The following is a 63,521-nucleotide window of genomic DNA, read 5'->3' as shown; positions in this document are numbered from 1 at the left end:
TTTTTTTTTCCCCCCTCTAAAAACAATTCTCAGGTGGTTCACCAGGTAACTATTCATATCAACACTTGGTTCTCTTTTTAGCTGTTGGGTAGTATTCTTCGGTGTGCATGTACCGCAGTGTGTTCAACCAACCTCTGCCTAAAGGCCCTTAAACTGTTTCAGGTTTGTGGTCATTACATACCAAGATGCTATGAAAATTCACCTGTAGGTTTTGTACTAATGTAGGTTTTCATTTCTCTAGCATAAATACCGATGGACCCAAGGGCTAGGCTGCATGCTATTTGCAAATTAACTTTTAAAGAACCTCTGGCCACTTTATTTTGAACTGTAACCTGCCACCCCCTGCCACTCCCTGCCACCTTTTGCCCTGTATAATCTTTTAGGATCACTGATGCAGACCTCAGATCTGAGGCCAGTCTTCCACCAGCACAAAGACCTCAGCACCCACAACCGTAAACCGGTTATGATGAGAGAAGAGACCTGGGCGCGTGACCTTGAGGCAGAGCACCCCGTCGGGTTATAAGAAAATCATACCACTTCAAAAAGTCAAGTAGCGCTAGCCCCAAATAAAACTTACTACCGCAGGGAAGCCGAGCACCACTTTCCTGATGAGCTGTCCAGGCAGAGCTGCCTTCTGAGCAGAAGGCGCCACTCCAGCAAAACTTCCAGGCGCCCACCAGTCCCAGGGAAAGCCTTTCCTTTACAGATGAGCAGAGAGACTCTAGTTAGAAACATTCACACAGACCCAGATGCGGGGGAATCAAGACAGGTCTGTATTTCATGCTGGAAAGTGAAAAGCAAATAAATAAAACTCCCCATCACGGTAACAGGCCAGCTCGACTGTGGGAGTAGACGTCAAAAACATGCCTGCGTTCTGCGGAAGCTTCTGGAACCAATTCAGAATCCTATGTACTCAGCTGGCCCCAGCTTGGGCGGAAGAGGGGTATTGCTATTACCTAAATTAATCTCTCGCTTTCTTAGTATATTAATCTCCTTCACATTCCATGTTTGTTTGGCATTTGTACTTCCCAGGTGACTGCTGAAGAAATGATTTGATAATGTTGTAAAATAATGCTTTGGCCTGACTTAAAATGGAAACACTTATACCATTCCCACTGATGCCAGATGGTGTTAGCCTAACGACTGTGCTGCTGTCTCAAAAACACGTGGAGTTGACGGAAACTTCACCAGCAAGCCCAGATGAGCCCAAGCTCCCAGGCCTTTTTTGCATACACACACTGTGGAAGGGCTTAATTTAGAACTGCCATGGAAACCACCATGACGTATGTCTCTGAGGGTGTTTGCAGAAAGGCTTAACTGGATGTGGTACCAGCGTCCCATTCCCTGAAGTCCTGGGCTAAAACGGAGAAAGTGAGCTGAGCACCGGAGGTCATTTCTTTCTGCTTCCTGGCTGCGGGTACAACATGACCAGCCTGTTATGCTTTCCCAGATGGGATGGGCTGGATCCCCTCAAACTGTGAGCCCAAACAAATTCTTTCTTTCTTAAGTTAGCTTTGTCGTGTATTTTACTCACAGCAATGGGAAAAGGAACTAATACACATACTCTTCCTTTCTGCCACTTGGCCTTGCTATAAAGTTCATGAGTGTCCATCTACGTGGTGGGCATCCAGATGTGGTAGATCTGGCTGTTAGGAACTTCTGTGTCTCCACCTCTAAAACAGAGATGAAGGGCTCTGAACACGGCCCAGACACTGATGGGTACCAGTACCTGTGTTCCCACCCAACCCAGGGCCTTGTAACTCGAAGTCCTCTGATGTGTGATTTATTTCCCTGCCTGTTTTTCTCCTGACTTTATCCTTCCATCTTTTTCAATTCTCTTCTTCCTATGCTAGGCCAGATTTCTTCAACTTCTTAATTAGAATCTAGCCTTCTCCTGGAAGCCTCAGCCTCTACAGTGGATATGTGTAAGACATTGCCAGCTATGCACGGTGAGCCGCCGTGTTCAGCAGAACCCTGTGACTCCCTAATCCAAAGGCTTGCAGCTCAGGGCAACTGGAGGGGCCATCTTCAGAGGGGCCAGAGTGCCATCTTCAGCCCACTCCTGCTGGATCTACTTTATACCACATGCAACCTCACGTCAGCTAGGTAGTCCTGAGCCTCATCACTCACCTAAGGCGTTGTGAGAACTCCGGAAAACTGGGGTGGATGTGAGGAAAGAGGTTTTGTTTCAGGCCTCAGTGCAATCTCTGAGAAAGATAATCAGTCTGTGGGAGGAGAGCAGAACCAATTGCAGGAGTCTTCAAAGACTAATCTATCAAGTATGATGGGCACTGTGGGCCATGGATAAGAGGAAAGGCAGGTGCCTGTCCAGGCCTGCAGAGAACCATACCTCAACATCCAACAGAGGCCCCAGAGCTTGAGTTAATGAGCCAGGAAACACTGGGCCTGTTTGATATAGCTCCCGTATTAGTCTGCTTGGGCTGTCATGAAAGAATCCTGTAGAGTAAGTTCTATGACCAACAGGATATTAGTGTCCATAGTTTTTGAAAAAGTTAGGATGAAGGTTTATAGCCAATTAACAGTCCCTCTTCCTATCTTGGATACAGCTATGGCTGGAGAGGGGGGGACGACAAAATCCTGATGTCTTAAATGTTTGGCTATGTTTGAAGTGAAAGCTTGAACCTTGTCCTCCATGTGATGATACTGAAGTGGTTAAACATGTAAGAGAGTGGTCTAGTGAGAGGTGGTTAGGTCATTGGGATGTTGCCTATGGTGGTATGAGTAAGAATGGTCCCTATCGGCTCATATATTTGAACACTTGGTCAGAAGTTGTGGAACTGTTTAGGAAGGATTAGGAGGTGTAGCATTGTTGAAGGAGGTGTTCCTATGGACTTTGAGGTTTCAAAACCAGAGACATTTCCAGTGCTTCTGTCTTTGTGCCTTGTCCTTGTGAATCAAGATGTAAGCTCTCAGCTACTGCCCCAGGGCCAGCCTTGTCTGCCTGTTGTCATGCATCTCACCATAATAGTCTTAGAACTATGAGCCACGAATTAAAGACAACAAAAGTCTTCTTAGTTGTGGTGCTGACACAGCAGTTGAAAAATAACTAAACTACTGCTCTTAAACTACTGCCTCTACTGAGGCAGTGCTTCTAGAATCCTATGTAATTTCTGGAAGAATAAATTGTACAAGAGAACAAAATTGGTCCATCCTCCTGTTGTGCAGATTCCTGTCTCCCAGGTAATCTCTCTCTCTCTCTCTCTCTCTCTCTCTCTCTCTCTCTCTCCTGAATTCATTTAAACCATGGTGCTATCCACTATGATGTACTTTAGCCAGGGGCTCCTCATCAAAGGCTGAATCAATGGTTCCACCCAATCTTGGATTTCCAACCTCCCAAACTATCTCCTACATAAACCACTTTCACTATAAAGACCTCAGCTTCAGGTGCTTTGTTATATTACTGGAAAAGTAGCTGTACTAACCCTATTGAATCAGGACTCCACCCTTATGATATCGCTAAGACTTAACTGTATTTTTCCAAATATATTATGATTTTAGGCTTCAACATATGAATTTTCGGTGAGCACAAGCCTATGGCGGGTTCCCAGGACATGGTGCTCCATTTCTTTAATTGGAAAAGGAGCAATGATATTTTAAACATTGGTTTGATCACGGTTTGCTTATGGGGCATGTTGAGTGACAGTCACTAACTGCTTTAGGAGGAGGTTGGGGCCATGAAGGAGGCAGAGCACCTTGCCTTACCAAAAGCACAGCTGAAGATGCAGACAAGATACACTGAGCTCGTGTGTCTGACTTCAGTCTTAACAGCTGGGCAGAAAAGAAAAAAGAAGCTCAGCCTCTAATGTCTTAAGACAGCACATTGAATAGGGGAGGGAGAGTGGACCTGGGAGGAGAGGAGGGATGGGGTACAACCAGAATGTAAAGTGAATAAAAAGGTTTTCAAAAAGACAGCACACTGATCTGCATGCATCCTTCCCCTCACACTCACACAATGGGGTTAATATGGCAAACAGTGTGCACGGCACCCCAGACCATTCATTGTCTTCTCCTTCGGTGCATAGCCACCGGCAAGCAATTTTGGCCCAACATGTGTTTCTTTTGTCGTGTGTTGCCTCACCCAGGCCCAAAGCAATAGGACCAATCCATCATGTATTAAACCTCCAAAGCTACAAGCCAAAAAAAATTCTTTTCTCTTTGTAAATTCATAATCTCAGGTATTTGTTCTAGTAACAGAAGTCTGACTAACACAAACCCTAATCCAAAACCAGACAAAGGCATTACAAGAAAAGAAAACCACAGACCAATATTCCTCATGGATACAGACACAAAAATCCTTAACAAAATATTATGAAATTGAACCCAGATTTTTTTTAAGGGTCAATACAGCATGTCCCAGTGGATCTGTTCCCAAGAATGCAATACTGTTTTATTATTTCAATATCAATAAGTTAAAATAATCCATCACATTATCTGAATTAATGAGAAAAAAAAAAACCGAAACACCATACAACCACCTCAGTAAATACAGAAAGCATTTAACAAAATTAAATGCTTTATCATGACACAGATTCTCAGCATAGTGGAAAGAGGAAATGTCCTCAGTCTGACACAGAGAATTAAAAAAAAAACAAAACAAAACAAACAAAAAAAACCTTCCAGTTAACACCATACAACACAGATGGTTCCTCCTGAAAATGGACATGTAGCAAGAATGTCCACCCTGACCACTGCAATCCACATTTACTGGAAACCACTGGTCAATGGAATGACAATGCCAAGAAGGTGAACTAGAGGCTAAAAAAGACTGGAAAGAACTAAAACGAACCATCCAGCATCTCTGGATACGAGTGCTTTATAAACATAGTTGTATTTCTAGGTACTAATAATAAATCATTGAAAAATACAATTTATTAAAAATTCCATTTGACTACAAAGGTTGAGGGACTGCTTGACAGCTGATCAATATTCACAGTTCCCTATACATGCGTACATCACACAGACACACACAAGCACACAGACACACACACACATGCACAACCACCCACGCCCATACATTTTAAAGTCCTGTGTATGGAATTACATGATCACAAGAGGCAAAAAGCTAGCTTACAGAATAGAAAAAAACATTCTTGGGCCGTCTATCGGATAAGTGTCTAGGATCCAGACTATTGAAAGATCAATCTAACTCCACAGCAGAAACGCCACTAACCTAATACAGCAAACGGCCACGAGCCCTTCATACACACTGCTCCCACAAACAAAGAGGGGCAACAAGCACATGAAAAGAATCACAGCCTCATCAGCACAGCAAACAGCAGTGAGGCAAGACTTCAAACCATAAAGAAAATGGAAGCGATGTGAGCTGGTAAGCCTACGAAGGGACAAGGACGTTGTACATCGCTGGTGGGGTATGAACTGGTGCCACCACTCCTGAAAACAGCTCAGTAGTTCTGGATAAAGCTAAACATGGAGTTACTTTATGATGCAGCAATTCTTAGATGTACACTAAAAGAAAAAAATGAAAATAATTATTTAAGCAAAAACCCCTGCATAGATGTGCATGGGCAGAGCTTGTTCATAAGACACACAGATAGCTGTTCGTGGGTGTGATGCTCAGAAGACACAAGCATGGCTCAGAGTTCACAAGACACGAGCACAGGAGTCGACGGCATGGTGTTCACGAGACACAAGCATCGGTGTGAGTAAAGGGTTTATTTTATTCATGCTTCCCAAAGGCAGTCATGGCAGGAATTCAAAGAGAGCAGGAGCCTGGAGGCAAGAGCCAAGGCCGAGGCTATGGGGCGGTGCCACTTACTGGCATGCTCCTGTGCCTTGCTCGGCCTGCTTTCTTATAGAACCTAGGACCATCACCGCTTGGGTGGTCCCACCCACAATGGGCTGGGCTCTCCCAAATCAACCATTAATTAGCAAAATGCTCTACAGACCGATGGAGGCATGAACCCCTGGGACAAGATGGAGACCTGGCATGGGGTAGGCTCCTGGGAGGGTATGGGGGTGACTCTAGTTGAGGCTCCTAGCAGTGGGGGATATGGAAGTGGCTACCTTCTACAGTCAGGCATGACTTCCAGTAGACAGAAGGGGACACCCACCCACCCACAAAACCTACAACCCAAAATTTACCTTGCCAACAAATGCACAGGCATAAAGCCGGAACAGAGATTGAGGGAATGGTAAACCAATGACTGGCTCAACTTGAGACCCACCCCATAGAAGAGAGCCAACACCTGACACTGTTAATGATACTCTGCTACGCTTCCAGACAGAAGCCTAGCATAACTGTCCTTTGAGAGACTCCACCAAGCAGCAGATGGAAACAGAGCCTGAGACCCACAGCCAAACATTAGAGGGAGCTCGGGGAGTGTTGTGGAAGAGTGGGGGAAAGGAAAGGGTGACCCGGTGGGGACAAGAATTCCACAAGAAGACCAACAGGGTTAACTAACCTAGGCCCATGGGGGCTCACAGAGATGGAACCACCAACCAAAAAGCATGTATGGACTGGACAGGCCCCCTACACAGATGTAGCTGATGGGTAGTTCAGGCTTTATGAGGGTGCCCTAGCAATTGGAGCAGAGCTGTCTCTGACATGGACTCTGCTGCCTGCTTTTGGATCACTTTCCCCTAGTTGGACTGCCTTGTCTGGTGGTGGTGGGGTAGCTCTCCCTTTTTCTGAGGAGAAGGGGAGGGGAGACTGGGGAGGAGGCTGAAAGGGTGTGATGGGGCATTCTCTCTATTGAGGTTTCTTCTCAGAAGACTTTAGCTTGTGTCAAGTTCGTGTAAAAACAGCATGTTTTTACATGTACATAGGTGTCCATAGGCTCAGTATTCATAAGACATATGCTCCACTTCTATAGAACACCCAGGATGGCTGAGTGTGTAGAGACAGGAAGTAGGTTAGTGATGGAGAGTGGAAGGTTGGAAAGTATGACTAATAATCAATATGGAGTTTCTTGGGGTGGGGATGGAGGACACAGGGGTGATGTTTGCACAGTCTTGTGAGTATACTGAAATTATTCATTTGTATACTTTAAAGTGATTTTTTGTTTTGTTTTGGTTTTGGGTTTTTTTTGTTTGTTTGTTTCTTTTTTTGTTTTGTTTTTTTGAGACAGGGTTTCTGGAACTCATTCTGTAGACCCAATTGGCCTCGAACTCACAGGGATCTGCCCCCTCTGCCTTCTGTGTGCTGGGATTAAAGCAGTATGCTATCACAGGCTGCCTAAAATGAGTTTTTTAAAAAAAGATGTACTTATTTCATTTTATGTATATGAGAGTTTTGCCTTCATGTTTGAATGTGAATCACAAGTATCCCTGCTGCTCGTAGAGATCAGAGGACAGCATCAGGTCTCCTGAGCTGGAGTTATGGATGGTTGTGAGCTGCCAAGCAAATTCTGGATACTAAACCCAGACCCTTCGCTAGAGCAACAACTGAGCCATCTTAACTTCTGAGCCATCTCTCCAGCCCCTAAAATGCTTTTTTACTGCATGTAAGTTACCTCTCTCTCTCTTTTTTTTTTTTTCAAAAGAAGAATCTAGAAATATAAAAATTTTAAAAGTAGGGGCTGAGAGGTGGCTCAATAGTTAAGAGCACTGGCTGCTTTTCCAGAGAACCTAAGTTTGATTCTCAGTGCCCAGGTGGTGGCTCACAGCCATCTCTTGTAGCTCCAGTTCCGGGGATCCAACGACCTTTTTCTCCCTCCTCTGAAAGCATCAAGTACCTACATGGTGCTAAGATGTACATGTAGGCATAAAAAACAATTTTAACAAGAAATTATAAAAATATAGACTACTGTGTAAAAAGTACTAAATGTTAAATATTAGTGTTAAATATTACTTATAATAATTAAACCCATAAATATGAGAAATAAGTTTAATTAAATATATTAAAAATCAATATAACAAAAGCTGTGAGAAACTGCTAAGAGTGGTTAAAAGGGATTACATTACTGGACAAACAGGTCAAGTTTATGCTTAGAAAACTCAATACTGTTAAGATGCTCAGTCTTCCCAAGCTGATCTTTGGACTCAGATCAAAACCCAAGCAGGCTATTATGTTTTCAAAGAAACCAACAGTCTGGTCTACCTGTGGTGTGTGTGTGGGTGTGTGTGTGTCAGGAGGAACAAAAAGGACCCGGAGTCTCCAGGACAACCTTGAGAAAGACAAAGCTGAGGTCTCACAGGACCTGGTCTCAATAGCTAACTCTGTAGTGGGGCTGGAGAGGTGGCTCAGTGGGTAAGGATATGCGCTGTGGCCGCAGAGACCTCAAGTTTGGTTCCCAGCTCCACATCAAGCGGCTGACAGCTGCCTGTAAAGAGAGCTCTGGGGATCCAGTATATAGTCTCCCTCTATTACACGCACGTACCCTCACGCAAACAAACACATAATTTTAAAATGAAGTAATATGATGTAGTAATTATGATGAGCCACTGTTGGTGCAGAGAGGCCAATGGGTTAGAACAGAAAGGAGGAGTAATGGGCCCCACTCAGATGTACAACTGATTTTCAAGACAAGTAACTACTGTCTTTCACTGCAGAAGAAAAAAATCTTTCAACAGATAGTACTTGAACACCAGAATGCCTATGTCAGTAAATAAAAATAAACCTTGTTCCCTTTCAGAAATATAAAAACTAGAATAGCTCCCAAGACAATCAGGGACAAACATCTTCATGATTTTGAGAAGGTAGGTAGGGGAAAAGCTTTCTTGGAACACACACACACACACACACACACACACACACACACGAAAAGAGGAAAAGAAAAAAAGAAAACCACTAGACATTCAAGAAAAATAACCAAAAAGGTCATCGAAAGAAAAATTCAGCTCATCAGAATGAAAAGAATGAATCCTCTGTAGCCTAGCTGGGCTCCAGAAGTTTGGCTCCTAGAAAAGCCCATTCAGCTCCTACTGGACTTTCTGTCACAGGGACTGACAGGGTGAACAGGCTCTGAAAATTGGTATAGCTCCACTCAATCAAGAGTTTCCCCATCTTACAACAAAGACAAGACTTGTAATGTCACTTCTTCAGCCAACTCTGGGCCATGGTTTTCTCTTCATTCCCTCAGGCTCGGAATTTGTAACCAATTTCCAGGAACTTAGGGCATTAAGAATCAGGTTTTGAGCGCCATGGTACAATTGACAGTTCTCACAGACCTGCAGACACCCAGGCTTGAGGAGTGGTTTACGCTAAAGACCCTGAAGCCCTTCAGTGTAAGCGATTTTTATCCTTGGAACTCCCTATATGGACCAAGCTGGCTTCATGGCAATCCTCATGCCTCAGCCATGAGCACTAGGATCACAGGCATCAACAACCACCTGCAGCATAATTTTGTATCAGTAGCTCACAACAAAGCCCTCGAGTGTAAAGTTTCAGAAGAACCCTGAAGCGTGGGACCATGCCTTCCGAAGATGAGTGCATCGAAGCCCCTAGCACTCTTGTGCACTGATGTCAAACCTAGATCCCCAGAACACCCAAGTCCAGTGCTCCTACCTTAGTCTCAGGCCCCGACCTAGGAGAAGAGGGGACCAACCACTGACGGCTGCATCAGCATTCCGAGCCTACCTGGTGAGTTCCAGGCTATTGAGAGACCTTGTGTCAAAAACAAGATGGACAGCATCTGAGAAATGACAGCCAAAGACACACACACACACACACACACAGAACCAAATCCCCCAAACCTGATGAACTATACCCCTGCAGTCAGTTTCTTTATTTCCATTTGTTCGGTAACTAGTGAGTTAGAGTCCCCAAGTTGAGCTCTGGGTTTTCTGAGGTGTGTTTGTTTCACCTGGGTTCCCTGAAAGGAAGATCTGCAATACATCATTTCTGAAGGCAGAAACCACGTTGACGAGGATTTCTTGTTTTTTCAAGTCCTATCTTAGTAATGTGTTACCTTTTGAATCTGCAATAAATTAAGCCAGGGTTTTAAAGTACATATTAATAGTCCTGTGGGTGGAATAATAGATACCTGAGAAGCTGATAAAGAACCAAGAGTGCTTGCTCAGTGCACACACAGGGGCCTCTTTGCTTTCCTGTGGTCTGGAAAGCTGTGCTCAGATTCACTGATGGCTAAGCTTGGCAGGTTCAGGGTCACACAGGAGACATCTGCTCCTGTCTTTGAGGGTGCTTCTAGAGAGGTTTAACTGAGGAGGGAACATTTGTTCTAAACATGAGCAGCACATTTTGGCCCTGGAACGAATGGAAAGGAGAAAGTGAGCTGACTACTTATTTCTTCTCTCTCTGCTTCCTGACCCTGGATGCAATGTGTCCAGCTGCCTCATGCTCCCCACACCATGCCATGCTGCCAACCCGTCCTGCTATGATGGATTATACTCTCCAACTGTAAACTAAAATAAATCTTTCTTTAAGTTACTTTTATGGGATTATCTTGTCATCGTAATGAGAAAAACAAAGAATACAATGACACCAACCTCTGAGTGAAGGTGACTGCTTCAAAGGAAGGGAAGGTTTGTCCGCCCCCTTGACTCACTGGGTGTCTAATAAGGAGATGCCCGGAAAGGGTACTAGTTAGGTCACAAGGAAGCAAGCCTCGAGTCTTGGAGATGACAGGAGTGGCGGCATTTCAGGTGGGTCATTCATCAATGTGAAATGTGTTGAGGAAGCACAAGTTATGTTCAGAATGAGGCTTGTTTAGCAGAGCATCCTATTTCTTCAGCTTTTGGTTTTGTTTATTTAGTACTAAGGGTTGAACTTTAAGACCCTGAACATTCTAGGGAACTGCTCTATTGCTGAGTCAGCTCAGCTCAAGCAGGGTATCCTAAGTACATTAAGTACAAGCATGGCATGTATATGACACAAACCAGTGCAGCAGCGGAAGCATCCTGCAATTTGAACCATAGGTTCAGAGCTACATGGCTGGGAGCATCCCAGTGTAATGCTGGGAAGTATTCAACACAGCACATGGGCAGAAGCCTGCAAGATCTGTAACACAGCCATCCACGGGGCCCGCTGGACCTCACCATGCCTCATCATCATGCCTCGTTGATGGAGAGAGCACTTTTCCAGTTTCTTCTTGCTTATCTTCAATCACTCTGCTGGTGTGCAGGCCAGAGTTCTTGGGGGTTGTGGGTTGCTCCCACGTGGAAAGTCCCAAGGCCGCTGCAGGATGTCCTCCCCAGTGCCCCATCCTGTCCTTATCACAGCTGCAGGCAGCCTGGGCCACATTCCTCCCTCCTGAGTCACTGTTGCGGGCCGAGGCTTCTTGCTCTGCAAACCAGGCCACTGCCTGCTCAATCTATGCCTTGTCCTTTTCTTCTCCACAAGTTACCAACTTCTTTTTATTTTTATTTTTTATTTTTGTTTTTTTTTTAAAGATTTATTTATTCATTATGTATACATTATTCTGCCTGCATGTACACCTACAGAAATAATTTCTGATGACTGTGAGCCACCATGTGGTTGCTGGGAATTGAACTCATGACCTTTGGAAGAACAGTCAGTGCTCCTAACCTCTGAGCCATCTCTCCGGCCTACCAACTTCTTTTTAATTGCTGTAGGAAATGACTATCATCCAAGGAAAGTTCTCTGTTTCTCTTGCCTTTTCTGTGTCCTCAAAAATTTAGCCTATGCCATCCCTGCTTCTGATTATAACATGACAATACATTTCTTTTTCCTTACATTCCCCTCAATACCAACTTTGATGAAAAGAGAGCCTACTCTGATTGGCTCAGTCCAGTCCCCATCATCTTTCTGGTGCACTTCTGACCCAAATGCTTATGAGTGTTTTGTCTTCTTGGCCATCCTTCTCCTGCATTCTACCACTATTACATCTTCATCCTGTTCCCTTTGGAGATAAGGTTGAGACTCAAGCTGGCTTCAATTTTTTGTATTGCTCAGGTTAGCCTCAAACTCATAATCCTCCTGCCCCAACCTCCCAAGTGCTGGGATTACAGGTGTGTGTCACCATGACCAGCTACCTTGACCATCATTTAAACTCTCATATGGCAGGATATGGCTTGACATTCCTCAAGGATAGTTAAAGAAATGAAATAGGTCTGGGTAATGAGGGTAAATGATGGCTCAGGAGATGAGGGCACCTGATGCATGAGCACAAAGAACAGAGTTCAAATACCCAACACCCATGAAAAAGGCCAGGTATGACTCTGTGTACTTGTAATCCCATCACTGTGGGGTTAGAGACAGGAAAACCACTGCTGTTCAGTAGCCAGCCCAGAGCCAGCATGCTTCTCCCTCCCCAACAACTCTCCCTTCCCAGAGGCCTCAGCATAGGCTTGGGCCACGACTCTCCTGAAGCTTGGGTCCCCAAGACTGCTTCTTTCGTGGTTAATAATGAAACAAGAATGTTCTGTAAGCACCGAGGAGACAGCATGCGACCTGCGCAAAAAAAGCAACCAACACACCAGGAGGTAGTGGTGCACGCCTTTGATCCCAGTGCTCAGGAGGTGGAGGCAGGCAGATCTCTGTGAGTTCATGGCTAGCCTGGTCTACAGACTGAGTTCCAGGACAGCCAGGGCTACACAGTGAAATCCTGTCTCAAACAAACAAACAAACAAACAAACAAACTAAAAGGGCAACCAACAGACCCCACTAGTTACCAAGTACAGAATGGAGCTGGGATCTTCCTTGAGGAAGAGACTGCAAGGGACACTGGATACCTACAACAGTATGGCCTTAATCTGGTCCTTTCTGCCCCAGCTTACTCTGATTCTCTGTTAGGGTGTGTATTTGGATGTGTGCACGAGTACGTGGAGTGTGTGTGTGTGTGTGTGTGTGTGTGTGTGTGTGTGTGTGTGTGTAGGACAGAGTTTGATGTCAGGTCCTTCCTCTATCATTCTACACCTTATTTTTGAGAGAGAATCTCTCATGTGAAGCTCCCTAATTCTGCTAGACTGGTTGGCCTGAAAGCCCTAGTGATCCCCCTGCTTCCACCTCCCCAGCAGCAGGCACAAACTCAGGACCTCAGGCCTGTGTGGTAAGCACTTTACTAAGCCATCTCCCAGCCCTCCCATTTCCCATTACTTTGATTTAAAAGGCAAAACAAAACTTAGCATTTGTGGGATGACAATGAGTCAGCAAATCTTCAGAAATGAAAAGAATCTCACTGCCTCTTGTTCCCAGTTCTGGCCCACCAGGCTCATCAACCCAGATTTAGTTCCATTAGATTTACTGCCTCCTAAAGGAACAAAGCAACCACTTAAAGAAACTCCACAACTGACAAAGACATCAAGTATCTTCACTCCTGCAATTGGTTTTTATTACTTGGAAATTTTACAAGGGACATATGGCATGAGACACACACTATAAGAATAGATGCTTTGCCTTCTCCTAGGAGCAGCCATTGTCCCATCAGCAATGGCTGAAAGTCTGACTCAGGGACAGAGAGGGCAGGCCTATGTCCTGGTGGAGGAGGTGAGCTTATAGAATGAAGCAGTAGAAGGGTATCACACCAGGTACATGAGCCCGAGTTCCAGGAGAAAGCATCAGCAGTCTTTTAATCTTGAGCTAAACCAAATTTCTCTCCCTCCCTTTCCAAATATTTAAGTTCCCCCTCTCTGCCACTCCCAACCCCAAATAAATCCATTCCCTCCCTAGGACTCACCTGTGACTTATTTGGCACAAGCCAACTCGTATTTTCTTAATATTTAACCACAAAATGGCGTTTGTAATGATCAGTTGCTGCTGCTATCTCAGAATGCCACATACTAAGTAAATCGCAAACAGAAGTTCATTGTACTCCTGCTTCTGGAGCTGAACGGGCAAGAGCAAGGCATGAGCCCCTGAAGAGGCGCCCTGAGGCTGAGCTGCACCGTGGTGGGAGGGCCATGGTGAGGAGCAGTGCTGGATCCTAGGGGAGCCAGCTCACACCCTCGCTACCTCTTTCCTGGAGGCCTCAGGCAGGCTCGGACCATGTTTCCTGTGTGGATGACCCAACGTCCCTGACACTGCTTCCTCGGCAGAAAGGCAATTGAGTGCGCAGGGCACAAATCCTCAGGTCACACTTTCTCTACAAAACTTACCAGACAGTCAAGCAAGAAGTGTGGGCAACCGTACAAATGAAATCTTTTGAGGCATCGTTTTCAAGGTCTGGTATTGTCTTTGGAGAGACTTTTTCTTTGAAAAGACCAGAAGCTCTCCTCTTTATCTGCAGTTACCAGTTTCCTCCCCGCTTGTTATTAGGAGAGATATCAGTCACCAAGGTTTTGACTAGATGGCTGCAAAAGCCCTTCAGTGTTCCACACTGCGCAACTCTAGGCCATGCTGTCCCACGTGCATGATGGAAAGAGCCAAGATGTCAAGCCACCAGGCTGGTGGATGTGACTCATCTTCCTGAGCCCGGTGAGGAGGGCTGTGTTTGGTGTACACTGTGCACCTGTCAGCGGCCAGCATCCTGTAAGCCAGGAAAACACCAGCTCTTCCAGGAAGGGCTTTGTCTGCAGTTGGAACAGAAGCCACTGAGTCATGGAAGAAACCCAGGTGGACCCAGGAGTCCTGTTTTTACAGGAGGAAGGATTCCCTGTATCCACCCTACCTAGTCATCAATACAAGCGGACGACTAGCCCTCATTTTTGTTTGCTTTTAAGGTTTTACGGTCTGCTTTCCATGGGGAACAGACAATGGTAGGATACACAAGACATACCAAAGAATACCAAAGACATGAAGAACTAAGGATGGTTAGGAAATCCAGGAGGCACTTTGCTGGGCTCCTGGATCTTGACTCTGCAGAAGCTTGTTCATCAGGGTCTCTGATCTCTCCCTACCACACCTCACTCCCTCCTGGTCTCAGTTAGAGATCACCTTTCTTCTTTCTTTTTTTTTTTTTTTCTTCTCTCCCTGCCCACCCCCCTTTTAAAGACAGGGTCTCATGTAGCCAAGGCTGGCCCCAAACTCACTACGTAGTTGAGGCTGACTTTAAATTTCTGGGTTTCCTGCCTCTACCTCCCAAATGCTGGGATTTTAGGCGAGTGCCACCAGCAGTGATTCTCTGTAGCTCTGGAGATCGAATCCAGGGCTTCGAGCACACACTTTGCCAACCAAGCTACATCCTCAGCCTTATTTGTTTATTTCGCTACTCAATCTACATCCTTCTTTGACCCATATAAAGAGAACTGGCTTGTTAAAACGCACAGAATAAAAAGTGGACTACATGCCTAAGATAAGCAGCAAGAACTGACAGAAATCCAAGACAAGCACAAGGAAATCTCTGTCACGGGATGTTCAGTAGCCACCCACAGGCTGTAAGTTTCCATCCAAGATGAGTGAGAAAAACAGTCAAGCAGGAGGTTCGGATCGGGAAAGACCCACCTTTCTTGCACAGACTGTGGGCTGTGGCACATCCCAGCCAGACCCCCAGAGGCCGAATGTAATGTTCTGAGCTTTCCCAGTTGGACTCTAATCCTGCTTGTTGAGTCTATCAGGACATGCATTTCATGAAAGATTAATCTTTTAAGACTGAACTGGCGACTGGCTTAGACTACAGGGTTGGTCAGTCGTAGAAGTGGAACAAAATGTAACTCAAGCCCAGGTCTGAGTGCTGACCCAAAAAAAACCTCACCTGGTGGAGCAGGAGCAGACCTGGGATGCTTCTGCAACAGGCGCAATAGGTGTCTGTGCAGGGTAGTTTTATGTCAGCTTGACACATGCTAGAGTTATCTGAAAGGAGAGACACTCAACTAAGGACATGCCTCCATAAGATCCACTTAAAGGCATTTTCTTAATTAGCAGTAAATGGGGGAGGGCCCAGCCCATTGTAGGTGGTGCTATCCTGGGGCTGGTGGTTCTGGGTTTTATAAGGCTGGCTGAGCAAGCCATGGGGAGCAAGCCAGTCAGCAGCAACCCTCCATGGCTTCTGTATCAGTTTCTGCCTCCAGGTTCCTGTCCTGCCATCCCTCAGTGATGGACCATTACCTCTTAAGTGTAAGCTGAAACAAACCCCTTCCTTTCCAAGTTGCTTTGGTCATGGTCACCACAGCCACAGTAACCCTAATGTCTTAAGTTTCTACTCCTGTGACAAAACACCATGACCAAAAAGCAAGTTGGGGAGAGAAGGATTTACTTGGCTTACACTTCAATATTGCTGTTCTTTATAAAGGAAGTCAGGACAGGAACTCAAACAGGGCAGGAACCTGGAGGCAGGAACTGAGGCAGAGGCCATGGAGGAGTGCTGCTTACTGGCTTGCTTCCTATGGCTTGCTCAGCATGTTTTCTTTTTTTCTTCTATTTTTTAATTTATTATTTATTACAATTTATTCACTTTGTATCCCGGCTGCGCCCCCCTCCCTCATCTCCTCCCAATCCCCCCCTCCCTCTTCTCCCCTATGGCCCTCCCCTAGACCACTGATAGGTGAGGTCCTCCTCCCCTTTTTTACAGAAGCCAGGACCACTAGCCTAAGGCACCACCCATCATGGGCTGAGCCCTCCCCCACAGATCAATAATTAAGAAAATGACCAGATCTTATGGACAAATTTCCTCAACTGAGGCTCCTACCCCTCTGATGACTCCAGCTTGTGTCAAGTTGGCACAAAACCAGCCTGTACACCTAACTACAACAGTGTCTTTGTAGGGCTGTGTCTCCTCCCCACCCAGGTCCTTCTTTAGTAGGCACAAGCCCAGCTTAAGTTCAGTGACAAGTTTCTTTCATCCCAACAGCTTGCCTGAGCTTAGTGCTTCTGCTATTTGCAGGATGAATGCTGGTGAGTATAGTCTGGGGTTTTGCAGTGTGGAATATTACAAGGGCCCTTTGTAGCAAGCCAGCCCAGGCCTTGGAGACTTATTTCTCTTGGAAACAAATGGGAGAAAACTGCTAGCTAGCGATAAAGATGAGTTGTTCCTCTTTGTCAAGAAAAAAGCCCCTTCAGAAACAATGCCAGACACTGAAAATTATGTTCTGTCTGTATCAGTTTCTGTCATACTCCTTGCTAAGTTGTTTGGGAAGTTCCAGAGACAGAGCAGCTGGATTTGTGCTGACAGATTCCAGACCTCCTCCATGTGTTCGTCAGGAGTGTGATTGACCAATAGCCCTACCCGACAAAAGGCTTCCACGTTGAAGGCTTGGTCCCACTTGGGCTCACTTGAGAGGTGACTGGATTATGAGTGTGCTAACTTTCTCAGGTCTTCTTGTCACAGCAACAGAAAGTTGACCAACTGAGTTCTGACTCCAGGACAACACGGCAAAGATGACCTCAATTCAGAGCACCTAGTGCTTCTTTCTTCCTAACCTATTCTTGTGTGAGGAGCTTCAGAAATTGAGTAATTTCTCTATTTAACTGTTAGCAATTAAAAAAACCCTGTCATTGTTAAGTTTATTGTGGAGAATTACAGAGGAGAATGGCATAACGGACTTCCGTGTACTTAGCACACAACAGTTGACTCGTGGCCAATCTTGTTTCAACACTGCTTCTATCCATTTCCTCTCTCCTACATCACCTAAAACAAATCCCAGACATCGTAGCACTCTGCCCATAAATGTTTCAGCCTTTGCCTCTAAAAATTAAACCCTTTCCTTTACCATTATGATACCAGCATTCTGACTAAAAGTAGTCATAAGTATTCTTAAATTCCTTTACATATCAAAATCTATCAAGTTTAGAAATATATCAGAAATATTTTAAGCTTTTTGTTTGAACCAGGATCCAAATAAGGCTCACACATTCTCTCAGATGCAAACTTTTACTGGAAATAACATTGACCGCTTCATGTAAGAGGACATCATTTGTGACCTCTCCATAGAAAGAACACTTGTCCTGTCTGATGAGGGGTCAAGTCCTATGACCTCTTCCGAGGAGGCATGGGTTCAGAAAACAGTGATGTCTGGTAGGCGCCATCAACAGTTACAAAGCACATTCGAAGTCTGGGTGGGTGCATGCTTTAAGTTAGAGACATGGCATAGGGATATCAATGGGAAACATGTTTGAGCATTTGGTGCCCAGTGGTGGCTGGCAGTCTTGGAAGGTTGTTGAGTTACTCCATGTGGTAAAGCCTCTCTGAGGAAAGCCTCTCCTAAGGCAGGCCCTGAAGTGGTACAGTCCGGCCTTACTCTTGTCTATTCTCTGCTCTATGATTGTGGATGCAGTGTGGCCGGCTGCCTCAGGCTCCTGCTTTATGCCTTCCCCATAGCAATAGACATATATTTGTCAGGCATTCGGTTACTGCAAGAAAAGTAATGGCAGTTCAAGGTCTTCCTCACCTCAGCTCTGCAAGATATATCTCTAACATTCTGGTCACTCTAAGGTACTCCTCATGGCTCCTCTCTTATAGTAAAGACGTGTAGCAAGGATGAGAAGGACTCACATCAGAGCAACCTGGATATCAGTGTGGCCTTAAGAAGACAATGCAATTTTTTAGAAAGACTTCTATTACTTTTATACCTACGAGAGTTTACTTGTGTGTATGTACGTGCACAGCCAGTGATGTCAGAAGAGGGTACTAAGTCAGAAATAGTTGTGAGTCACTACCTGAGTGCTGGGAACCATACCTGGGTCCCCTGCAAAAGCAACAAGTGATCTTACCTGCTGGGCCTGCAAAATCTGTTTTCTTTGACCTAGCTAATTACTTTCCCTTTTAAAAGCTGAATTTATCCTTTGAGCTCTGAAGGCCAATGTCTCAATTCACCAACCATGTGACAGACAAATAAATCACCAGCAGCCATGCTGTGTTGGGTAAAGGCATCAAATGTTTCAAAACTCCCTGACAGCACAGTAGAAACCATAGGAAGCTTCTGATCCATGGAAAGGCCAGCAGGCTTGAGGCTCCAGAACAATCCTGGCCTGTGCGTCTTCACTGCACATTCTTTGAAAATGTTGAATGGGAGTTCACAACTTACAAGCAAAATTCAGGGACTTTCTTGAGTTAATTGAAATGCACAATTTTACTGTGTTTTCTTATCAAACAATTTTCACTCGAGGCAACAATTGACATATGATTTAATTCAACTAGGAAGTTCACACTTGGGGAGAAAAAAACACAAAAATCCTCAGGGTAAAGCCAGACATTCTTTCCAAGGTGCAGAGCCGACAGTTTCAAACTGACACTAGAAATGTTCGTTTCTGTGAAACAAAATCAAGAGCGCAGTGTGATCTGAGGCCATTCGCATTCCCTCTCCACTTCCAGGCTCAGGGAACAATGCTTGTGGCCTTCCTCAGGGCCAGGTAGCCTGTGACCACGTCGGATGGCAGCCTGCGGATGTAGGAAAACTCTTCAATGGTGCTGAACCGCAGCTTGCTCTGAGGGTCTGTGTAGTTGGCCTGGGTGAAAAGAGGGAAGGACGGAAAGCTGTTGGTGGAGGTATTTTAAGTACAAACTTCAATCTTTTCCTACTTTACTCAAAGTACAATACATCTTCATTATGTTTTGCTGTCACCAAGAACACTAAATTGCTCACTTTGGCAAAGACTCATTCACCTCTCCAGACTTGAGAAACACTCCAAGGGACAGGCTTGAGGAAGAAGAGACGCCCCACCAGGTCCCGGGTCACTCCTTATTGGCATCCTGCAAGCTGCAGATCCAAAACGGATTTCATAATGGTCACACGTCCCTGCCTTCTAACTCCCTCCTGTACAGAGACTCATGACTGGTCAGGTGCTGAGAACAAGTGGCTGTTGCGTCTTTAGCCCTAATCGGACCATGTCTCACCCCTTCTAAAGCTCAAGGACAAGGGCAGAGAGTGTAAGAGCTGGGAATGGGAAGGACACTGTCAGGCACTGTCTCCTATGAGTTAACCTTTCCTTTGATGATGGCAACATAGGAAAAGGCTTGATTTGAAAAACACTAACAAAGCTGTTTTGGTGGACCTGTGGCTGGCTGCGCAGCAGTTAGGCTAACTATCTGGCAGGGGTGAGTCACCCTCAGGAAACGCAGCAGTGTATTAGCACATGGACTTGGCTTGGATTATCTGGCTCCGTGTATGAACCTATGTGTGGTCTCAGTGCGGCTCCGTCTGTGGCAGCCTCATTCCTACCACCAAACTGTGCTGGGCTGGCCACCTGAGTCCACAACTCACTGCCAAGAAGGCTGCTGTGCAAACAATTCGAACACAGAGATCTTGTGGCACAGACAAAGTGGTCACCAAAAAAAAGCTTAAACAGAGCGGACCCAGGAGCCAACATGCAGCACTCTGAATAGAAAGGAGAATGCCAAGTAATATCCCTGAGCCAGATGAGAAGACTATTCCGCCCTCCTCTGGATTCTGTCCTCGAGACCGGAGGACAAACAGGCCTGTCCATGGGGACTCACCTAACAGCTTTACCCCTGCCCCCAACTTCTGGATGACAGACAGTGAGCACAGTCCCCCATATCCTCCAGAGCCGCAACACTGGCCAGCTTCATAAAGAGGGCGATGCAGGTGTGGTACGACTCATGGCTTCCTCCTGTGCCCAACCAAGATGAACTACCCTGCTACCTAAGCAAACAAGATTAAAACACGGCATAGAGAAGGAAAGTACCCAACTCCTACCTCAAGGCCTTTTGCTTCCCCCAAGAAAGCCACGGTTAGGTGGGGATCCTTCCAGACTTTCAAAGTTTATACCCTTACTATACAACAAGCCAAGGGGAGAAATTGGTGTGTGTATGTGTAAGTCTTTATCAGTCTATATCATCTGGCATCTCTTAAGTCATGAATGTGCCCTGGAACCTCATCCATGTTGCTGTACATGGATCTGGAGGTTCTCAGAATAGCCGGAACACATCTCAGCAACATACCTTCATGGGACCCCAAAACTTTGTAATAGTCTCTCAGAAACATTCCTGCCTAAGTCCCATGCACAGCCTATTTCTCCAGGGAACTGCATAAAGGCATACTGCCAGATCACAGGGTTTTGTTTTGATTTGTTTTGTTTTAAGAAGAAAGTGCCAAATTGTCATTCAAGGGCGCTGCGTCAATGCCCTTCCTACCCCCAAAAAGCAGTGAATATACAACTTTATATATATATATATATATATATATATAGGCTGAAATGCACAACCAAACACCATCAGTCCTTCCAGAAAAGAAGTAATGGTCTTTTCTGGCTCTCAGTGAGGTTGAAAGTCTACCTGGTCATCTCTATTTCCTCTTCTGCTGTCTAGCTCTTCCTGGCTCCTTTTAAAGGACCATCTGTCGGTGGTTTGGTAGTAGGGTTCTTTGTATGTTCTAAAGACCTTATAAGCAGAGCTTAGATAACCCATGTATGTGTGGCAAGGCAAGGAATGTGCCGACTCCACAGAGGCCTGAAGTAATGTTTTTGCAAAATGATGTTGTGCCCTTTGACAGGTGAAAGGTGCTGTACCAACCGACAGCTGCTAGCCAAGGCTGAGGACAAAGAGGACACACCAAGGGGCTAGCTTCCACCCCTGTTTATAACCCATGACTTTCAGCTGCTCAAAGTGGCTCAGGGCATAACAGTAACTGGGGCTACACCAGCTCTCCTGCCTCAGACAATCACTGAAATGAGTGAAGCACACAACACAATAAACAAGAGGCAGCGACAGACCAATGACCACCAATGACCAAGAAAACAATAGTCAGAGATGCAATTCAGGAACTAATTCTAGTAAAAAGCTGTGGGTCAGCTTGCTAGGTGCATACACAAACCCTGTTTAAAAAAAAAAAAAAAAGCCAGAAATAGAATAAACAAAAAAATTCTTTAAAAATAGTCTATTTTGTGTTATCTTACAAGTAAACATACTAACAAAGAACAGAAGAATGCGCTGTAAAGAGATTAGTTAGCACAAGAGCTTCACATTGCAGACAAGCAAGATGGTACTAAAATAAACTCACACTACAGTAGGATAAGCATTGGGACTATGAGGCAACCATTCAGCTTTTAAACAAAAGCAGGAGGCATGAATAAAAATTGAAATGTCTAGTTAGCCAGGTACCCTAATGAGGAAAGCACATGACACAGCTCCACAGCAGAACATCCTGTAAAGTACTGAACCAGCAGCCGGCTGTACTGGCTTGTGCATTTAATCCCAGCACATACGAGACTGAGGCAGGGGGATCTTGTGTGCTCAGGAGTTCAAGACTGGCTAGAGATGTCACAGGAAGACTATCCATCTCAAAACAAAACAATAAAAACCTATGACAAAGTTGTCAAAACAAGGAAAATTTGAGAAACTGCAGCAATCAAGAATGGTAAAGAGTTACATTTATTATGTGTATAATTTTCTGTCTGCATGTACACCTGCATGCCAGAGAAGGATCTCATTATAGATGGTTATGAGCCACCATGTGGTTGCTGGAAATTGAACTCAGAACTGCTGGAAGAGCAGACAGTGCTCTTAACCTCTGAGCCATCCCTTCAGTCACCATAAAGAGTTGTGACAACTAACTACGATGGCATCCTAGACAGGACAGGATGCCAGGCTTGGCCAAATTTACTGTTCTCTCTCTCCTGTTTTGGACCTGCCCTTCTCTCTCCCTCTCCCTCTCTGTTGGTGGTACTACGGTTCAAATCACCCTAGGCACAGGAGGCAAAGCTGTATCACTGGACTATACCTGGCCCCAAACTAAGACAATTGAAATAAACTGTGGTAACAATGCCATCTCTACTGGTTCAGTAATCAGAGCAAATGCACCAGTCATTATCAGAACGAGCTAAATCTGGAGTCTGTGAGAACCACCATAGAACAGCCTCTCAGTTTTACTGTAACCTAAAAACTGTTCCAAAGGGTTTAAAGGTGCCCAATTAGACCAACAGAAGCCCAAAACAAGGGATAAAGGTGCACAGAGGGAACAAAGAAAACACTGCTGAGGACGTTGATTGAATTTCCCCACACTAATGGTCACTGAAATGTGCACCACATGAAGCTATCATGTGCAGCCAGACTGTCAGGTGGGCACAAAGCAAGACGCTCTCTACAAGAAACTCATTCCAGATGCAAAGCAGACTAAGGCAAAAACAAATAAACAAACAAACAAAAATGCATGGCAGGTATGTTGTGCAAACTTGCACAAAAAGAAAGCTGGGATGGTGTTCTAGTTCATTCTGTGGTGCTACTCAAAAATACCTGGATGCTTTGGGGAGAAATGAAGCTTATGGTGCTGGAGAGGTGGCTCAGTGGCTAGGTGCACCTGCTGGATACCCAGCCCCAGGATATCTCAGGAGATACCAGGGATACAGCACGAAGGTGTGAGTGTGTGTGTGCAGTCTAAAGAAGAAAAGAGGCTTAGTTAGCTCTCATTGTTGGCATCCTGGTGAGGGCCCCACTTGGCTGTATGTGAAGAGAACAGGCCAAGTACAGAAAAGGCACGTGTGTACACAAAGAATGAGGAAAAACAGGCTCTTTTCATGACAGCCCTCTCTTGCAGAAACTAGTCCATGCCCATGAAATCTGACCCATATGTGACCCATTTTAAAGACACATCATTAATTCATCAGGTCAACCTCTTCCTGGCTCAATACCACCATACAGAGGCCTATGTCCCCAGCAAAAGAGCCTTAAGGAGAACACTTTAACCCAAACATGTAGCCGTATGATTTCAGACAGAAGCATACACCAGAACATTGAGAAGAACCAGGAGTTGAGGGAGGAGATTACGTTGTAACAGAAGAAGCGATTCTCCTAGTATAATGTATAAAATTAATTTGGCCAGTGAGTGACACACGGTGGAGTAAGTTATCCTCATTAAACTTCAAAGCACTTAAAGGATGCACAGGTGAATTTCAGAGGCCGCATGCTTCATTGCTTCTATTATTAGCAGAAAAGGGCATGTTTCAAAGTTACCACAGATGAGGAGGGAGGAAGCTGAGCTTTAGTTTCTCTGCAGGTTCTGCACCCAGCATGGGAGCAGGCTCTCTCTGCCTGAGCATCAGCGCTTGCCTTGATCCCACACCTCCAGCTCCAGGAGCATGGAGGGGCCGCTATGGGCAGAGGAAGACAGAGGACCAGGCCCACACAGTCCCTCATGGACAGAGGGCTCCAGCTCCTTTAGATATGTCAGTTACACATACGGCTTCATTTGGGAAAAGGCTTACAAGTGTGTGTTTGTTCTGATTTAAAGAGCCACTCTGTGCTGGATCTAAGGCACTCTGAGGGCATGCTAGGCGGGGCTCTTCCACTGAGCTACAGCAGCAGCCCTGAATATTTTCTTTAAACTACCATCAATTATGTACTGTATTTTAAAACCTTAAGGGTGAAAACAGAAATGGCTATTTCATTCATGTTGTCTCACAGAGTTACTATCAGAAAAAGAAAAAGAAGAAGTGAAAATCCTGTGTCTTGTTTTCTGGAGTGATGGCCCCTCCAGGCTACCCACACTAGGGTCACAGAATGAACTCTAGGCAGGATCTTCGGTTTAGAAAGATACAGCTGTGAAATCTTGTATCTAATGATAATATAGACAGATGTAATTATACTCACCAGAAGGCCTGAAACATCAGAATACTTCTTAGCTGGCTTAAAGGATGGAGGAGCATCAATACTAAAATCTAAAAAGAAGAAAGAAAAGAAGATGACCAAATAACATTCAAACCACCCTAATCCCCCCTCCTTTATTCTAAGCTAACATATGATAACAGTTCTGAAATTGTCCTTTGAGGTTACACACTTATAGAAGCCTCTGGGGATTAGTCAGAAAAAATAAGGGAGACGGCTCAAAAATGACACAGTATGTCACAGACTAAGTGCAGGCCTCAGCGAGGGTCCTGTCCTGCCACCAGAGACAAGTGACCCCAGCGGAACTGCCAGGTTCATCTACCCAAAGGCTATTTTACAGTCTCCAGCTAAGACGGACTGACAGTGACGAAAGGCCACACAGCCACTAACTCTGCACACCCAGACTCAGGCGGTCCACACCCAGATGACTAACTTGTCGCCATGTGAGTCACCCCCATGAAAGATGCACAGCAAGACAGGAAGTGGAGAGATCTTGGAACCTGAAGTTTCCAATGCAGCAGAACATCTTACGGCTTTTGCCCAGGGCAGGACAGAACTACAGTAGGAGGCATTTGCTCACTGTGTGAGAGAGAGGGTGGTTGGGACTGCATGCTGGAGACCTTTCCAGTCTCACATTACAGGTGGCCTGTGTTGCTTGTGAAAACAAATTTAAAGAGTAGATTTTTAAATGAGAAGCCTAATAGCAACACCGACATTATCACAGTGGGACCTACTTCCCCAGACTGAAATTTTAAATAATGACACTAAAAACCACACACCGGGGACAACACAAACAAACAGACTCAGTGAAAAGGGAACACATGCATAATATCCCTGGATGGGTGCCACTGTGTGGTTCTCGGGCTACGAGCGTTTTCCCCCCCCGAAATAACACAAACAGGAGCAAACAACGTAGGCTTGTTGTGAGGAAGTTCCTGTCTGCATTACAAACACATGGAAGGCTCTAGACAGCTCACAGTTAGGATCGTTCAGTTGCCATGGCAACGCCCTTTCAGCAGCGAGGATCTGTTTGAGGTTCTTCCAGGTTCTGCTCTTCTTGCCAGCCACTGCGCCGCCGTGGCCAGAATGCTGCTCAAATTAAAGAGTTAGGAGACATAAGTCAGTGGGAGATAGGCTTGGGGAATCTTGACACCGTTCCGGTTGAACTGCCAGGCACTTCTCAGTCTATCAGCGACTATTTGTCACCTTACGCTTTCATCTTTGTTTAAAAGAACATAGTTTTCAACTACTCATGGTAAATATACCTATAATCCTAGCACTCAGGAGGCAGAGGCAGGAGAATTTGGGAGTTCAAGGCCAGCCTCAGTTGCAAAATGAGTTTGAGGCCAGCCTACTAGGCTCCAGGAGACCCTTTCTCAAAAAACAAAACAAAAATCTAAAATAAGCAAGCAAACAAAAATGGTTTGGGGGCTTTCCAAACCCATAGGTTTGCTGGTAATAGAGCAGAAATAAATGGCTACTTTTCAGGATGTACACAGGAAATTCTTTACTGGGTCCATCCTAGTTGAATTTACTTATGACCTCATCCCTTTAAAGTAAGTTTACCACAAAGTTGGATTTAATCTGGAGACCACATCTCTAAACCCCCTCTGAGGGTGTGTCACTGCCTCATAATCACTAGTGGTCCTGGAATACTGAAATAAGCTTCAATCATGGTATGGCAAGCCTTCTGGAAATTTCTTTTTGTGCTAGAAAGATTAAAAACATGAAATGGAAAAGACTACTAACATATCTGCAGACCCTGGTTACAACAGATTGCCAAAACTCATTAATAACAAAATAGCCCTTTAAAGTTATAATTTGGGTCAGTCACTGTAGCCGATTACTCGATACATAGCCCTCATGAATGAAAGGTATTCAAAGGATAGGTGAGGAGTGCTCCCATTTTAGTTATCTACTTCAAGCTTTTTTAAAATTATTTAAGGGCAATAAAAAGCAGAGGGGAACAATCATGGAAAATCTCTGTCCTCTGGGGATTTCTGAAAAAGCCTGGCATACTGAGACATCACAAAAGCCCTTTCCTGTCCAGTCCCATATCCATCCCTCATCCCCCACTCCCATCTTCAACAGCACATGGGAGAGGGTGATGGATGGGATTGAGGGAGAAGGGGATCCCAGAGGCACCTCAGGCCCTGCTCGATCGGAGGCTGAGGTGCAGCTGTGCACCCCTCTATTTGTGTAACAGCTTATATGCTTACCACAAAGTTGGGATCCTTAAACGGCAGCGGTTTGGCAGCTTTTTCCACAGGTCCTGAGCTAAACTCAGAGGATGCCATTTTATTCTCACTCATGGCTTCAATGCTGACACCCTTAAAACAGGGGGAAAAAAAACCTTTTAAGCCAGGTGGGTTTCACATCTTTGTTTGGAGACAGGGTTTCTCTGTGTAGCCTTGGCTGTCCTGGACTCTCTTTATAGAGCAGGCTGGCCTTGAATTTACAGAGATCTGCCTGTCTCTGTCCCCCCTGAGTGCTGAGATTACAGGGGTGTGCCACCAAACCTGGCAAGGGTTCCTTACTTTTACTCTCAAGAAGACAGACATGCAAGTGTCCAGGGCTCCAGGAGAGAGCCTTAAGAGTCTGGACCATAAGGGTCCTAATTTGATCAGAAAACCCAGGCTGGAGTTAGTTTGGGGTTTTGAGAAAGAGGAGGAAGTTGGAGGGATGTGAGTCAGCGGGCAGCTGGAGTGCTGTGTCCAGTCACACAGCTGATCTGCTTTAAACCAAACCTTTACGATAACAACCCCCAGAGAAAAGAAGAAAAGTTGTCTGACTTGTGAATCATTTCCAAGACAAACATTCTAGGAACAGAGGCATGGTCTTCACAGACCGAAATGCATCATACCTGTCAGGTATAGGTTTCATGTGTTTCTCAATATTGACACTGGGCATCCAAACCCTTTCCAAGACACAGTACACTCTCAATGTTCCAGAACACTCTCTCGCCCCTTCCTGCCCAACCCCTTCCTGCCCAACCCCTTCCAGCCCCAAGGGCAACTGCTGTTCTGATTCTTCTACATGACTTTCCCCTCTCCCAGGACATCTTACACGTGAAATGTGGTGCTGTGTGGCTTGTGCCTGGCCTCTTCAGGTCAGAATGGCACCTTGATGCCGTTACATGGCTCAGTAGTTTGTTTCACCCATTTTCCTATTTCTCATCAGAGTAGAATTCGCTACATGGATGTGTTAAAACCTATTTATCCATCTCCCTGTTGAACATTGGCTTATTTTCAACATTCAATTATAAACAGAGCTGTCATGCCTGTGAACACACACATCCACATGCAGCCATACAATTTTAAGTAAAGCTGTTGGTTAGTTTTAGTCAATTCGACACCAATCACCTGGGAAGGAGGGGATGACAATGAAGAACTGTCTTGACCACAGTGGCCTCTGACCTTGTCTGTGAGGAACTGTCTTGACTGATGATTGATGTGAGAGTGGTCTACTGTGGGGAGCACATCCCTAAGCAGGCAGGCCTGGGCTGAGCAAGCCGAGCAAGCCAGAGGGAAAGAAAGCTGGTGAGCAGCAATCCTCCTCAGTTCTCCCATTAAGTTCCTGGCTTCTCTTAGTGATGGGCTATGACCTGGAAGTGAAAGCTGAAATCGATCCTTCCCTACCCTGAGTTACTTCTGTCACAGTGTTTATCACAGAAAACTAGCCAGCTAGTCCAGGCATGGTGATGCACGCCTTTAATGTCAGCATTTGGGAGACACAGGCAGGCAAAAATCTCTGTGAGTTTGAGGTCAGTCTGGTCAACATAACAAGTCTGATATGTAAGTTACATAGGGAGACCTGTCTCAAACAAAACATCCCCCAAAAGAAAAAAAAAAAAATCTAACTAGAATGTCATGTTTTCATTTCTGTTGGGTGTGTACCTAGGAGTGAAGTGATTGTGTTCCTGAGAAAGTGCGTATTTAACTTATAAGGCGTGTGTTGTATGTGTTGTATGTGAGTGTGAGTGTGTTCTCTCCATGGGATTTATGGCAGCAACAGAAATAGGAAGACAGGGTCATTCACTGTCACAATAATTCTCAGAAAGGTCTCTCCTCAAATTCCTCTCCAGGGTTTCTGCATTGGCCTGGGCTCCTCAGTGGAGACAGCCATCCTGTCATCCTCCATCGTTCCAGTCTTCCCAGCATTATGCAAAACCTTAAGCCTTAAGAAACTCACACTGAAATCTAGCTTGAATTTCTGTATTCACTTGCGGGTGTCACATGTACTGCTGCATTTCCACCTCTCCTTACTGAGCCATCTCACTGGCCCTGAAATCCATGTTTTAGGAGGCTGTGATCCAAGGGCAAAAGGAGAAAAGAAACTTCTAATTAGAAGGTAACTAGAGGCTCTCAGGAGACCAGCCAGTGTTAGGAGGAAAGAGGTCATCTGGGACAAACACGCTGAGCTGCTAAGGAAGCAGGGAGATGCTTAAAGGAAAAGAAAGAAGACTACGGCTGGGACAGGAGCACTACAGACAGCGTGCAGTCAATTCCAGCCTCCTGCACCAGGGGCAATAAAATTCCCTGAGGTCTCTACAGGCCCCTGTGAAAAGCACTCACTGCAGCAAGTCAGTGTGGACTAGACAGTCATACAGCTCGAGCAGGGAGAGGCCAACCCACCAAACCAAGAGCTTCTGCTGACAGTAGTCGGGGTGACGGGGGCAGCAGCCTAGGGAAGAGTGCAGAAGGAATGAAGGTCTGGGAGTTGGCCCGATGGTGAAGCACTTACTTTGTATCACAGAAAAGCGACTGCTTCTCCACCAGTAGAGGCTTCTATGCCATCTCTAGCCAGGCAAACCCCAGAGAGGGCATACTGGTTTCAGCTTGCCTTTCCTCTTCATCCCCATTCCCATGTTATTCCACCCTTGTTCCTCTGTTCCTCTCAGTCTCCCTGCAACTCTGGTGTCAGTGCTGAGTCAGAAAGACAGGAAGGCCTTTAGTCAGAAGGAAAATCAAGTCTGCTGTAATAAAAATAAGATATAAGATGATCTACTCTTTCCATATTGTGAAAGTACCATTAACACTAAGAGACTTTATGAGATGGAATATCCAGCCCTGAGACATGAAAGGCCCAATGCAGAGATGAGGAAGTAACGCCTAGAGCTAAGGGCTATGCCCTCTTTGCATTTCTAAAGGAGATGGTGTAAGTCCCAGGGTAGAGAAATTGGCCTGGCTGTATGACACTGGAGTCAGCAAGGCCTGGGACCCACCCACTTCTGCAAAACTGTAGAAACCAAACCAACAATTTCTGCCAATAGCAGCCTTCACCACTGGGATTCAGACTTCAGGACAACCTTGTCTTCGCTGTGGGGACTTTTTAAAAGAAAGAAGGCAGTGGTTTTTGTCAACACTTAAGAATCAAAGACAGCAGCATCTAACAGTAATCTTAACTAAGAAGCTGAGCCTGGGCTACACAGTAAATTTCAGCCAGCATGGGCTACATAGCAAGACTCTGTTTCAAAAAGTGACCCACAAAGAGCAGAACGTGGTAAAGCTGGTATTTAATCTCAGCACTGGGAGGCAGAGGCAGGTAGATCTCTGTGAGTTCAAGGCCATACTACATTCATACTACAAGAATACATACTACAAGTTCTAGGTCCAGCAGGAGCTACAATTGAGGGTTTCTATCAAAAAACAAAAGTAAAAACAAACAAAAAGACCTAAAAAGAAACAAAGATCTCATCTTTCTGTAGTGACTATGTTGCTTGGTCTAGGCATAAGTGAACACTAAGTCATACTGTGGACAGACTACAGGAGAATATACACAGCACTGCTCCTGAAGACTCCCATCAAGAGCATACAAGGGCTCTTTTTTGTGGAGCCTCCTAGGTGGGCGGCTGTGTCAAGATGAAGCTGAAGATATTCTCTCCAGCCACTGGCTGCCACAAACTCAGGGAAGTAGACAATGAACGAAAGTTTCATATGTTCTATGAGAAGCACATGGCCACAGACGTAGCTGCCGGTGCTCTGGGTGAAAAGTGGAAGGGTTATATGGTCTGGATCAGGCCATATAAGGTTTTCCCATGCAGCAAGGCGCTTTGACCCACGGCAGAGTGCACCTGCTGTCAAGTAAGGGGCATTCTCATTGTAGAACAAGGAGAACTCGAGTGAGGAAGCAGAAGTCTGTTTGTAGATGCATTGTGGATGCCAGTCTGAGTGTTCCCAACTTGGTTACTGTTTAAAAAAAAAAAAAAAGGAAAGAAGGATATTCCTGGGCTGACAGACACTACTGTGCCTCGTCAGCTGGGACCTAAAAGACCTAGCACAATTCAAAAGCATCTCAGTCTCTCAGTCTCTCTCAGTCTGCCAATATGTTGTAAGAAAGCTCTTAAACAAAGAGGGTAAGAAGACCAGGACCAAAGCACCCAACATTCAGCATCTTGTTACTCCAAGTGTCTTCGACACAAACACAGATCTATTGTTCTAAAGAAACAATGTACTAAGGAAAACAAAAAGGAAGCAACAGAATACACTAAACTTTTAGGCAAGAGAATGAAGGAGGCCAAAGAAAAGAGCCAGGAACAGATCACCAAGAAACATAGGTTGTCCTCCTGAGAGCTTCTACTTCTGAGTCCAGTCAAAAATAAGTCCTTAAGAGGAACAAATAAATGATCAGACCTTGGGGAAGGGAAAGAAAAAAAAAAGGAGTATTCACGGGAGCTGGGCATGATGGTGCATGCCTATAATCTCACATCCAGGAGGCCGAAAAAGGAGAACCAGAAGAAATTTGAGGCCAACTTGAGATACAGAGTGAGTTTCTAAGCCAGCCTGAAAAACACAATGAAATCCTGTTTCAAAAAAACAAAACCCACCAGGCACGGTGGCACACACTGCCCGTGGAAGGCAGAGGCAAGCAGATCTGTTTGAGGCCAGCCTGGTCTACAGAGTGAGTTCCAGGACATCAGAGAAACCCTCTTTCAAAAAACCAAGAGTACATACAGAAGAAACTGGCAGGGTGTTCCATTTTTTAAATTTTAGTTCTAGGAACTAATGAGCTAGGATCATGAGTTCAAGACCAGACTGCCTTACTTTTACTTTTATTTTTATTTTTTGTCTCAAAGAAACAAAAATCACTATTTTACAAGAGGCAGACAATTACGTCAGTATTGAGTGAATTACTAAATGGGAGACAAGAATACGTTCTGTACGGTTCCGTTCTTTAAAAACATAGCTGAGGTAAGAGATGGCAGAAGACAGGTTACCTCTGGCAGGGAGCGAAGAGCACAGTGACAGAATTGCAAGGCTAAGGCATGAGGACAAGATAAGCAGGGATTTTGTGGACCACTCGGATTGCTATCTTATCTGGACACTATCCTACTTTCTGTGGTTCACTGAATGCAAACATATTAACCCAATAACGCTAAAAATGAGTGGGAGCGCCAATTACCAACGAAGTCCCTGGGCAAATGCGCCACACAAGCTGAAGGGCCTAACCATCTTTATATCGCACAAGAGCCCAACCAAGCCACTCCTGGAGCTGTGCCAACACACTGTCCTCAGCACGTCCGACACTGTCTTCAACCTCTTTTTGTATTTTCTGTTTGTTTTTTGTTTTGTTTTGTTTTAGGTTTATCGAGAAAAAAAAACTTGGTGTTTTGGAACTCGCTCTCTAGACCAGGCTGGCCCCAAACTGGCAGAGATGCGCCTGCCACTTCCTCCCAAGTGCTGGGATTAAGGGCGTGCACCATCATTGCCCAGCTTGACTGGAACGCTTAAACTCCAGATTAAACTCGTTAAAAGAATGAAGGGACCCACTGGCATCAATCATTGTACCCCTCCATGTCGTACACCAGAGCGACCCCTCAGGCTCCCTCCGGTTGTCTGCGAGGAGTCTGCTACGGATGGTCAGCGAACTTCCCACGCAGGAACATACAGAAACAGGTCCTGACAGAACCGGGCGGCCCTTCTACCAAGTCAATTACAAACTCCCACATCACTGCGTGACGCGGGTGACCTTTTAACCAAAACCGCAAGTCCGCCGGGACGCTCGCCTTTGAGCACCGAACCGCCCCTCCCGGCCTTGCGCTGTCACTGCGCGTGCGCCTCACTCTCCGCCCCTCCCCGCGCAGCTGTCCGGTTGACTCTCGGGCCGCGCAGGCGCGCTCTTCCTCGGGCGGTGCGTACGGTGTACCTGACCGAAGCCGGACAGCTTTTTCTTCTTACTAACGCCGTATCCCCCTCCGCTGCCGTTGTGGGAAGGGCTGGCCGGCCTCTTCTTGCTGTTTCTAGCTACGGCGGGGGTAGAACTGGCAGCCACGATTGGAATTTGAGCCGCCATCCTGGCCGCAGTCCGCCAGTGGCTCCCCGCCCCCACCCCTCCCGAGGCGAGCCCTAGAACTTCCGGCTGGATGTTACTTCCGTGTTGATGCTCGGAAACTCTGTGAACCTCCTGGTGCTTAACGGACTCCTCCTCTTAGGAGGCGGGTGTTTCTTCCGGGTCGGAAGGCGTCGGGGTTGGTGGCTGGTGCTGGGGTTGTGAGTTTTGGCCTAGGGCACGTGCCTGGAAAAGCCCCCAGTGAGCATCTGATCTTTTAGTAACTATTAATTTTGGTTTCTTAGACAGGGTCCCTGGCTGCCTTGCAGCTCCCTATGTAGACCAGGCTGACCTCAAACTCATGCAAACCTAGGTTATCTTTGAATTCCAACCCCCCCACCCCACCCCAACCACGTCCCAAAGGCCGGGATTCCCGGCAGGCGCCACAATACCCACCTCAATGCCTGTAAGAATAAAGAAAGTTAAATATCAGTTCACTAGCAGATTGCCAAGCTGCTTGCTCGTTCTTCCTACTGGGTTGAAGTTCATGTATCAGCACTGCACAACAGACTTTGGTAGGGTGTTCCGCGGTCTTTTAGGAGTCCAACTCTCCTTGTTGCCATGCAATGGATATAACTCCACTCTGCTCAGCAAGTGCATACCAACAAACTTTTACGTATAGTTGTCAGAGAGGTCACAGATCTAAGCCAATTCATGAATCTCGATGCCCCGCACCTTGTGTGTGTGTGTGTGTGTTTGCCTCCTACTACGCTGTATTTCTCCAGAGACTTTATGACATTATCTAACTTAATAGTTTCTAATTAGGCAATACATGTCTTTTGGCTAGGATATAATAATACCTCTGTAAGGTGACAGCCGGTTGAGTCTTTCAAGTTGGGATAAATACATCTGTCCCCACTTTCAGTGACTTTCAAGGCATTGGTGCATTATAATTATGTTTGGGCGAAGTAATCATGGAAGGGTGAATCTCTACAAGTTAGAAGCGAAAGCAGCTATAGAGATATGGATATTTATAACAGGCTGTAGACTGATGCAGAGGAGAGAGAACAGTTAAGGAGCAAGGATTGAGCAATATTGTTACTGATGCCTCTTCTAGTATGGAAATGTTATTTCTGTGTCAGATCTCCTCCCCTCCCCTCATCTAATCTATTTCCCTTATTCCTTGTCTCAAGGGCTCATGCCTCTAGCCAGCCATCACTCAAGTGAAGCTCTTATTCCAGCCACCCCTTCAGCTTAATTTTCATCTTCAGTGTTCCTGCCCCAGTGATTCAGTCTTCCATGTGATTCCTGTGATAGTCTCTAAATGGAAGTCTGAGTTGCCATCATTTCATAATCCATCCTTGGCTTCAAGGTCCTGTCTCCCATTGGCTGCTAGAATGGGCTTTTAAGTCTGACAGTAGCACTTAACTTTCTCATGTACAGAACCCATTTATCCTCTAGATAAAAACCATGAAACTTTTTAGTTTGACACATTAAGTTCTTAATAACTTAGGCTTACCCTTTTTCTTTTGTTCAGTTTACAATAACAAGTTCTTTCTTTGCCAGAGATAAATTCTAGTTCCTGGAGGATTCTGGTCTCTGAACTCATACTTTTGTTTCCTCTCCTAAGAAAGCCTAGCTCCTGACCTGCTGACTATACATTTTGCCTCCTTTTGACTTCTACTTCTAATAAGTAGCTGATATACCTTTATTCTCTTTGCCCCACCCACTGAATTTTGTGGATATTGGTCTGCTTCTTGTAATGTTTACTGAGTTCAAATATGAAGGAGTCAGACAAGTGGCTGTAGCACCAGCTAGCCTTCAGCTACCAAATCCAATCTCAATCTCATTGATTTTTTTTTTTTTCTGAAATTCTCCCCCTGGTTTTCACCATTCTCTTATTTCCTCCCAAACTCTGGTTGTCTCTTTGACAGTTGTCTTGTTTTACCAAATGCTTTGTGATGCTACTCTAGGGTTCTCAAAATTATGTCATATAGTCAAATCCCCCTAGAGATGAACATTTTTAGTGTTTCCCAGGAGTCATCATGAGTAGCCATGATTGAACCAGAATTTTCTTGTTCCATTCCTCTCCACTGAGAATTCCTTAGTGTCTGAGGCCCTCTGCTCTTCCAAGTTTATACATTTCACAGCCATTCCAATAACCTCTAGGGTTTGAGTTACCATCTCCGTTAGGAGCTGTCTCCTTCCAATTTTGGTGCCTGTGTGAGCTGTTACTTTCAATTCCAGACAACAAAGTCTACATTTTCAAATCATGTTTTCTGTCACCCTTTGCTATCTTCTTGAAGTCCCTAGAATGACGCTCACGGTCCCTAAGATTGTTTTGAAGGCCTTCCAAAACCTGCCATCACCACAGACTGACCTCCTCCTCAGGTGTCTGCACTCCCCACCAGTTCCCATTTTTCTCAGTCCCAACAGCCAGCTGTGGTCCCTTTTCCCTCAGGGCCTAGACACATATTTGTTCCTCCTGTACAAAAGTTATTTCTCTCCTACTTTCACCCTCCTATAGTCCTGGTAACCTCCAGGCACCATTTCTGGTTGACATTGGCTCTATTTTAGCTTTTCCCATCCTTCTGATCCAGTTCCAGGTCACCACAAGTCTTAGTTACCCAGTACCTATTGATTGCCTTTTATACACTAATTCTGGAGGGTGGAGATTAGAAGGAACAAGAAGACTGTCTGCTCCTGTCCTTGTGGTGTCCCCAGTCTAGTAGGGAAGAAGAGATTCTGTCTTCCCAGCTGGATATAAACCGTGTGTGTGCAGCTGTCTGAGTCATCAAGGATTGGGCAGCAGGGCATCTACCAACAGTGGCAATAGAGAGCCCGAGGATGCTGGAGGACATCCACAAAAGTACAAAAGCTGCCGGAAACCTCCTCCACCGCCATCACAGATGCACTGGTCACTGCACACGGCCAGCACTTGGAGAGACCTCTTACACTACACTGCATGCATAGCTCGCATGCTACCTGTGGGCATTGGAATGGAGCACCGAACACCTCTAGCCCATATTCAGCTAGATGACTTTCCAAACATCCCTGGAAACTTGGAAAGCATCATCTCACCTCTGCTGCAAGGCGTGCCCTTTCTTGAGCTGCCTCAGCAACCTGCTTGGTGGTCCCTAAAGCTCCTGGGTCCCTCACCAGCACCACAGTTGTTTCACCGCAGGCTGCTGAAACCCTCCTAGGATGCTAGATACACTAGACTGAGTGTAGCAGTCAAGCAAAGCCTTGATCCCAGTTAAGCCTTAAAGACTACAAGTAAATAACATACTTGTTTAGCTAGTTCATATTTCTGAGACATGGCGTGCCTGTTTTATTGTCTCAAAAAAGCTCAGGAAATACGGTAGATATTTAGGATCAGGCTGTTGCTGGATAGAAGACAAGCTTGCATTTGCTCTTGATAATGTGCATGAAGTATGCAAATCATACCTTATGTAAAACATGGCTGATAAAGGGCTCTTTGGTGATGGGAAGAGACCTTGAAACTGCTTAAGATGCTGAGAAAGCTGTCTTAGCGACCATGATCCCTTGCTCCTTGGTCCATCATGATATGTGAACATGTGTGGAACTCCAAACCATGCATCCAACCACAGCCTTCTGTTGACCAGCCAACAAGATCCTGAGTGGCCCTGAAAAGGGTACAAGCCTATTTGAGGACACTGAGGTCCTCAGTACCTACAGAAGGTTCTTGAAGTGCAAGCCAACAACCTGGGCAGCCCTTCTTCCTCATTTCTACCTCCTTGCTCAGTGTAGACAGGCAGTCAAAAGAGGCTGTCCTCCCCAGGCCAGGTTGCCACCTGTGGAATAGGTTTCAGTCCAAAGGCAGCCAGAGACAAACTTGAGTGAGGGGTAGAGAACTCCAGTTTTGTTTGTGCTGGAAAAGAAAAGGGTGGGTCCAAGAGGGAGTGTTATTTGCAGTGCTGGGAAGTTGACGTGATCTCCATCCCTTAGGCCCAATTTTCACAAAAAGTGCAGAGAGGAGGAAACACACCATGTACTAAGTGAAGAAGCCACTCTTTAAGGTATTGTGAGGGATAGCCTCCTGACAGCATGCTTGGGCCCAGCTCATTCCAGGATACCCTTTATAGCCCCTGCAATGTGAAAGGTCAGATATTCTCCAAATACACAGCTGGCAAGAGGTCACATCCAAAGGTCACTGTGCTCCATCTGGAATACAGACATTCCCAGGAGACAGAGGCAAGCAGATCTGAGCTCAAGGACAGCCAGGTATAGAGCAAGTTTCGGGTAAAGAAAAGCTTGGGTCCAGGCGTAGTGGTGCACGCCTTTAATCCTAGCACTCAGCAGATAGAGGCATAAAGATCTCTGAGTTCTAGTCAGTGCTGTTCAGTCAGCTCAGTTGAATCAGTGAGTTGAGAGGCAGTGCAGTGGAACTGAGTTCATGGCAGTTCAGTTTGTAGAATTCAGAGGCAGTTTTACCAGGAGAGTTTTACAGAGACGGGTTGAAAAGAGAAGAAGCTAGACACAGGTGAAGACAGAACAAATCAGAGAATGAGCCAGAAGATTAGATGAGATTGCTAGAGTTAATTTGAGCCAGGACAGCTGAGTTGAATCAGCCAGCCAGAGTTCAGAAAGAGCTAGAAAGGGTGAGCTTATTCAGCAGTTAAGTGTCAGAGGCTGAAAACATCCTAGGCCAACATTAGATTGTACGAAGGCTAGAAGCTTCCAGGACTAGACCTAGGCTATCAGACGGAGGCAGTAAGTGTCAGAGACAGTTACATCAGGTGAATAAAAGTTACTTTTACATCCTCATGAAAAATTTGATCCCTAAAGGCTGTTGCTTTACAAAGTCTGAATAAAGAAAAAATAAATTTTATAGACCATTTTACTTACTGGGATGACTTCTTAAATGTTATGTAAATACCAATTTAGCATTACAAATATAGCCTCAAAAGTGCTGACTAAGGGCTTCCCAAATAGTGGGCTTCTTATCTTTCACTGTGAGAGGTGGGGTCCTGCTGGCAAAGTGGCATTTCCCCGGCCCTGAGTACCCTTCCCTTTGACTCTGCCTCTGGGCACTGGTCTCAGAGGCTCCACCCATCACTTAGCATAAGCTGTTATTTTTACACATAACTTTTTATGCATACCATAGAGGAAGAAACTGATGATTACTGTAATTCTCCCCTCCCTGAGGCTCTCTCATTTTTGCTCTTCCCAAACCTCAAACTTGATAATCCTTAACTGTGACGTGCTCGCCTTCTTAAATTATCAGCCTGCTTCACTTCCCCTGTATCATTTTCCTTACTGCTGCTGTGCTGTTCATTTTCGTTTGTTTATGCCTAACACTTGGTTTCTGTCATGGTATAAACACACTGAGACAGTACCAGAGAAGGTCTTAGGAGCTTTTACTTACGGGAACAATTGCTTATGGAATTAACAGAGCTAAAGACTTGTTAAGTAAACTCAGGGGGAAAAAACTCCCAAAGGCTGAGAGAGCAAGGCCTCTTCCAGGATGTCTCTTATTCAACCTTCAGTAGACGTTCCTGCTCCCGCTCTTTAGTAGCCGAGCCAAGTAGTCCAGCTCCCACAATGCTCCAGCCTAGTGTCACTAGGAGCAGGGCAAGGTAGGGCGTGACTAAGGACAGAGATTCTTTCTGGTCAAAGGAACAATATGAAACAGGTTGGCAGCAGTCCTCTTTCTGGGCACAGCCCCAGACAGAACCCAGATTTGGTGGAACAAAGATAGTACTGTTCTCGGCCTTGCCCGAGGGAGCCTGCTGCAGTTTGGAAGAGCCAGAAACTCAACAGGCTGATGTTTGCTTGCTTGCTTTGTTTTTAATCCTTCATCCTACAAAGAGTCAGCCTACGTAGGATGACCCACATACTGACTCTTCATCTTTGTTTTGTAAATCTCACCAGGAGCACTTGGTCTCTGAACAGCTACAGAACTCTGTCTACAGGGTTTCTGCAGGCTGAGCTCCATCCGGCACCTGGATCCACTATTGCCTTGACTTGATCCCAGTTCCTGGACTCCTGTGGCTAATATTTCTGACTCCTTCCCTCACTCCACATTCAACAACCCCCAGCCTTGCCGTGGGACTCTTGGAAGTTTATGTTTGTTTCCCCTGGCCGTTCACGCTACGCCTCTGAACCTGAGGAAGAGTGCAGATGTTCGGTGTGAGCCGCAAGGCCTTGGATTCTGTGCGAACATGATGAGCACGTGCACAGGGCCTTTTCTCCCCTCGTGCTACACAGCCTTGCATGCAGATGCAGTTTGGGTGCTAGCCTTCTGGTTTTCCATTTCCGCCTTTGAAGACTGGCTTTAGACATCTCATTCAGCACACACATATCAACAGAATTTATGCCTTTGAAATACTGTGGGCTGAAGCCACAAGCCACAGTGGGCACTAGAACTGTGTCTAAAATGGTCACAGGTATCCATGAGTAAGGCCCTACGAAGGACAGGGTTCATGAGACCAAAGGCACCTGGCCAAATGCCTTTGGGGAAAATTTAGCTTGTCTGATGAAGACCTCTGTTTTGGTAAGTTTTGCCTAGGGTTGGAATGGAGAGGAACAAGGGCTTCAGTTTCTTTATCTCCATAAGGAAAAACTGGTTTTTTTTTTTTTTTTTGACAGGGAGGGAGGAAGAGAACATGCATGCCTGTGCCAATGTTTTCCTCAACCATTCTCCACCTTGCTATTTTTAACATTTTATGTGTGTTGGGGAGGGGGAGTTGATGCCATCGTAAGACTTCCCACCTTACTTTTAGACTCTAACTGAACATGGAACTCACCGATTCAGTGAGATTGGCAGGCCAGCACACTCCTGGGATCCACCTGTTCTGCTTCCCATGGCACTGGGGTTACAAATGCATACTGCCTTACCTGTTTGGTTTTTTTAATTTACTTACTTACTTATGGATTTTTTTTTTTTTTTTTTTGAAACAGGGTTTCTCTGTGTAGTCCTGGCTGCCCTGGACATACTTTATAGACTAGGCTGGACCCGAATTCACAGAGATCCACCTGCCTCTGCCTCCCCGAGTGCTTAATTTTTATTTTTATAAGAGTTTGTCTGCATGTATATCTGTGTCTACAGAGGCCAGAGAAGGCATCAGCTCTCCTGGGACTGGAATTACAGATGGTTGTGAGCTGCCATGTGGGTCCTGGGAATCGAACCTGGGTCCTCTGGAAGAGCAGCCAGAGTTCTCACCCACTCTCCAGCACTCTTACCTGTTTTGTTTTACATGGGTCTTCAGGTTTGTGAAGCAAGAGCCTTGCTGACGGAGCCCCCTGGGAAGGTTTCTCTTAAAGCATGGCTCACAGAACACCTCCAAATTGTATGTAGATAAGCAGGTGAGTTTTTACAAAAGAAATACACTCTGTAATCCAGTTTAAGAACTAAAAGGTTGGTTCTCTGGCCACTTTGTCCTTGGTGGCAGAAGGAAGATGAGGAAGGGACATCATCATTTTCAACATCTAAGTGTCGTAATGAGATGTACACATTGTGCCACTACCGCTGCTCGAAGGCCACGGTCCTCAACCTTCCTCATGCCGCAACCCTTCAGTACAGTTCCTCATCTTGTGCTGCCTCCCAACCATAGAACTATTTTTGTTGCTACTCCATAACTGTAATTTTGCTAATGTTGTGAATTGTGATGTAAATATCTGTGCTTTCTGATGGTCTTCGGTGACCCCTGTGAAAGGGTCAACCACCATCCATAGGTTGAGGACTGCTGCTCCAGGGCCTGCCATCTTCAGAAGCTGAGTCAGACGCAGCTGCCCTGCCAAGTTCCAGAGAAGGTTCAACTGGAGTGCCATGACCGAGAAATAAAACTCACCAGGACAGGGCAAATGAGACACCTAAAATTGTCTACCACAGACACAGACTCCGTGAATGAGCGACACTCTAAACCCGAGAGGATGGCTACAGCATCCAGCTCACCATGAGAATTTCCACAGGACACTAGGGTCTTTCCTGGGGATTTAGATCTTTTGACTCAAAGTGCTTTAGTAGGGCTGGTAATGTTTAGTAGCGGAGCACTAGCCTAGCATGCACAAGGTTGAATCCCAGCACCAACCCCCCCCCACACACAGAGTGAAACAGACAGACACGAGACAGAGACAGATCTAAAAAAAATTAACCCATGAATACAACCATTTAACCAGCAAACCTCAAAAGAAGATGGTTTGAGTTCCAACTTTTCCTGTTTTGTTTTAATACCATGGGTACATGTGTTTGTATGCATATAGGTATGCATATATATAAATATGTGCATATTTATAGTTGTGTGTGTGTGTGTGTGTGTATGTATGTATTTATGTTGGAGTGGGATTTTGATGTTCTAGATATGGTACAGCTCTGTATGTTTATCAAATGTATGTATGAAAGTTATATTCTCTTTATATATTGCATATACAGAAATATATATGTCCATCTCTGTATGGTTTGGTAAAAATAATTACCTCCTTGAAAGGGGATTGCCCATAATGCTCTATTGTAAAGCATACAGTCATTCTGAACCATAAAGCCCCTTGTGTCTAAAATCACTCTCAGCTGGAAGTATTGGTTCATTTTGTGCTTTTCATGAAGCTTTCTGTGCCGTGTACTTTCTGGCATCTGGTTGAATTGTTCCCGGGACCAACTCTAAGTGGATACTGGTCAACATTGTTGCACAGGTACCATCCAGGTCCCACCGACAGCACGGGGACCGGCATGGGACTGGGACACGGCAACTGAACTGCTTATGAAAGGCAGGCAGAGTAAGAGGAAACAGAGAGAAATTCTCTGTATCACAAAGGTGTTATTTTGCTCCAGGCAGTACAGGAGAGCTTGCAGCATGGGCAGCGTTCAGATGACAGAGGTGTTATTATAGTGTCACACTGCTGTGAAGAGACCTTTAACTGTGGCTGGCTTCCAGTTTCAGAGGTTTAGTCCATTGTTGTCAAGATGGGGAGGGAGCACAGCGGAACAGGTAACCGAGTTCTCCACCCTGATCTGCAGGCAGCAGGAAGAGGGGAGTTGCTTTTGTCACAGCTATAGAAACCCATTAGACAGATAGGAAATGCTGAAGAGGCAGAGGCAGGAGGATCACAAGTTCAAAGCCAGGCTGAACTACTCCTGGGGTTGCCCAAGCATGCAGACCTGAGCTCTAATCCCTAGTACCCATGGGAAAACCCTAACCTCAGTGCTGTAGGAGGTGGACAGGAGATCACTGGGGCTTATGGGCAGCCAGCCTAACTGTAGTGAGAGCCCCTGTCTCAAAGGAATAAGGTGGAGAGATACAGATCAGATATCCAGCACATTGGGCAGGTGAGGCCTTGTCATTGGGAGATGCGGTGAATATGAATCTGGCATCCCCAGCCTCTGTAGAAGGAAAGGGTTCAGGGACTGGACTGTTAGACCTTGGATCCTATTACTAACAAAAGCCAGAGTGATTGCTGGTCGTTCACTCTTTCTCAGTTTTCTAAACAAATCACAATTGAGTTAAAACCGTATTATTCATTGTACTTATTTTTATCCCTCATTGTTTCCTATAGTTAAAGCTCCCAGGATCCATTCCTTAGACCCAGGTCACCCCCAAGTGACACAGCTGTCATGTGTATGAAGGAGCTATTTGCCAAAGCCAGGATAGCCAGAGCAAGCTGCTCTGATTTCCCATCATCTGAAGCAGCCATCTTAACGGGGCAGGTTTGTTCGCAGATCACGAACCTGATGCTCTACGATTCTCCATCAACACTTGCGTTTCCTCCCTCTTTTCCTCAAGCAAACACCTGGTCAGGTGCTCATTCCAACAGCAGAGGGAAATTTCTCTTCCCAGCTATCTCCAGAAGCATAGCTACACACTAACACTCCACAAACACAGCCTGTGCCCATCTCCCTTAGCTCCCAGCCCCCTCCAATCCACAAGCCTCCTGTGGCTGTCCAGCCCATCTGGCTTTTGTATGGCTGGGTCTTTCTCGTGGGGGCCAGCTGTGGACAGACTGTTAAAGAGCCACGTGTGTGTCTCTTCCCAGTCCTCCCCTATGCCCTGCATGGTGCTTTCTCCAGAAAGTAGGCCTCATTCTCTCATGAAGGCCATTCACAAGTCTCCTCTACCTCCTGCTATAGGGCAAGCAATCAGTCAATGCAATTGAGAACAGGGGGCTGTGAGCAAACAATATGACATGGGTAGAACCCTGGTGGCCCTGTCCCATCCTGGAGAGCTACTGTGGCCACTGCCTTAAACTCAGAGCCTCTTTAAATGAAGGTCTTTCTAGGGGAGGTCAGGTGTTAAGGCTCCAGCTCCTGAGGTGTTCTTGTGGTTGTCAGGTCACTGTCTTCTGCACCAGGAGTCTCTGGAGACGAGAAGAGCATAACCGGTCAACAGAAGCACTGTGTAAACCTCTTCTCCTGTCGCTGTGACCAAACCTCCGACAAAAGCAACTTAGGGAGGGAAGGGTTTACTTGGCCTTCCAGCTCGAAGGTGCAGAACTGTTCACCACGGCTAGGATGGCATGGCCTCAGGTGCGTGAGGCCGCTGGTCACATTGTACCTGCACTCAGGTAGTGCTCTGCTCACTTTTTCCTCCTTATTCAGTGCAGCGAGTCAGCCTAATCTGAAATCCCCTCATAAACATGTGCAGAGGTGTGTCTCCACGGTGATTCTAGGCCCTGTCAGGGTGACACTATTAACCAGCAGAGAAGGGGACTTGCTAACATCTCACTTGGTGACCTTGACCCCCTCTCCCTGTAACCCATTCAACTCTCCACATTTAATCTCTTTTGCACTACCAGAGGAAAGAGGTACATGCCAAGCTGGAATCCCACCCAGCAGGCTCTGTGGCTAAGTCCCAGTACCACCTAGCACATACTGGACCACATCTCTGGGGAGGCCCCAGCACCCCTTCAGGCATCTGGTCTAGTGTGAGCTTACTAAGGGGCTTCATTCAGGAGTGAAGGTTGGATTCCATCATAATTTTGCTTTTTTGCATCTGGTAAAAACATAGCTTGTCCTTTTTAGCTCATCACTGTGCCAAGTTAGTGGCTGGAGAGGTGGCTCGGTGGCTAAGGGCACATACTGCTCTTTCAGAGGACCTCGGTTCATTTCCATGGCAGCTGGCTACAACTGTCTGTAACTCCAGCTGCTCTGGCCCTCATCTGGCCTCTGCAGGCACCTGTGTCCACATGCACATACCCACACACAGAGTGACTATGGATCAAAGTCACATGCCACCATACCCAGCTCACATGATTTTTTTAAATGGCTAATTCGATTTTTCCCCCTAATGTTAAATTGACCTTGAATTAATTCCTGTGTTAAGATTTTCCTTACCCTTTCAATATTGGGTTTGATTTGCCACAAGTTTATTAGATTCTTTTTGTATCTACATCTATGAGAAATATTGATCTGTAACGTCTTCTTGTCATGACATTGGTGGGTTTGGATTAGTATAACACGAATGTCACATTGAATTAACAACTTAGTCCTTCCACTTCAGCTTTCTGGAAAGCTGTGCATATTATTTCTTCTGCGTATGTTTGGCTGTGTTCACCAGTGAGGTTAATGTGACTGTTTCAGGACAGTTAATACGAGTAATCCAGCAAATAACGATTCAGATTGCCATCGCTAATTTAAATGTCCTAACAAACATTAGACAGTGTCATTCATTTTAATCGTCCCCACCAGCTCATGGGGAGAGTGAAGCTGGCATTAGAATGATGTTCTAGCTGTAACTTGTGGGGTGATTCACAAAGAGCTCCTGTCTCAGTTGACCTAAATATTTCAGAAACCAATGGCATGAGTTCTATTGAAATTGCCTTAGGATTTATTTATCTTTCTTTCTTTCTTTCTTTCTTTCTTTCTTTCTTTCTTTCTTTCTTTCTTTCTTTCTTTCTTTCTTTCTACATATCCCCACCATGGCTGGTCTCACCACTTTCTCTGCACAAATATCCTTTGCCCTCCAGAGACCACAGTCCCTCTTGTGCATGCTTCAGATTCTCTGCCTCCTTCCAGACCCAGCTGGTGCCTTCTCAACTTCCCCAAGAACTTGCCAACATTACACAGATCTTTCTCTGAATCCCAACACCCTGACAGACAGACTGCAAAGCCTTTGTGCTTCTATTGCTGGTGCTGTCTGTTTTTCTAAGTAGGTTGTAAACTGTTCACCTTATACTTAGATTACCTGATGGGAGGTCATTTTTTTGTTATTTTTTTTTTATAGCTAATCATCATAGCTTGTGAATGAGAATTCTAATTTCGCAAGCTTGATCATTTCAAAATTGTTTCACTAGAAAGCAAATACTAGGAAGATGGATTTCGACGCACAGTGTTGTCATACATATCCGTTTGTTAGTTTTGTTTTGTTTTGTTTTGTTTTATTGAGACAAGTTCTTTCTATGTCACCCTGGCTGTCCTGGAACTCACTTATAAACCAGACTGGCCTCAAACTCAGAGATCCGTCTGCCTCTGCCTCTGATGCGGAGACTGAAGGTGTGCACCACCACTGCCTAACCTGTCGCCTATGTTGCACATCAAATCTGTGCCTCTGCTGGACATAACTTCACTTTTCCATCATCAAAATAAAACACCTGAAGAGCATGTGACTGTATCAGCTACTGTTTCTCTTCGGGTGTATGAAGCTTAAGGGAGGCAGAGGAGAGTGCTGTCCATCCTGGTAAGGAAGGCCCTTGACAGAAGCCGTTGGTACTATTGCAATAGCTCAAGGCTGCTTGCTCACATCTCCACAGATCAGCAAGCCTGAGAGAACAGGAAGGGGGGCCAGGCTATAAGCCTCCAGGCCTACCCACCGCTGACCCACTTCCTCTGGCTAGCTCCTGCCCCCTTAAAGTTCAACAACCTTCAAAAACAACTGTGGACCTAGTGTTCAAATACATAAGCCTGAATGGAACATTTCACATTTAACTCCCTCCACTCTCCCAATATCTGAAACATTTTCTACATTCTCTCATGAGGTAGAGAGAACATTTTTTTCTATGTCGTCACTCTCATGCTTGCTCTGTCATATGTTTGAGTCCCACTATTCATCGCTGCCTACCCCACCTGCTGTTGTATGCCCCAGGCCTCACATTGTTTCCTTGGACTGAAAACCTACCAGGGTCCATTGCACACACACACACACACACACACACACACACACACACACACACACACGACCTACACGACTGCCTAAGCAGAATTAATCTTGCATGAATAGCCATCTATTTTCAAATACATATACTCTTGCTTGGCATGGTGGTGCATGCTTTTAATTCCAGCTCTTGGGAGGCAGAGGCAGGTGGGTCTCTATGAGTCTAAGGACAGCCAGGGCTACATAAAGAGAGCTTTTGAGAGAGAGAGAGAGAGAGAGAGAGAGAGAGAGAGGACACGCACATGCTTTTTGCCACCAAAACCCACTGATTCAGAACATTATCTTCCTATTTTCTACCTCTACATTTTTAAATCCTTGTTTGTCTGGGAATGTATCCTGAGTGTCTCTTTGCCTCTGTGCATAGCCCAGCACCTAACTCAGCCTGGATCTGCAATTATTCCCATTTTACAAAATCCGAAGAGGCCAGCTGAGTCTGTGTCACAAATCTCAAACTCATTAGACCCATGATCCTGAGTGTAAGAGGTACTCAGATCACATTCCCTCAGGTTACATGAGAATTGGCTCATGGTGATGTGGCTTTTATATGACTATATTTTGCTCCCATTAATAGATTTTAGAGATAAAATAACCTTCTGGCCTTAAAAATGCTATTGTACATTGTTTAGCTCTTCGCTTTAGCAGTCTTCCTGGTTTTTGAGAGCTCATAGACTTACTTTTCTGGTGTGCTTACTTAAAATGAGAAAGTACTCATCCCTGGACAAATGATCTTCCGGATCTGCCCTAGGTCTTTTCCCTCCCTACACACACACACTGACACACACATTCACACTTCACACACATACAGCACACACACATTCACACACCGCACCCTTACATGCATGCACACACGCACACATGCACACACACAAACCACATACACACACAACATTGATTAGATAAATCAAAACCTCTCCAGGCCTCTGGTCACCACACAGGTGAACAGGTCCCGGTATTTATTTTCTCAGCTCCCCCTGGACAACGTTCCTTTTAGTAAGTAAGCTACATGCTCAGCCAAAGATGTGGAGAGCTTGGTTCCTTCCAGGTGGCTTCTCCTTCCTGGTTTCCATAAACACTGGGGGGAGGGGTGCACCTCTCCTTTCTAAACTTTCATAGCCTTAAATTCTCCCCAAATTTCCCAATTTGATCACGCCATTGATTTCCTGCCAAAGTACTCTGAAGTGCTGAAATCTTTATTCAGAAGAAATGTCAGGTTGAACTGTCACTTCGCCTAGGGGTATGGACTGTGCATGCTCTGGTGGATAAGGTTGAAGTCCGTGGTCTCTGGATAGCCATTTCTTTGTGCTCAGTCTATGCTGATAGACTCCCTTTTCTCAGTGGGGGTTCTAAAAGTCTCCCCCATCTGGATGTCACGTAGTCCTCAGGGCAGATTACAGACCAGACCCTTTCCTGATAAGGAAACTGCTCTAGCAAGCATCTAGGAATTCCTAGAAACGCCCCACCCTGCTAAGGAGATCTTAGTCTTCATCAGTGACCTTCAACTGTACTTGGAGAGTTTCCCCTCACCCTTAGGGTAATTTAGTACTGAATTTTCCTTCCTGTGATAGGATGTTAAGTGTCCCTTACACCCTGACCGCAGTGAACCAAACACATTCACCCTCAAAATCCCTCCCTCAGCCCAGGGTTTATATTACCCTTGATTTCACATGAATAAAGTTATGGGCTTTCTCACTTCAAGACCATCTGAGATTCATCATTTGTCCTTTGCTGGGCCAACTCCCACGAGACCTGCCTTCCAGGCTGCTGGCCCTGGGCCTCATCAGGCCTGTGTCTTGCCTGCAAGCCAGCCAGTCATGGGCTTTGGCCCACACCTCTGCCATGCTTGGCACAGCAACTTAACCAAGAACTGTAACACCTTCATACCGCCATAGACTTTGGAACGCCTGAGCTTTCATTGCCACCCATGATCTCATGCTAAAAGAGCCACACTGTAACACTGTGCTGTAACTGTAACACTCTAGCTGCTCCTGGGAGAAACAGAACCTTCAGAATCCTCCCCCAACCCCTCCGCCTCCCAACCCCATTCTCCATCCAGAAGCAAAGCCTCAGGACTCCTCCGAAATCCAGGACCCCGCTGAGCAGAGAAAGAACATAATCTCTGAACAAAAGAGCACAACCAAGACAGTGAGAACAGGCCCCTGGCCCTTTGATTTCTCTCTGGCAACTGCATCTCAAAGAGATCACTTATTTAATGCAAAGTTCCATTGATGACCCAAATTTAATGCCTTGCCCCCAATCTCTCAAAGTAAGATTGGTTCAGCTGGGACCACTTTGAGGGCTCAGTGAGGAAAGGCACCAAGCCCACCAACCTGAAGAGGGAGAGAACTGACTTCTGCACCTTGTCCTCTAACTCCAGATGCGCCATCCCAGATAAATAAACAAAATCTAATAAAATTGCTATGGGTTGCTTAAAGTCTAAATGTCACAAAAGTGCTACGAAAGGAGTAGATGCTTGTGAAACACGTTGTAAATTACACTTGAATTTCAGGATTCTGGACGTTTTAAAACATTCTTTTTGTTTTCTCCATGAAGGCCTGTGGCCGTCGTGCTGGTATAAGCAGCTCCGCAGTTACGATAGCTGAAGCTGCGGGCTGAGCCTTGTGAATGAGAATTTCTGAAAAGAAGCTGCAAAGGCTGATCAAAACTTTAACTGTGTAGACTTGGGGTTGTCACAGGTCTGGGAGCATAATTACAATTTCCCTTGGGCTATTTTTAGCCCCACAAAGAACTATTCCTGCCCACCTCTTTATTAGACCTAACATCCCAATAAAGATAAGGAAACCTTTGGAAACTCACCAAACCCTGTCTTCCACCCACGGAAGGGCTAAGAATGACATCAGATAGCATGGGAGGCCTCTGGTCGACATTCCTTCCCCCGTTTGCAGTAACCTACCTCTCTGATTTTTCCACCAGCCTATTTTTTAAATGTCTTGATTTATAACTTTCTTTGTTCTGTTACCATGAAAACACTATAAAACTGCTTTCGATACTACAAGGACACTTGCTTACTCATGTTCATTGCTGCTCTATTCATAATAGCCAGAAACTGGGAACAATCTAGACGTCCCCAGAAGACAGAAAAATGGATGAAGAAAATGTGGTCCATTTACACAATAGAGTATACTTAGCTGTTTAAAAAGAATGACATCATGAAATTTGCAAGCAAATGGATAGAATAGCAGTTCTCAACCTGTGGGTCAGATGACCCTGCACAGGAGTCACCCAAGACCATTGGAAAACACAGATATTTATATTATGATTCATAACAGCAGCAACATTACAATTATGAAATAGCATCAAAAATAATTTTATCACTGATGGTCACCGCAGCATGAGGTACTGCTGTTAAAGGGTCACAGCATTAGGAAGGGTGAGAACCACTGAACTTAAAAAAAAAAAAAAAGCATCCTGAGTGAGGTAGTGAGGTAACCTAGACCCAGAAAGATAAATATGGGATGTATTCACTTAAATGTGGAGATTAGCCATTAAATAAATGATAACCACACTATAATCTGTAGACTCAGAGAGGCTGGGTATAGAGGAAGGGGCTGTGGAGGAATGCATAAATCTCCCTGGGAGGAGGACATAGAATAGATTTTATGAGTGGACTGGGAGAAGGGGTGGGGTAGATCAGGTGAGGAGGAGGAGAGATGGGCAATTGGACAGGGAGGGACTTCAGGGAGAGACAGCTAGAACTGAGGGGCAGTGTGAAACCCAGTACACTGGGTACTTGCTAAAACATGTGAAGGCGATCTAAAGGAAGTCTCCTAACAACGAAGGAAATGGAGTCCTGACTAGAAATCTCCTGTCACCAAATGAAGCTTCCAGTAGCAAGACTGGGTTACATCCAACTGAGTTGTTGGGTAAGGGATCTCATGGGAATCCCACAATAAACCAGGCTGTTGCCAAGACAGTAGGCTGCTCTCCACAAACTGACAGCAAGGTCTTATTGCTCAAGGCAACAGCCACACTCATTAACAGGGAAAGGTTGAGCTGGGCCTACATAGAACCCTTGTGGGCTAGACTCTTTGGTACCCTGCAGGCTACCATGAGAGAAACATAAACACCAACTCAGCCTCAAGACCTTTGATCCACAATGCTGATCTGCCTGTAAAATATGTTAGGTTGATGGTGTCACAAAGCTTGTGGGATTAACTGACCAATGCCTGATTTGACTTAGGTTCACAAGATGGAACCCATATTCGACACTGCTTAGGTAATCAAGAACCAAAGACAAGAGAGCCCAGAGATCCATGGGAAAGTCAAATAATATCGGTCTAAAAAAAGGAAAATGAACAATATGATGATTCCTAATAATACTGGGCTAGACTCAAAGATCAGTGCCTTATACTGCCATAATCGGAGAATTTTTCTCCTGCAGCAGATGGGAACAAATATAGTGACATTACAAGGCGGGGGGGGGGGAGAGGCTTTTAACACACAGCTCTAAATGTGATGTCTCTGTTAAATCCCTTCCCTCAAGAGTTCAGAGAACCCCTTGGAGGAGGAGGTAGAAGGAGTGGGAGAGCCAGAGGAGATGGGGGAGAAGAAGGCCCTCTAAATCAACTGAGCAAAGCTCATATGGACTCCCAGAGATGGAAGCCGCAACAAGCACAGGGCCTGCACGGGTCTGCCCCAGGTCCTCTGCGCATGTGTTACAGTGTCCAGTTAGTATTTTTATGGGGCTCCAGAGCACATGAACCTGAGAGAACGGGTCTCCGATTCCCGTGTCTTCTCTTGGGCTCTTTTCCTTCTGCTGGCTTGCCTCGTCTACCTGGCCCCTTGCGCTGCTAAAACCACAGGCATTTTCTTCCTAGCACCTCAACAATGAAGACAAACTGGCTCGACGGCCACCATCCCCTGCACACCCAACATCTAAAGACAGATGGTGGGAAGACCGAGTCTGAACTCGAGTCATTGCTGGAAGTAGAGGCTCACACCTGTAGTCTCGGCTCTTGAGAGGCTGACACAGGAAGATCGCTGTGAGATCCCAGGATTGCCAGGAACACAGGCTGAGACCCTCTTTTTAAAAGCATAGCTTGACTAGTCTGAGCAAAACCCTGACTCTAATCCCCAACAGCGCCTAAAAGTAGGTGTGGTGGTCCGTGCCTGTAGTCCCAACTCGCAGGGGGTGGAAACAGGAGGAGCACGAGTTCAAATCACCTTTGGCTGCACAGGCCAGCCTAGGGTACATACAACCTTGTCACAAAAGAAAGAAAGAAAGAAAGAAAGAAAGAAAGAAAGAAAGAAAGAAAGAAAGAAAGAAAGAAAGAAAGAAAGAAAGATTAACTAAATTAAATGTTAGTACCTGGCAGTGAATGTTCCTCTCTGGTGAAGGGCATGGGCTTTCCTTGTTGGAATGCTCTTCTGCCCAGGTTACAGAGTTCCAAGATGAGGGCCCTATAGGTGGGCAATGTTGGTGACTAACACCTTCTGTCTTCTGACCTAAATGACATCTTTGGGTCCTGAGTTCCTTGGCAATTTCTGTGCCACTGCCACGTATGCCTTAGGAAAGTAACTCTGGACCTAAGTTCACAATCAGGTCACAGGCTCCAGACCACTCAAGGACATGAGTGGGACAGAAAGGTTCAGTAAAATTCAAATTGTTTACAATGTCATGGCGCAAGAAGACATCTGTGTATATAATGAAGTTCAACTGTACCAGACTTTCCGGGAGGAGAGACAGAGTGTTATCTGTCTAAAGGCTGCTAATATCTCAGTGTAGATCTTTCTAGCTTCAGGGGGCGGGGGTTTCCCTCCCACTTTCTTCCTCTTGTTTCCTTTGTTTGTTTGGTTGGTTGTTTTGGTTTGTATTTTGAGACATGACCTTACTCTATAGTCAAGGCCAGTCTAGAACTCTTTTCTCACATTCACATCCTGGAGAACATCCCCACAGAGCAAACCAAAAAAAAAAAAAGACTAATCTGCCTCAGTTCCATACCCAGGAAACAGAGGAGGGCTGAAATTGAAGAGGAGAGTTCCCTAAAGGAGCAAAGTGGTTTCTTCTTGCTTCTGGAATACACTGAGGGATAGGGAGGGAGAACCAGAGAAAAGAGGAGGCTGACATTTCCAACCAAATGCTTCTGAGGTTCACCAGCCTGAGAGGAAAGGTTATCCTGACCTGAGCCACCACAGGGTCAAGGATGGAAATTCAACTAAATGGCTCTGAACATAGAAAAAGGGGAGAAAATAAAGCTGTTTCTTGTTTGCATCCCAGCCAGCTCAGTAGGATGACTTTCTTTAACTCCAAGAGACTCAGCCTAGCCAAGGAAATCCCTCCCTTTGCGTATAACCCAGTCTCTCTAGGTCTAAGCTAAGAACACAGATTTTTAGAAGATAATTCCCAAGGGAGACGAAGACAGCTAACTGCAGGACAGGAAAGAAGGGAGACAAAACATATAGAAATTACTCTCATAGCACATCAGCCCAGACACCAACCAGAGATCACAGCAATAAAGAGTCATCCTAAGGTCCCTGAGACCTTCGTGTGGGCAGGGTTCATGACATCCACTTACGGAGGACCCCAGTGGTCAAACCATAAGGCAATATCTACCTGAGGACTCCCTGACTGCCAAGTAGGTCCCTAAAACTGCTTCCAGCAATGTCACAGAAGTGGCATGAAGTCAAATACGATTTCATGGACTTAGGTGACCTTACATATAGCCACTCTGTACCCAAATGTCCCATGCACATCATCATCATTTGTGGAGGATGGTCTGGAGACTGGTTCTATCTCCGGAAATGTTCTGTGCATCCTTCCTATGTAGCTCTTTGGAACTTTGACAACCAGTATTATACTAATTTTAAATGGGCACAGGCCCAGCTTACAAAAAAAAGTTGTATTCCAAAAGTAATACTGTATGTTGGTTCCTTGGCACTTTAGAATTCAGTTTTACATAAAACCCAAGCTCAAGCTAATCCATAATATATGTGGAATCACAATCACAGAAAATAATGCTGTTGTAATGGGAAAGATGCCAGGTGTGTGTGTGTGTGTGTGAGAGAGAGAGAGAGAGAGAGAGAGAAAGAGGGGGAGAGAGAGAGAAAGAGAGGAAGAATACAGGGCTGAGAAGATGGCTCAGTAAAGGCACTTACCCCCCCAAGTCTAATGACTAGTTCAATTCCCAGAACTACATGGGAGGAAAACCTAGGGAGATGGTTCAATGGATAAAACACTCGTCATGCAAGTACAAGAACCTGAGTTTGAATCCCCAGAGTTCACACAATATTACACATCTGTAACCCTACAGCTTATACAGGGAAGGGAAGAGGAAAGACAGGAGAAACCCTGGGAGACCACAAGCCAAGGAGCCTAGTGACAGCTGCAGAGCACAACAGAGGCCCTGTCTCCAACAAGGTGGAGCCTGACGACCGATACCCAAGGCTCCACCAATCTCCACAAACATGTTATGCCACACACATGCCTACACACACATATACATAGGTATGCCGCTTGCGCACACACAGACACACACGTATATACTAGCATAAACCATACACTTTGATGGTGTTCCCGTGGTTAAACTTTGCTGGGTTTCTCATTTTGGGGTCTTATACTAGGCAGGACAGGCTGTGGGAAATTGCGACAAAACTCCTGACAAGTCAGGGCCACCTACATGTTTCTCCTCTAAGACCTCCTTGAGCCTCTGCTCTCCACTCCCCTCACCCCCGCCTGTGCGCTGACCACTTGTCTGGCTCTACCTCACCTTTCCTACATCCTCCCATCTCCCCCGCCCTCATTGCATCATGGGATGAAAGCCACACAGGAGATGTGAGAGAAAGTTTAGGGGGTTTTGACATTTCTACATTTAAATTTACTAAAACAATGTAATTGCAAAGAAAGAAAATTGCAGGTTTCCAAACGCTGGGTTCTTACTCAGCCTGCTCTGTAATGGCAGTGTGTGCTTATGCGCTACCACACTGGGCTCTTGGACTCGTGGGTCCATTAGAATTGGTGTCTTGCTCTTTGTCTATTTTGACTTCCACCATTGAAGGCCAGGACCAGTTAACACAGTATATAGGGTCCAGTGCCAATGATAATGCTGGGCTCTTTCAAAAGAAAAAAAAAATTAATAATTTCAAGACAGTGACAGCAGAGCCTCTGTGCACACAAGTTTTTCTCTTGCTTCTTGACTCTTTGCTAAAATCTGTCTATTCTGGCTGTGAGAACCCAAGAACGGATCTGAGCGCTTTACACACATTTGCTTACTTGATGCTCCAACCCTAGAGGTTAAAAACGAGGATGTTTCAACTCACCGCACATATGAAGAAAAGGGGAGCCACCACCACCCCCATCTCTGCCATTGGCTGGAGTTGGATTGCTCATGCTCTAGGTAGGAGCTAAAGAGGCCTGAGCACTTTAGCTAGAGGCTGCAGAGCCTGTCTCTCCAGGCTGCACTCACTTTGCAGAGCAGTGCTCTACTGTCTTCACTTCTCCCTCCCCTGAAAACGAGCCCCTTGCCCGATCAAAGCCACATGGTAACTGTTGCCCCACACACACCAAACGAATTCCCACACCTCTCATGCTCCCTCAGGTGGGATGCTCCTGTCCTGTCAGTTCCTCTCCTCCACCCAGTTCAGTCTTGCCTGCTGCATGAAAGCTGGCTTTCTCTGTGTCACAAATCCATGCTATTTCGTATTGGTTTTCTCACATATCACCCTCATTGTCCCAAGGAGACCAACAACCACTCACCCCACCTATCAGGGCTCCAGCATTTATATAGTCTCCGAAAATCTCCCAGAATTCCAAACACCACACAGTTGCAGAAACTATCTGCAACTGGGAAAACCATGCCTCCGCTAGAGTATGGGCGAATCATAGGCAGCTGCTTCGAAGCAGTCCCATATCCCCACGCCTGGGATTAAAACACAAACATGGTCTTATAACATTTCTGTGGTTTTTCTACAACCAGATCTATGAGGGAAACCATCACAAACCATCCAGGTAGACTAAGTTGTCCTGGACAAGAAAAGCCAGGCTGGCCAGGCTGGGAATTTGTAAATTAATCAACAAAAATGCTTATTTCTATAATGTCAGTGTGCCTAGGGACTGTTTGTTGTGCAGCAAAAGCCACTGTGTGCAAGTTTCTGAACTTTAAGTGCTGAGTGTGACTTTAAGTGTGACCCGCGTTACTGAATTTGTGAATGAGATCAGATCCTCAATAAGTGCTTGCTATTTCATTTTGTTTTGTTCTGCAACTTGGTTTGGTTTGTGTTTGAGATGGGGGTGGGGAGAAGGGGGCCTCTCTGTATAGGCTGGCCTTAAAATGCAAGCTTATCCTGACTCATCTTCTTGATTCCTAGGATTTCAAATGAGTGCTACCATACCCACCTACATGTTTGCTTTTGTGTGAGTGTGCACTGCGTGCGTACATGTGTATACAACCCTGCTCGCCTCTGTGGGTGTGTGTGGAGGCCATAGGTTGATATCAGGTGTCTTTCTCAGTTGCTGCTCCACATGAAGTTATGAGACAGGGTCTCTCACTAAACTTGGGGCTCCCCATTTTGGCTGGAGTGGTTGGCCGGCAGGGCCCTGGGATCTGCTTGCCTCCCCCTTCCAGCACTGTGGTTACTGATGTTGCTGCCAGGCCTAGATTTTACCTACCTACTGGGCATCTGAAGACAAGTCCTCATCTTGTACAGCAACTGCTTTTACCTGCCGAGCCATCTCCCCAGCTCTAAATGCTTTCTTTTGATGAAGAATTGGAATCTAGAATAGTGAGAATGGAGTCTGAAGTGGGGACAGGTCTGGCAGGCAGAGAGGAAGGACCCTGGGCTTGCTGGGCAGAAGTTGACTCTTGCTTCAGACCTGGATGGAGTCAACTGGGTAATGTTTGGGTACGTGTGAGCCCACCTCAGCTCTGGGCTTTCTGTCGTGGCATTACCTTATCTTGAACTGGTGAGGTGGCTCGGCAAGTGAAAGTGCTGGCTTTGCAAACCGGAAGACCTGGGTTCGAGCCATGGAATCCACACTGGAAGCAGAGAGCCCTGCTCCTGAAAGGTGTCCTGGGAGCTCCACACCCGTGCCAAATCCACGCAGGCACACACGCCGTAACAGTACTACAACATGACATTTTTTCATCTTGCGTAGCTCGACTGTGTGTTAATTTAAACAACACATGCTCAATTAGCTGATACGATAGCAGAAAGGGCTGCTCTTGGGAGGAGCAATGTAGACTGGGAAGTGAGCAGAATCGTTTCTTGAATTCATCAACTGTTTGCTCAGCACCGACCTTACACCTGGTATGCTGGGGACTGGGGTAAGGAAATAAATTTAAGAGGCTCCAGGCATAGAGAGGACAAGCCTCAGGAGGCATCTGAGCATCATAGCTCAAGTTCAATAGGAAGAGAGGATAGCCTTGGGCTCCTCGGTGCTGAGGCAAATATTAAGCTCATTTTTCTGAAGGAAACTGATCATGCTACTCCTTTCCCTCATCCCTGTGGGACTTTATAGAATTTTCCTAAAAGTATGTGGAATGGAAGTTTTGCTTTCTTTGTAAACTCAGTTATGGTATGTAAATACATTTTTGTGTTAATCCCAAGTGTGGGATTTTAGTTGGGCCTTAGGTTGTCTACAGCTGTCAATTATCTCCTACAGGGTTTGGCTTTTGCCAGCTGGTAACATCCTTCCACAGCACGGAGAGGGGCATAGTCTAGGGCTCTGAGGATATAAATATGAGAGCCCAGAAAGAGGAAGCATGGTGTGCGGCATTGTTCTGTGGTGAGTGGTAGTTTGGAGAGACCAGAGGCTGACGGTGTGGCGGTTTGGAGTGGACAGTTGGACAGAAATGCTTCAGGCTTAGAGGAGACTGCTTGCTGCTCATTTGCTGTTGATGGAGGTTGGGACAGCCCTGAAAGAACCCACTGACCCTACACAGCCAGAAGAAGTAAAGGGGTCTGCACCCCTCTCCCCACTAACCTTCTCTCTTCTATCGGGTTGGGGGATTGGAAGGGAGGTAGAGGCCTAAACACCCCAATAAAGTAGAGTTGTTTTTTATTTCCATTGGTGTTCTGTCTCCATGTATGTTTTTCTGTGTGTGTGTGAGGGTGTCAGATCCGCTGGAACTGGAGTTACAGACAGTTGTGAACTGCCATGTGGCTGCTGGGATTTTAACCCGGGTCCTTTGAAAGGGCAGCCAGTGCTCTTAACTGCTGAGCCATCTCTTCAGCCCCCAAAGTAGAGTTTTTAAAACAAGTGCTACAGGTATAAGTTTGTGTTCTCTCTCTCGTTCTCTCATTTTTTTTTTTCTTTTGGTCTCTTAAGACACGGTTTCTCTGTTTAGCCCTGCAGTCCTGGAACTCACTATAGACCAGGCTGGCCTGGAACTCAGAGATTCTCCCTGCCTCTGCCTCTGCCTCTGCCTCTGCCTCTGCCTCTGCCTCTGCCTCTGCCTCTGCCTCTGCCTCTGCCTCTGCCTCCCAAGTGCTGGGATTAAAAACGTGCTCCACCATTGCCCTCGAATTGTCTTTTCTTAGCCAGTTTTTCTGACAGAAACAAAATCTTTCAGAGATGGCCATGCTACCCGTGTAACCAGGTTCTGGGTACCACATACTCTGACAGCATTGAAACTTCAAATTATGTAGTCAAGAACAAAAGGGCAGTGACTCATGATGTCCTACAAAGCTCAGTGACACATTGCCTGACAGCCAGAACACACACACACACACACACACACACACACACACACACACACACCTCCCCAGTTGGAGGACAGTTAACAATCATTAAGCACTGAGTATTTACCATGTGCGAATGACTTTAGACACTTAGGCCTTCTTAATCCCCTTAACAACCTCCTGAGACATCAGCATTTCTCTTTCATCAATGAGGAAGCTGAAGCACCAAAGAGGTAGGTAACTTGCTGGAAGTCACACAACTGGGGAGTGGTAGATTCGGGCCTCAGTTTTTCCTTCTGGGATCCCTCAGTACAGCTTGTACCAGTCCAAGTCCTGACTGTAACCAGCACCATCAGGACACTCTGAGGCTTCTAGTGCTTTCCTCCTGTTCAGTTTGGTAGGTCTTGGGTGGCCTTACCCTAAGGGAAGTCTTAGAGGATTGGAAGTGTGTGCCCATGGTTTGGATGGGTCTGTCCCCTGAGTGTTCATGTGGTGGAAGCCTGGTCCTCAGTGTGGTCATGTTAGGAAAGGCGTCTAGGTGGAGGTCACTGTGCGTGCTGCCCTCAGGAGGAGCGAACGTCCACAGGCAGAGCGCTCATAAAAAGCTTGTAACAAACAGCCAAGACTGGCCCCTCCCCAGTCTTTCTCTCTGGCTTCTGGTCTCTCCATGGGGCCTCTTTCCTGTTCACAGCATGACAGAGTCCATCCTGCTGGCTAGCTTCACCTGAGGCAGAAAAGCCAGCCGAGGTAGCCAGATCTCTAGACCTATAAGCTAACAATCTTCTTTTATACAGCACCTAGCTTCAGGTATTTTGCTATAGCAATAGAAAGCAGACTTTTTACCCATTAAAAAAAAAAAAAAAACTTGCAAGACAGAGCCTGACCTTCTCCCTCCAGGAGGCTTCTGAAGGAGAAACTACCGAGCTGTCAGGAGCACTTTGCTGACACCAGCTTGTAAGGGATTTGGGGAGAATATGCGAATTCATTGTGTTCACATTTCACCACCTGGCAGCGTGCCTGGCAAGCCACAGCCCCACAGCTGGCAGATGAATGAATGAGTGCACAAGGGGGAGGGCATGAGAACCTCGCTGGTTATTCCTGTCCTTGCCTTTTCAACGTCTAATTATAGAACCTTAAAGAAGAGAAAAAATTCTAAAAAGGAAACCTGGAAGAAGGTCCCTTCCCAGTGCTCTAGCCTTCTGTTGGGTGTGGACGAGACCTGTGTGGCCGTCTCTTGTGGGGGCTGTGTCCACCCAAGTTGTGGGGGTTTTTTCTTCTCTCTCTCCAGTACGGCTAAGGATGTGACTGGCTAGGGTGGGCTTCATGCTACTCACCCTCTGCATGCCTGCTTGGGTCTGGCTGTCAGCTGGGAAGCTTTCATATCCTCTGTTGTTCACGTACAAAATAACACATTTCATTAGGGCCTTTTTGTACATACAACTCATATACTTTGCTCACATTTGTCACACCCCCGACCCGGTGTCCCCTTCTTGAACCAATTATCTTTCTCTTCTCCCTGGGCCCACACCTCTCTGTTCTTTCCCCGCTCTCCCTTCTTCTCACTCTGGTTTGTTCCAGCACCTCAGTGACTGACACCTACTTCGGATTAGGCTTCCTGTGCGGCTCTAGGAGACTGAGGAGCTAAAGGCTTTTAGCAAGGTTACTTCTCCATTGTCTGTTTCTCTGGTGATCTGTCCTACCCTGCTTGTGCTGCCAGCTTGAATAGAACTTCATCCCTGGGTTTCAGCATCTTTAGATATTTTGTCTTGTTTTGGTTTGTATTATTAATTAAGTTTTGAGACCAGATCTCCTGGTATTTAGTAGGCTGGCCTCAAATCCCTAGGCTCAGGGGGCCTTATGCCTCAGCCTTCCTGTAGCTAGGAAGTAGGATTACAGATACATACCACAGCACCTGGCTTTTAAAGTTTATCTATCTATCTGTCATCTATCTATCTATCTATCTATCTATCTATCTATCTATCTATCTATCATTTTAAGACAGAGTCTAGCTGTGTAGCTCTGGCTCTCCTAGACCAGGCTGGCCTTAAACTCAGAGATCCACCTGCTTCTGCCTCCAGAGTGCTGGGAATAAAGGCATGCGCCACCACACCTGACTTTAAAGTATTTTCAAAAGGTCACCAGTTAGATTACTTCCAAATATAGCAGATAGCTTTCTCCACAAGCTATCTCTGGCTTACTTAAAGAGGGGGCAAGAGGCACTGACAGCAGCTGAATAGTGAGGAAGAAATAACTGAAGCAGGACCATGGTGCCAGGTCCAAGGAAGGAAAGAACACATGAAAAATGTGCCCCAGAAGAAATGTCTGGGCTACACAGCCCAGGCATGCTTATGGAACTCCAGTCAGGGAACACAAAGTCTTGCAAAAGGTTCTGCCCAGAGTGCAGCAAGATGGACCCAATAGAGGACTCTTCAGGGTAGACTACAGAGCAAGAGGGCTGAGTAGCCAGCTAGAGGAAGTGCTACCCAGGGGGAAAAACTGACTCATAATGTCCTGGGGAGAAAGTGCTCCATCAGCTTTGCTCATCAGGATGCAGCAGAGCTGGATGACAGTAGAACAGGCATAGTGGGAATTCTACTCCACAGTCTCCCTGTCCACCTGAGTCAGTCCTGGAAGTGCTGGAGGGGACAGGGCAATGAAGATGTGCTAGCAAAGAAAAGACTGGCTGTTCACATGCCTCCTCCCACACCACACTTCCTAGCTGTGGGGGTTAATGTTGATTGTCAGTTTGGCAGGATCTAGAATTACTAGGTGTGATGGTTTGAATGAAAATGGTTCTCACAGACTCATAGAGAGTGGCATTATTGGAGGTGTGGCCTTGTTGGAAGGAGTTTGACCCTGGGAGTGGGCTTTGAGGTCTCGGATGCTCAAACCAGGCCCAGCATCATTCTCTCTTCCTGCTGCCTGAGGATCCAGATATAGAACTCTCAGCTACTTCTCCGGTACCATGTCTGCCTGCAGTCCCCCATGCTTTCCCCTTGATAATAATGGACTAAACCTCTGAACTATAAGCCAGCCACAACTAAATGCTTTCTTTTATAAGAGTTGTTGGGGTTATGGTGTCTCTTCATGGCAATAAAAACCATAACTAAAACACTAGGTGACAAACCTCTGGACAAATTTAGGAGGAAAATTCTCATGAGATTACCTGAGAAGGGAAGATCTACCCTAGCTATGTACAGCACCTTTCCATGGGCTGGAATCCCAGAGTAAATTAAGTGAGAGAGAGAGAGAGAGAAAGTCAGCTGAGTGTCCGGCATTCTTTGCTGCTGGACTGTGGACAGTGTGACATGATTTTTCTCCACAATGGACTGCACCCTCCAACTGTGATCCAAATGCATCCTTCATTCCTTAACTTGCTTTTGTTGGGAATTTTGTCACAATAAAGAAAAGCAACAGTACACTAGTCAACCAGGGCTTTAGCTGGGGAAGGAGTGTGAACTGAGTAAAACATATTAGGCTAGACTGGACTTTTTTTTTCTGTTTGTTTGTTTTTGTTTTTCAAGACTGGGTTTCTGTGTAGCTTTTTTGGAACTCACTCTGTAGACCAGGATGGCCTCAAACTCAGAGAACATGGGCGATCCATCTTGTGGTTATTCCCACCATGCCCAATGTAACCATGTGCCCAGTGGAGGTGACAGCAATGATGATGGCGACAGTCAGACAGGTCTAAAACTCTGAAAGTAGGAGATGCTTCTCTCTAACCAGAGCACAGAGAAGACATGGAACAGCTTTTCTCCAATTCTGTCTTCCCACTTCTTAGCTTTAGAGGCAAGATGCAGTCAGAAAGGTGCCAGAGTGAAGGAACAGAAGATCAAGGGAGGGCTCAAGAGATGTCTCAGCAGTTAACAGTACAGAGGACCCAAGTTCCGTTCCTAGAACCCACATGGCAGCCCACAACCATCTGTAACTCCACTTCCAGGGGATCCAAGACAGCCTGTTCTAGCTCCTTGAGCACTGCACACACCTGGTGTACATACATGCAGACAAAAAAAATCATACACCCAAAATAAAAACAAATAATCTTCAAAAACAAGACTCTCAGTTCATGGTGGTGATTGCCTTTAATCCCAGCACTTCAGAGGCAGAGACAGGCAGATGTGAGTTCAAGGCCACACTGGACTACATAGAGCAATCCTGTCTCAGAAAAAGAGAGACAGAGAAAGAAAAAAGAAAAGAGAGAAGAAAAGAAAAAGGGATCTAAATGAATCTTAACTCTCAGGGACAAATACCGTCAAAAGACAGTAGCTCCAAGATGGTGAGACAGCTTGAAATGTATGATGAAGATTTCAAAGCTGCCACTGCAACAAAGCTTTGATAAATAAGCAACAATGATCTTGATAAACAAGCAAGGATAGTCTTGGAATGACTAGAAAGAGAAAGTCTAAGCAGAGAGATCCAAGTGTGTATGCATGCATGTGTGTGTGTGTGTAAAAATTTTAGAAGTTACATAAAAAATAACCAAAATAAATATTCACTGGAAGATCTCAGTGGTAGAATAAAAATGAAAGGAAAGAGGACATTTGAAGAGAAATTATCTGATCTGAGCAATAAAGGAAAAATGTTTTTAAAGAATGAGCAGTGCCACTGGGAAGCATGGAACAATGCGAAAAATCTAAGATTTGAGTCATCAGAAAACTAGAGGAGAGAGAAGAGTGTGGATACAAACCATTTGAAAATAATGGTTAGAAACTTCTGGAACTTACTTGAAAGACATAGATATATAGATTCACCAAACTGGGCAGGTCATAAAGCAGAGGAACTCTAAGAAATCACACTGCATGAAATATAAATGGTTCCAACACACCGACAGACAGACAGTAAGTAATAAACACATTGAGAATGTGTTTATTTTTTAAAGCAAGATACAGCTATGTGTTGCCTACAAGATTCTCAGGTCTCATTGCACATATAATTACAGAGAGTGAAAGGTCAGGAAAGGCGTGTCGTGGAACCACTAATCAAAGCTGAACCTGGTAAATTTGTGTTAAACAAAAATTTAGCCTTGTTGGTGCAGACCTGCAATCCCAGCACTCTAGAATTGTGAGTTTTAAGGTGTATGTGCGTTATACCTAATAATTTTCCTTACTCTGAGGTTTACTTTGCCTGCCTGTTGGCTGCCACTGCCTCCTCCTCTTTTTCTTCACTCACTCCTTCTTTTCCTCCTCCTCCTGTCTTGCTGTATAGTGCATCCACACACAGAGATATGGATACAACTCCTAAATGTATGAAAAAAAAAAAAAACAGCTGTAAAAGATATAAAACAAAAATAGACACAACAGAAAGAGCAAATAAATCCAGAAATGTATTTGGAATTTTTAATGTTTGTTCCCCAAGCGTTGGTAAAAGAAACTAGTGAAAAGTTAGGCAAACATTTAGAACCGAAAACTGCAAGAGATTAATGAGTAAAAAGCCCCGGGTGTTTTGCGAAGCGCTGGACAGGAGAGTTGATGTCACTGATAACACCCGTGGGCTGATAGATTCCAGAAGCTTCTATGAGGATTCACACAGCTCTTCCAACGGTTATCTACCACTTTGAGAGTGCGGGGCAACTGACCGGCAATGGAGTCTTCCACCTCCGGAAGTCCCCAAGCATTCCAAGCCACAAGGGCAGTCTCCCCTTCTGTGGAGAGACTGCAGCCCTTTGGTTATTCTGATTAAAGGACAATCTGCCTGGAGATGTCTGTCTGCTTTTTTTTTTTTTTTTTTTTTTTTCATTTCCTTGTCGCCTCCATTAGTCCCAACCTAAGAAACACTACCATGCAGCAACCGGATTTGACACTGAAATACTATTCACAATTGCATATCAAGATATTCCCAGAACCATCAAACAAACATAACAAAATAATTAAAATCCTATAAAGATTTATCTCTGCCCTTATTGAAATTGAACTACAAATGAACAATGGAAGTCTAAGTGGAAAGACCTCAAAATAGTAATAAATTAAACAGTTCTAAACAACTGTGTCAAAAAAAAAAAAAAAAAATCCCATCTGGCCTGCATGAGACCTGGTTTTGAAACAATAGTATCAAAAAGAAAGAAACTCTCAAGAGAAAATTGAAACTGTTTCAAATTGAAGGGACATGAAAATACTATTCTTTAAAATGTGTGAGACCAAGCTGGTAGGGATGGCTCAGTGGGGGGGGGGGGGGGGGGGGGGGGGGCATG

The 63,521-nt window shown here is 45.6% G+C and overlaps 1 protein-coding gene across 2 annotated transcripts; it reads right to left on the bottom strand.

Moving 5' to 3' along the window:
* Positions 1 to 18,881: 18,881 nt before the first annotated feature.
* Ino80c (INO80 complex subunit C) lies at positions 18,882 to 32,691 on the bottom strand. Of its 2 annotated transcripts, none has more exons than XM_055625727.1 (5): positions 32,475 to 32,691; positions 26,549 to 26,659; positions 25,307 to 25,418; positions 24,315 to 24,382; positions 18,882 to 19,219 (listed from the first exon to the last, which is right to left on the bottom strand). In XM_055625727.1, exons 1-5 carry the CDS (start codon positions 32,619 to 32,621, stop codon positions 19,088 to 19,090), a joined length of 570 nt encoding a protein of 189 aa, XP_055481702.1. In that variant the 5' UTR covers positions 32,622 to 32,691; the 3' UTR covers positions 18,882 to 19,087. The 2 variants fall into 2 exon arrangements, with proteins under 2 accessions (XP_055481702.1, XP_055481704.1); XM_055625729.1 differs by lacking the exon at positions 32,475 to 32,691 and adding an exon at positions 32,099 to 32,348.
* Positions 32,692 to 63,521: the final 30,830 nt, after the last annotated feature.

This window comes from Psammomys obesus, unplaced genomic scaffold (genome assembly GCF_907164565.1).
Source record: "Psammomys obesus unplaced genomic scaffold, mPsaObe1.curated_primary_1811, whole genome shotgun sequence".
Lineage (NCBI taxonomy): Eukaryota > Metazoa > Chordata > Mammalia > Rodentia > Muridae > Psammomys > Psammomys obesus.
Note: the sequence above shows the minus strand (reverse complement) of the source record. Positions and strands in the feature narration are given on the sequence as shown.

Excerpts from the sequence above, each read along its gene's own strand:
- Ino80c (XM_055625727.1), bottom strand. The coding sequence starts at position 32,621 with ATGGCGGCTCAAATTCCAATCGTGGCTGCCAGTTCTACCCCCGCCGTA. Across the intron at positions 26,660-32,474 it reads AGCTGTCCGGCTTCGGTCAG|GGTGTCAGCATTGAAGCCAT; the intron begins GTACACCGTACG and ends CCCTGTTTTAAG. Across the intron at positions 25,419-26,548 it reads TTAAGGATCCCAACTTTGTG|CATTCTGGCCACGGCGGCGC; the intron begins GTAAGCATATAA and ends TAATTTGAGCAG.